Source organism: Gavia stellata, unplaced genomic scaffold (genome assembly GCF_030936135.1).
Source record: "Gavia stellata isolate bGavSte3 unplaced genomic scaffold, bGavSte3.hap2 HAP2_SCAFFOLD_60, whole genome shotgun sequence".
NCBI lineage: Eukaryota > Metazoa > Chordata > Aves > Gaviiformes > Gaviidae > Gavia > Gavia stellata.
In genome coordinates, this window is record NW_026776979.1 from 582,783 (window position 1) to 652,330 (window position 69,548).

General features: G+C 43.2%; 1 protein-coding gene across 1 annotated transcript; it reads right to left on the reverse strand.

Annotated features, from left to right (window-relative positions):
- Positions 1-41,171: 41,171 nt before the first annotated feature.
- On the reverse strand, positions 41,172-55,081 carry LOC132321550 (syntabulin-like). Its single transcript, XM_059835047.1, is given in 8 exon segments — positions 41,172-41,222; positions 41,467-41,668; positions 41,670-42,584; positions 44,549-44,683; positions 45,614-45,877; positions 47,769-47,871; positions 52,279-52,369; positions 55,076-55,081. Coding segments are annotated over 8 exon segments (1,767 nt in total).
- Positions 55,082-69,548: the final 14,467 nt, after the last annotated feature.

Consider the following 69,548-nt stretch of genomic DNA (forward strand, 5'->3'; position numbering starts at 1 on the left):
GGCACCGAATTTCTCACAGGACAGGCTCGGAGAGCCCCAGGTCTGGGTTCTGCCCGTGTGTGCCCACAGCTGTGCTCACCCCCTGTGTTTTACTGTGTTTTACAAAAAACCCATTTAAATATTTTATGATAGGGCCAATTTTATTCTCTCTTTTCCCTTAAAGAAAGCACTGATTAATGTTGCTTTGTTTTCATCCTCTGTTATAACTTTCTCCCAAGCCTAGAAAAATCCTATACAGAGACACATACGCACTTTCTTTCTTTCACAGAAGAGATATAGTGACTTCTGAGTGTAGAGAATAGTCTTTTTTTTAATATCATGGTCTTGTATCGGTGTCCTGATATTAGCATCTGGATACATCTTCTTCAGAGAGAGGGACTTCTTATTATGAGTCAAACCCAGAGTGAATGATCACAAAATGAATTTAAAACAAAGAATTAAGATACTGTTACTAATTGACAGTTCCATTTTCTTCCTTTCCCTTTTAAATCTGTCTCTGTGTGCTTATACATATATATACACATGCATGTATACATACACAGAAAGAGTACTCACCCTAATTTTAGCCTGTATGTCTCAGCAGATGCACATACAGAAAAAAATAAATCAGTAATTTGCTGAGGCACCGTTACAAGTGGATGTTTGTTTCTGAGAGTCTAAGAACTTGTAAATGTCAGCCCAGATCCCATGGCTTTGTCTCCTGTCAGCTTTCACACTCAGCTTAGCTGGGACACATAACAAGTAAACCTTTTAGAAAATTCAGCCTTCAGTTAGGGTTTATGTTTTAAATGAACTGTAAGAACCTGTCTTTGCTGTCCACTATTTTGCATGGGGAGTGCATTTATAGACAGCCAGCAGTTCTGTGTTGTGTCTCTTGGCATGTGCCCTCAGAGCTTTGAGCTTCAAGCTGGGACCCAACTGCCCTGGCAGCTCACTGACACTGTCCTGTCAGTTCATATATGTCAGAGGAGCAGTTTTAAAGAAAGGACTGGTGAGAGCTACTTCTTGGTCATGGCATCTTTTGCGGTCTCCTTGAATTCTAATGCTGAAAATTCAGGCTGTTCACCTGCCCCTCACTCTATGACTGCTGTGGTACCAGAAGAGGGAAGGGGGAAGTCATAAAAAGTGTGTCCTTATTCTCCTCTGTCATTTTTTTTAGTTGTTTCAAATTTCTGAAATGCAAGTTCAAAGAAAGGGTAATTACTTTCTGCAGTGGGCATTCATCTAACAGGAGAGTCATTTGCAATGAAAATATTTTAAGACCTAGGTGAAATGTTGCTAATGATTTGCTTTGTCAGGTCCTTAGGCAGCTTTCAGGCTTCACTGAAGGTAACAGGAGTTTGTTCTCAGCATGACCACGGAGGAAGTGTTGTCTTAATTTCTGGTCGTATCACACTTGCTTTTTATAAAATCAATTTATGATCATAATCTCATCTCTTTGTGGGGGACAGTGATGGGGGAGAAGGGGCTGGATTGCTGGAATCAGACCCAAGGCACAGAATGTGTCACGGTAAGTGCAGTGCAAATGCACCCAGAGCAGGCACTCACTATCTTCCTGGAGCTTCGCATGCTTTTTCCTAGTTACATTAATGCGTTGGCTTCATAGCCCGGAAATCTTTTTTTTGATCTTTTTTTTTTTGTTTGTTCCTTTTTCTTTTTTTTTTTTCTTTAAAATGTTGTAACTCAGCAGACTGTGGTCTGTGTGCCAGGATGCTGTTTATACCAGGGTTGCTTCCCACAGGGTATAATTCTGTGTCAGACTGACATTCTTAGTGAGCACTGCTGAGGCCTCTGATGGACAACTGATTTCAAGGAGCACACTCTATTATAAGAATCTCAGATTTGGGCTGTCTGCAAAGTACAAGGTTCTCTGTGCTTTTCTAAAAGAGTCGGTTGCAAGGAGAGAGAATCCGGCGCTTGGGAGTGAGGCTTTACCCACTGGTAGTTGCACCTCTGCGATTCTGCACACAGCTCGAACCCATTTAAGGCAGGAGTAGACAGGAGAGCATTAAGACCTGTCTGACCCACTGGCAATGTAAGAAATCTTCATTTTTTCTTCTTTTTTTTTTTTCCTAACATGTTTCTTCCAAAGCATAGTGAAATCAGATTTCCAAACTACAGCTTAAAATGTAATAATCATTTGTCACCCAACACCAGCCACAACTTCGGTTAGGGTCCTCATGAGGGATCTGTGAGAGGATGCTCAATGTCACCTGGATGTTTGTCTTGTGACAGTGGACTTGCACAAACAGAAATTAAAAATATTTAATCAACACTGAGCCAGTTTGATGATAAACTTGCTTTTTAGCCACAGGAACCTGAAAGTTCTCTCACATTTTTTTCCTGGGAAGGGGAGGAAAATCTTCCTCTCTTTACCCCCTCCCCATTTTAGTTGTTATTCCGGTATTTAAGTCTGTCTAGGATAAAGGATTAAAGAAATAATAGAATTAGAAAAATATTACAGGCGAATTACAATATTAATGTAGGTACAATATGGTACTAATCCTTTATAATTCTTTTCTATAGAAACATCCATCAGACTGTTCACAAACTATTGCATTTAGGTATTTCAGACACTGAGTACTAAACTGTTTTCAGAAATATTTTATTGGGAAATTTCACTCTAACTTGTTCAGTCTAGTTAGACACCTTTTCCTATCATCAGTATAGTCTGTTTCTTTATGGTCGGTTCAGGTGTCACTGTGAAGAAATGCATGCATTTTTTACAAGAAAAAATTCACACAGAAAAAAGAGCATTTGGTGCAATGTGAGGAAACACCAGATTTCTTGGCCTGTTTTCTTTTATCTCCTCCTGTTTTCAAATGAACTCTCAGATCAGGGTGGGTATAATAGAATTCAAATCCTAAACTCACTTATTTAATCTCTTGTCGAAGTCATACCTTAATGTCTATCTACAACCCTGGTAGAATTAAAAATAAAGAGTGTTGTCATGTCCGGAAATGTAGTTATTTCACTTGCCATTTCTTGTTAGTCCGTTCTTTCACCCATGATCACTGAGTGGATAAAATATTGAAAAGAATGTGCTGTGTTCTATCGAACGCAGTTGAGATGAGCAGCAGGGGCTGTCAGCAGAAGAGGTCATCAGGCAATTTCACTCTCTGCTTTCTTTTGGGGCCTTTGTAAGCCAAGTGTTATGAAAAATAGACCAGTCACACAGAAGGATCCATGGTTTAATACAGAGTATGTGTTTTCAGTAGGAGAATTTGGCTTGGATCCCAGGGATTATAATGACTTATTTCTGATGTGCAGTACTTCAGGTCTCTGGGAAATTTATTTGTGTGTGACCCAATATAAGTGATAATTTAAAAATGGATTCAGATCTTTTGTGATGCAGGTATATAGTGCACCTACATTAGCTAGGGGATCTGTATCTACAAACTAGTGACATGACAACGTATAGCAGTGGGATCCAATAGTCTAAAAGGCTCTAGCTAGATACAGCCAGTTTAGGATGACTTAGGCCTGATTCATAGAGGTCCTGAGCACCTGTTATTTCAGTGTTCAATCAAAGGTGTTCAAAGCCGAGTTGCTCAAGATGAAAAGTCATCAATAACCAGGTTCCTTGAGGTAATGTTATAGTCTTTACTAACTGCTGTATGTGGGTAGAGCTTTGTTGCACCAAACCCTACACCTCATGCACCTGTTCTTGACCTTTCCTCAAGCAAAATTATGGCCCTTCTTAGTGAGCTGCAGGACTTTTGCATATCCGACTGAACCGGCAGATCTTATCTATATAAAGAATTCATATATGCTAGAGGGTCTGCTACTCATCACAGGCACAGAAGGGTGAAGTATGCCTAGTGTTATCTGTTCTGCATACAAAATAGGTGTGGATGCCATAACTTTTTACTCTGAGGACAATTGACAGTAATCCCACTGAGATCAAGTCCAAGGATCTTGGCTTGTGTCAGAATGGACACAAATCCACAGTCCTAATAACAGGTCATGATGCTAAGTTGCACTTTATCTCAACCTGTCTCCCACTGCCTCATAAATGAATGCTTTCATGGGTGTCATCATTATTTTAATACTATGTTGGAACCTGAATGGTTTTGGTTCTTGAATAGTGTTCTGAGAGCTCCCAGTAGTACTGCAGTTGTTGACAGCATCATTTCCATTCGCTCATTTCTGAAGAGTTGGAGTTTTTGGTTTTTGTTTTCCTTTTTTTTAATCAACTGGAAACTCATCCCAGCTGAATCCTGTCATTTTTTAAAGACAAACATAAATCCCTTTCCCCTCTCTTCTCTTCGGCCACCCCTAACTCCTCTGAAGGTCATGCCTACCTTTATCAGACAAATATCAACTTCTTTTTTTAGTGTTGTGTGAATGAAACTCATGACAGCACTGGGACACCCAAGTGAGTACAACATCCCAATCTATTGACTGATGTTCAAATGCATGATGACAGATGTCAGTCTAAGTGCAGAGGGAGAAAAAGAAATAAAGGACATGAATGAAGTCATCCAACATCACACATCAAGTCATTGGCAGAAATGAAATCTGCACCTTTTTCTTAGGTGTCTTTGCCCCTGTTTCTTTCTTCAAAAAAATAAAGCACCATAGGGTGGAGAGGTTTGTGTCCCTATCCTTCTGTCCCTCTCAGTACTTGAGTACAATTTTGGTTTCATTTTTCCTAATAGGTCTTCTCCACAAAGATGAATAATTACTGATAATATTTTACATTTCCAAGCAGCCTTCTGCAGATTTGAGAAGTCTAGTAATTAGACCCAATTTAACCTTTGAGTTGTCCTGCTTCCAGAATACAGATGTTACCACTGGACAAAGATATTCTGCAGTTATTACAGGTACTTTCTTAACTTCCATTCTCATGACAGTGGGACTCACCATCCAGCCTTTGAATGGAAGAGTCACCTGGATGATAGATAAATTATATTCTCTTTTATCTCTAAATGTTAATAATGGGAAATAAGAGGAGTGCTTCTAGTTCTGTTATACCTTATCAGTATGTGTCCTGCCTGCCCTAAGAACATTCTCTGTTTGCCAGGATTTACTTGAATGTTGCAATTATACAATTAGCATATTTACCCTATGCACATAATTATACAGAGTTACTCTAATCATGTCAATATGAGATAGGGAGAGAAAAACCCTGCATTTAATAAGTCCCAGTGAAATTCAGATGAGAAACTCAGCATTAAAAGAACATTAAGGGCTTGAGACAACACCAAAATGATTCATATTCAAATACCAGAGAAGAATATGGGATTGCCAGAGAGCTGCTGGTTTTAAGTATTCAGACATTCATCTTCCAGTGTGAATTTCCTTGACTGTGTACAGTTCATGGCAGGCTTTTCTGAGAGAATAAACTCAGGTGCAGTGACTAATAAATTTGTATACATATTATACAAATACACACACAAGAGGGTGTACTTTAGGTGTTCTGAAAGCGATTATTCTTTAACTACCACAAAACCATAGCATGTCTGAACAAAACAGTGCAACAACTCAGACCTATTGCTTTAGTATGGAGTGGAAGAAAGAGCAAACTTCCTCAGTTATCACTCTAGCCTTGGAATGGTGTAAATAAATCGGTAGCCTAGGATGCTATTTAATAGCATAATTATTTTTCCTATGTTAGAAGCTGGCATTGCCATTGAATTGTTCTTCCAAACTTCTGATAGTACCTCATATTAGGAAAAGCACTATCGTAGCAAATGTCACATATAGTTACTCCAAGGTATAGCAGGGAGAGAATCTTTTAACTAGAAAAGTTGACTGAAGCTGCAGGGACTTCATGTGAACGGAAACCAGAAAAATAGATCTTGCCGACATTCACCTTTTCGTTTTTTGTTCAAAGGTGAACTGGTATGGTTTTGAGTCTTTCCGTTGTCTGAGGAGCCCTCGGTGATCTGCTGGGAAGACAATAGATGCAACGTAGCTGTTCTTGAAAGAACAACTATGCAAAGGAATTGATGTTAAAGTTGTGGTTTGCAGCTGGTTTGCTGTATTTTGAGGTTGTAGTTAAGTTTCTTATTCAGTGGATAATAGGGCAGGAAGGGAAATTTGAAAGGTCACGTAGCCCATGACTCTGACCCAGGACCCGTGAAACTGTACATGACAGGGAGATTCCAGCCTGTTCTTAAGAACCTCCAATGATGTAGAGTCTATTTGTATAAGTAATCCATTTCAGGACTTCATTAGATTTACTATTAGAAAGGTATTCTTACCATCTAACTTAAATCTGTCTTGTTGCTATTTAAACTTGGTATTTCTTGTCCTTTCCTTTTTGTAGCTCCTTGAAGACTTTTGTCATGTCTCGCTTGAGGCTAGAATGGCAGAAAGCCAGCAGCAGCTTGCAGGGAGCTAGGAACCACTGCCTGCTTCTCTTTTTTCCTCCCCTCTTTTTGATTGCCTTTTTCAGTTATCTCGAGTGTCTGCTTTTACAGCATGCTGTGAGTCAACAGGGTTTATAGAGAGGGTAAAAAGGCCTATTTTGAGCACTTAAGCCACTTGCTACACCTCTGAATGAGTAGAAATGCAAGTGGAAGTGCAAAATATTGGTTCTTCCAATATTTCATTTTGGAGATGTGCAAGGCAAGCTCCTCTGTCGCAGAGGAAATGCAGTGAGAAGAGGAAAGTGCTCCACGAGTCATTCCTGGCGGAGGGACTGAATCTCAATGACGTAGCCAGATTACTGTCACTCAGTTTTACGGGAATATATCCAAGGTGAAGATGACTATGAGAATTTCCCTTACAAATGCTTCCCAGAGGCGACTTGCATCAACATGCATATGCCAAGTGGAAGGTGATTGCACCCCTAAAAACTATGTCTACAGGATTAAGATTCCTCTTAAATGCATACCAATTTCCCTGAAGTGGGGCATAGCTGTAACTTGTACAAGATTTACATGATTTACATCATACACTGTATGGCAGAGATACCTGACATAAGCTGTTGAGAGATCTCCTGGGTGTTGAAAGCAGCGTATGGGATGCTGTAGGCAGATCACGTAAGTTTTATGAGTGACTGCTTTTTGTTAATGCACTGATGAGTAGAAAGCAGCCAGCTCTTTCAAAATCTTCCTTTAGGGATTTGTGTTCTTACTGTACAAATGTTAAACTGAATTACATGTTGTGTGTCCAAAACAAGCTGGCTCATATGTATAATACATACTGTGCCAGCTCTTTTCTTACCACAGACCAATCAGTCTCCCACCAGGAGAGACCATTCTGAAATAATACGAAGTCCTGACTACCTCTTTTTAATAGCTTATGACTTGTCTCCAAAGCATAGTTGAATCTAGAGGCTATTACCAAAAAAGACAGTACAACCTGGTACCAGCCGCTGGTTCAGCATACAGAAACACAGCCATTAAATAAGAAACAGTAGTTTTGTAACTTTAATTGCTAATTAAAAGTATACTTTGTGTTCTGTGACCTTGAGGCTAGGCATTCAAGTGCTAAAATGTGACCTCTACTTGACAAATATTATTCTGATGTGACCTATATTTCACAGATATCATTTTAATTGTTCTCTAGCACTTACAGCGGCATAAAATATTTTTTTCCTGAATCTCATTCGTTGACTAATGTCTATTACATCATTAATTTGTATGCAGCTGTGTTGTATTTTTTATGTTGGGTAGATTTAGATGCCCAGAATTGCATTGTTTTTCCCTTGAATATTTTAGACATCTCAAAGTTTTGCAGGTTTAGAATAGTTAATTCAGAGGAAATTATAGATATCATAAAGAAGAGAGGTTATTTCTCATAAAGGGTCAAATTCTGAAAAAAACCAAAGGAGTTTAACTATGGTTAGTGCATGCAATATTGAGGCTTTACTGTTCTGAATGTGTTTCATAGGCAGGAGTGTTGAAGACTGTGCTCCACTCTGATAACATCTGCAAAAGCAGATATGTATTCTGACTTCGCTTATTGTTTAGCTGCACAGCACTTCTTTCAGTTATGTCCATCACTTAGCCTGGCGCAAGGGTTCATCACTATGAAAAATGCTAAGACTGTTTTAAGTGATATAAAAGGAACTTCAGGCTTTCAGAGAGGAACCCAGGACTTTAGAGAAGAGGATGTCTTGTGATACCACAGGTTGTAGCTTACATTGATGATCAGCTCTAATTTGGACTAGAGTTTAAAACAATGAGAGATGGAATCCTAGAATCTCAATGAATGTGTGAAAAAGCGGGAGCAAGATCTTCAGCTCTTATAAATTTGTGCATCTCTAATTGATTGCAGTGCTCACTTATACCAGCTAAAGGTCTGAGTGTTGACTGGTAAAGAAGAAGACAAGAAGTTCTCAAGGGATTGCTGTGGAGCAGGTGGATATTTTTCATCAGGCTACCCAGCGCGCTGAGCGTGAACAACAGCTGCTTGGGGAAGAGCTCTAAAAATGTACTCTTGCAAGTCTCCAGGAACAGACTTTAAAGCAGAGAGAGAGTGCGTGTGGTTCAGCAGCCAAGCAGAAAAATATATTTAAAAATCACTATTCTCTTTACTAATTACCTTTGGGAACCCAGGAGAAGTGACGCTTTTACACAGTCATCAGCAAAAAAGTTCTGCGGTCTCATGCAATTTTGCTGGGTTGATACAATCCTAAATAAGGTGTCTTTCAGAGAAGATTTCTTAGAATCCCTGCAGGAAGAGAAAGAAAAAAGTCTGAAATCCCTCCTGAACGGAATTTCTGATTTTTAGTATTTCTCCATCATCCCAAGATTTGGGATCTGACTAGTCAGCTTTTAGCTGCAGCAGTTTTTTTTTGAGGACAGTCAGGAGTGAAGCTGAACTTGGAGCATGGTGTAACTGCATGTTTCTGTACCAGCCATAGAAAGAAAATAAAAAATCATTTAGATAAAATTTTTGCTTTGCTTGAATTTTAAGGAGCCAAAGCTCAGAACAGAGTCAAATTGAGAACATTTTCTCCTAGATCCAGGTAACTTCAGTTCCTGAGAGATAGTTTCTGTGATTGTGAGATGAAAGGTCAAAATGAGCAAAAGAAGTCAATTTAAGAAGTGGCTTCTTGAAAAGATAAGGCTGTCTTCCTCCTTATATGCTTATCATGTAGTTTAGTGTCTACATAAAATGTCCTTAAAATATTCCCTTTCACTTTGCTGTTCCTAGGGAAGGTTTTAGAAAACCATATTAGGATTTGGGGTTTCTCAGTAAAAGGAGGTGAATCCATTCTCCTCCCTGCAGCTCACTTTTCCCATGTGTAAAAGCAGGTTAACAATGTTTATTTGACAAAGAGCTTTAGGGCCACGTTATTATCTCAAATGCTTTGTAACTGGAAACACCTTACCTAGTTATATTTTTACCATTACTGCTAGTAAAGCTAAAAAAAGAAAGGGAACAGTAATAAGGCAGCCAGCATTCACCTTCAGCAGTGCTTCATGCCTGACTCTCCATGCCTTCTCATTTACAAGCGCAAGAAACAAGGGACAGTGTGTCCAGTGTTTCTGCCAAGGATCCTCATATTTGTGGCTCTGGACTGTAGCTGCCAACAGGGCTCAATGGCTCTGCAGTGCCGGCCAGGCCAAAAGAGATGAGAATTGACCTCATGACTTTAAAAAAAAAAAAAAAAGGAAAGAAAAGAAAAGAAAGAAAAAAGAAGTTTCGTAGAAAAGGAGAGAACTATTTGCTTTCCTCGCCACTCTGTGTGACAGCGATTTGTGGGGAGGTTGGAATCGGGGATCTAATAGGAGAGAAAGCAATGGCTTCTGTGTTGTGGTCAAATTAAACTAGAGTTTCAAGAGCTCTTGAAATATTTCTATTCTAGGAGCACATTTTGGGGGTTTTATGTCAAAATTATTCTGCAATATTTTTAAGAGACTCCCATATGCACCAGGAAAGCTGTTCTATTGATGTTGATAGGTTGCTTATCCATTTCCTCCAAGGCTTGAATTCACTGGGCAGAAAAGTCTCTTACTCAGTTTTTCTACTGAGCCGTGGCGTATTCTCCTTTGGGAAAGGCCATGGTTTTATGGACTGTGTTAGAAATCCAGCATGAGAGAAGGCAATGTACTTTCAAAAAGTACAGTTGTGAAAGAGCTGGTCCTCTCAATATTTTTTTATGCTGTGTTGTTGATTGCACCCTTTTCTATTCCATGTGAGAAAGAACCCTAGAAAACAAATGAGAGGTTTGGAACTGCTCAGAATATTTTAATCAAAAAGACTTTTTCAATTACAAAACCATTTTCCCCCAATATTTCAAAAATCAATTTTGATTACGTTTCTTTTTATAAAAAAACCCAAGGGAGATTAAGTGCTTTGATTGTGTCAAAAACCTATTTCAATTTCTGTGGGAGGAGCACTTTTAAAAATTCCAAATCAACATTTTAGCAATGAAGCACAAACATAAGGATATTCTTATGAGCTTAAAAAGTTGAAAACCAGCCCCCAAGATATTGATGGATCTCAAGCCAAAGGAAAATAAAAATAAATTCCCAGAAAATGAATTACTAACATTGTCATCATAGCCACTAGTAAATATATGGTGCTGGTTTTCAAGGACTAAAAATCTTTTGTTTTGAACTTACTGACATTGGCTGATCCAGCATAAATGCTGAGAGTAGAGAAGGGCTGCTGCTGTCAGACAAAGTCTTAGGCTGCTGCATAGCTTATAAGCATGAGGGATATATCAGACACACTTATTTTGAATGTGTCTCCTTCCATGTTTCTTTTCACCAAATGTATTTTAGATGCACACCAAGAACAAATTCAGTAAATCAGCGTGCTACATTTTAGAGTCAGCGATTCCCCTGTAACATCCGTTGTATTAAGGTTACCAGGAGGAGAAATCCAATCTCTATGGTACATGGCATGAAGAAGAGAGAGGGAGCGCTTCGTTCCTGCCTCTCTCTCTTGCTTTCTATTTGCTGCCCTGCATGCCTGCTCCCCATTCCCCCTGCAGCCCAGGTCTGGGCTGTTCAGCCCCATGGCTGCAATCTTTGCAGTGATCCATGCTGCCGCAGCCTGAGGCTCACAGCTGTGCCCAGACGCCTTCATGCCTTTGCCGTCATCATCTCTCGGCTGTTTACTCTGTGGCTTGGTGTTACAGAGGCTGCGCCATATCGTATGCATGTGCTTTGGTTTTGTGGAGCAGATGCTGCCTGACACTGGCTTTCTGAATTTTGTTTAAATTCTGCATAAGGGGGATCTCCCCTGAAGTTTTGTTTTCCTCTTGCAGTCAGTCTTTCCTGTGCTGCTGTGTACTGCACACGGAGACTTTTCCTTCCAGCCCTGCAGACCTGCTGATGATTGCAGTTTGCTTGTTTTTAATACAGACTATGCCTCCCTCCTCATCCTTCCCCTCCCTGTGATGGTTTTGCCTGGGGAAGCAGTCCCAGCTAGAGCCCACAGTCTGATTTTGTCCACTCCTCCATGTACTGGGAGGTTTCACTTCAAACAGTGTGAAGCTCTTCTTGCTTCTCCCTGCAGCTGTGATAATTTTTCTTTGCAGTGTATTTTCTGGATACAGCCTTTCTGTTGTGCATTCATTTGAGAAAGAGGATCCGTGACTTTCACGTGTTAAAAGTCTTGTTGCTGAAAAATCTTTCCAAGAGCATCAATAGGGAGCAGCTGTGGAGTTGCATCTGGATGCAGGTAACACGAGTGCTTGTCCATGCAACCTACCAGTATTCGAGCTCTCCCTTCCGGAGCTGCGAGAGATCCCTACTGCCCACTGCACCAGAGATGATGGTCTGAACTCTCTGAATCTGAGCAAAGATGAAATGCTGCTTCTCTTTCCTCAGGCTTGGTTTTGGGGAGGTTGTGTACCAGCAACTCTTATGTGTCTCCCAGCTGTGTCCTTTGCTTCCACAAATGAGGTTTACGTGTCATGTAATGCAGCAATTTATGGCTGAACGTTTTGATAACAAGTAGTCCTGTCTGCAACGACTGCTTAGCAGTCAGGACTCTGGTAAGTTAATCTAACAGTCCCGGTGATGGTTTTTAGGACATTTGCAAGAAATGGCCAAAAGTGCCTGAGGAATTTAAGCATCCTCTGTAGGCCTTGCATTAGGAAATAAGCCGTTTCCCTGTTACCTCAATGTTGTGACCATGCTGTTCCAGACCCCATCACCTTTATTCTTTCCGTGTCCTCATAAAACAAAGACATCTGTCCAAAGTAAAAGAAATTTGATTTCTCCATGGATTTATTCTGGAACAATCATGTCAGCTAATTGTCCCAAATGAGAGACAGCCTGATTTGCACAGGAAGTCCAGAGATTGCTGGGTGCTAATACCTCTAAATGCTTTAGAAAAATCTTACTCTTTATTTTCTGGCTCTCACTGACTTGACTGTTAACCTGTCTTAACGAACAGCTGAAGACAGAGTTAGGAGGTAGCCTGAGTTTGTGGTTTTTTGCCCTTCAGAGGTTGTACTTAAAAGGTAGAAAAAACAGATCCGCTTCTTAGTCTAATCTGACCCATACGAAATCATTAACCATGTTAGTCTCATCCCCTCAGTTTAAATCTGAGTGGATGCTTATTAATTTCTTAATATAGGTTTGCTTTTAAATGATTCCTATTCCGTTTCATCGTTTTCATTGCACTTTATAGAAACTTGGCAGAGGCCTGAAGGACCTTTACTCTCTCCAGCTTGTCACTCCAGATGGCTTTGCATTTCCACAGCAGATGAAATGCTCTGGTCATGGCAGTGCAGTTGCATGCATTTACTAATCCGCTTTGCCAATCTCCCGGACCCTTGTAGGATGCTTCTGTGCACCACATTTGAAGAGGTTGCATTTAAATTGGCTTTTGAAATTCATGTTTCATTTTCTTATTTTAATTACTGTCCCTGCTGCTCTCATATTTAGTTATTGTACTCTGCTGGAACAGTTAGGGACTATTCAGGTTTCTTGTGATTTTGGTAATAAATTTAGATCTGATATTATTGCTATTATACCAGGATCTAAATATCTAATTAGTGCCTCCCATGTTTTTTTGAATAACACAAAACATCTATAGTAAAAATAGGCAAAAGAGTAGTATCTCCACTTTACTGATGGTGAACTGAACTCTGAAAGTTTAACGGATTTGTCTCGAGATGCTCAAGAGACTGTGGCAGAATCTGGGACCTCCATTTTTTGTGGCTCGTATGACTTCTGCTTCATAAATTCATGAAACCCTGTGAAAGTAGACCCACAGCAGGAGCTTGGAGAACCAAACTTATGCCTGAGAGTCAGTAAAATGAGATTCCTCACAAGTGCCGTTTCACTAAAACAGTGGGGAAATGTTTCTGACTATTAATTTACTTTTCATCTCCATTAATATATTTGAGTCAGAAGTGGTATGAAATATTGTGCCATTTGCAACTGAATTGGAGTTTGGACTGTGTCCGGGTCAGGCAGGGAAGTTGTACTCAGCACATGGAGCCAGTATATTTCAGAAACTCCCCTCTAGGCACTTAATGAGTGGCAAACATGCTTCATATTCATGAAGTGTTGTTTTTCTGAAAAACAGTCCTATTATGTTACTCTGAAATATACTTACTTAAAATTATGATCCTATTGTGTTTCTCCGAGTCTGTCTTTGGGTAATCCTCTGGCTTTTGCCTCAGTTCTTGGTGTATGACAAGTGAAACCATGCTGTGACACCGATGGCTTCAATTTAGTACGCCTGTTTTGTAGTACTCAAAGTAAAGCTAGCAAATTGATTCATGCTCTGATTAGTGGTTTTGCTACTTTTGAAGTACTTCCATACCTCAACAGATCACATCTCATTCCACTTTCAGGACCAGACGCCTTTTTCCATTTGCCTAGTCCCTAAAAATGCTTCAACATTGCATGCAGGGATGTGTATGTTGAAGATGCTCTGCTTTGACCTCTCTGGGGTTGTTTAATACATTGCACAAGACTGTGAAAAGGGAGGAAAGCACTCCTGAATTTGTACTTCCACAGGAGAAGTCTTGCACAGTCAGTATCAACAGCTTGTGAAAACAACAGAGACCTGGTACGTGGTATAAGCAGATCTAGTAGGCTGTTTGTCTTTCTGTTTCTCTGAGACCCACGGCTCCTGGCAGCAGCACTGAGTAAGAGGACATTGCTGAGAAGCTGTAATGAAGAGGGGATTTGAGTGGTTTAAATTTTCGGTTATACTTAACGCTGATTTTTGGCTGTTGTGATGTTTAGAAGGGGAAATGTGGGCATTGTATTTTCATACCACTTGTGCAGAAGCTGTGTGGGACCAGGTGGGACCAGCTGTTGTGCTTTGCAGTGAATCATGTTGCAAAAAATGAATGTTTAGAAATTGCACGTCAGTAAGAAGACTCGCAGTCTTCAGCAGGGCTGAGAAACTGCTTGGCCACTTGGCTCTGTCTTTTTGTAGGTCCTTACTGACGCATTGTGAGTTCAAATTTAGTACTAGAATGAATTATTCACCACTGAAGTGAAAAAAAGAATTTTTAGCTCAAAGTTTCAGGCAGTTTTCTCTAGCCCTGATAGTTAGAGGAAGCCCTAGTTAGATCATTAGAGGTGCTGTAAGCGTTCTTAGTTGAATTCAATTATAATTAACCTGGGGCCAGAAAAAAGGAAATCTGAGTATCTCTGAGAAAGGATAAACATGGTGGGGATCTCAGACCATTTTTTTCATCCCTTGTTTGTGTAGTATAGAACTTTTAAGACGATTTCAATCTTTATTTTGTGTACCGGATGATTCCAAGCAGAGGAATTATTTATTGCTGCGGTTGCATTTTTTTTAGCGTGTTTCCTTGAAAACAGACCTATTCTAGTTGATAAGCTCCAAAATCCTCATTCCTCATCCCTCTCCTCCAGTGACATGTGAACCTGCCAGAAGATGACAGTTGTATTAGGTTAAGTGCCTATGAAAAGGGGAAGAGTTTTAGCCAACTAGTTCCAAACTTCTCCTGTTGCGATCTATAGCAATGCCATTACTGTCGGATCTAACATTGTGGCTTAGCCTAACCCTTCAGTTATGCACTCAGAAAGTCACAGCCTGTCAGAATAGCATTAGTGTCATTTCCAGCACCTCGCCTACCCACTGCCACCTCAGATCATGCCTGAAATATTAACTCATGTGCTCTCTTGTAGTGATAAGTGAGGGTGATCAGCTAGTTGTCAATCAGCCTTTCAATCTCAGCTTCTAGCTTGCTCATAAATGATACTCCCATTAGCTAAAACAAAGTGGGTGGTTTTTCTCATATTTCTCATCTATTTTCTCATCAGAGAGAAATCAAAGATGACACATCCATGCTCTGAGCTTCAAGATGCTGCAGACTGGATTGCAGAAAGCCTTCTTCAGGTTTGGGGGGGTGGCTGCTCACCAGTCTCTGCCATGGCTCTCAGCCTTTACTTGTGCACATATGCACATTTAGGAATGACATCCACAATGTTGCTGTAGAAAAAGGATACATCTCCATGTAACTAAGCTCTCAGTATTTCTCAGCATTCCTGCTAATTACTAATGACAGAGACTTTGTCTCTAGAGCATCACAATATTTTGATTTGCATTTTTCTCACCAGGAGGAAAGTTGACAATGAGGGAGCAGTCCACTCTCTCAAGACACCTACCGTCAGGAAGAGAAATTTTCCACGACTCCAGTAAAACACACAAAGCACTCAAATTTCAGACAAGATATTGTTTGTTGAATATTTCTTTCTGTCTGAGATAAAGGGAAGCAAACTAATTTTAAAATTATATCCCTGGGGGAAGATAAGGATACCAGGCTTATTGGTTACAATGAAATCCCTTAGCTATTTAAGCAGTTTAAAGGAGCCTTAGAGTAACTGTAAAGTCAGGTCTCTGTCAGGTGCCTGTGTTTAACTTCCTTTTAGCTAAAAAAAAAGGAAAAAGAAGCGTTATGTAAATCTTCTAAGCAGCACATACAATAACATACTCTTCATGACAGAATTAAAGCCTGGAAAAGTGTGGAGATATGTTGCTTTGTCAGGGCTTGTGCTTTTGTAGGTATTCTCTGAATTAAACTACAGTGTACAACTTGGTGCTCCACTTGGAGCCAGGATGTCAGAGCATGTCACGTAACGCATTGTGCTGCTCCATCTTCTGCTAGCAGATAGCTCGGAGCTGGATCACCTCTGAAATGTACTGCTAATGTGGTGGGACTCTGGGGAGTGGTAAGTGTTTCATAAGCTGTTTTTAATGTTCTTGATTAGTTTGGTATCAATTACCTAGTGATTGCTTTTTGTACAAATCCAGGATTTTACACATTTGGATTAAGTTTATACAGTTGTGCATTTAATTTGCATGGTCTGTTAGCAAAACACTAAACAAAATTCTTTTGGTCAAGTTGTCATCAGACTAATTAGAGTTTCTGTTTAGTCTGAGACCACAATGGTGGTTGGTATCATCTCAGAGACTGGCCTACTTAAAAATACAAAAAGGAAAAATAAAGGTAAGAATCATGAATAGGGAATCCTTAGTCCCAGCATGCATTTGTGGGGAAGGAAAGAAAATACTCTGCTCTGACACAGCCAGTCCAGAGATTTCTAATAAAACTGGAGCTGTTTCACCCTCATCAGTTCTGTCTTCATGACACTAAACCTTTCAAAATCGACTGTAGACTTTATTTTAGAAATTTCCACCTAAGTGAAAATGGTAGCACTTCTGATTCTTTCAGGCTAATTTGCAGTGTGATTATAGAATAAATTCAGGTGTATTAATGAGAGACATCTCCTGTACTCTCTGCTTCATTTTATGGTTATTTAGAAACAACATATGGAACAGTTACCACACTCACAACCTAGAAAGATAGGGGCAGTAGCAAAGCTTGTGAGCTAAAATCCAGTATTGCTACATGCATGAAATCATAGATAAGTGTGACAGGATGTGACATCTAAGATACAGTTTGACTTACCAATGAGGGACAAAGCTAAGATAAGATGTACTGCCTCTGGAGAGAAAAAAAAAAAAAAAAAAAAGAGAAGAAAGATTCACTGTAGGAATAATTTTGATTTTTGAAAGAAATCACAATGCTTCAAAATGATTGTGCTATAATGGTGATAGCATCAAAAGCAAGGATAAACTCCTGGGAAGACATATTTGCAGTATTTCCATTTAACCATTTCAAGGCAGGTGGGTGGATAAAATACAGGAATTGCCCACAGCAATGACTTCCCTTTCAATACATACAGTTTACTCATGATCTACATGTGGTTTATAGGGCTGGGTAGCCTACATCCATAGTTTTTCCCCTTCTGAGACTTGCTGTCTCCCAGTAACCCCAACTTTTATAATTGACGCCCTTGTTAATAATTGTTTTCTCTCCCTCTCAACCCCATTGTAGTAAATGTCATCTAAAAAACTTAGTGCACAGAGAAGGCAAAGAAATACATGCATAAGGGAGCGTGAGGCTGTTGGGTTTTCTGTGTGATAGCAACAGTGCAAGTACTGTCACTTGCGTTCACTTCCGCTCTGCACAGTATGAATGACCATATGAACCTGGGGCAATTGAGATCTGGACCCTTTGCCTTTCTGATTTGGCACATCAAGAATTTGTTCATTATAAAAGTGCTAAAAGTCATAATACCGTATTCTAATGGGGAGGGCTACAAAACAAGCAAAAAAAAAACCAAAGAAAAGGCAGCTTACAAGATCACTGAAATGTTGGTGTTGAAACTGGTGTGTGACATTGATATACATAGAAATGATTTGACTCCACTGCAACCAGCAAAAGGCCCCAGTGACCTTGCTGAAGACACTGGAGCAGGGTCGATCTGAGCATAGGCAGACTGATACCTGTGAATACTGCTCAAAAAGCCAAATTAGCAAGCACTTTTGCATGATCTGTCTTGCTGCCTGGGCATTTTCCCACAGTGCTTGGAGCTCTGATTAAGGCAGTCAACCATAAATCACTAAGGCACGTGTCAATGAAGCCCTTACGATGCCACTGGGGATAGAGGAATCATATCCTCTTATTGCTTTAATCGTGAGGCTGGAGTCCATTAAAAATCCATTTAAATCTATGAACTGGTGCTAGTTTTAAACTGGTAATTTATGTCCAGTCGATATTAGCAGCATTTTTTTCCCCTGTATCTGAACTATTGCCAAGAGCTGCTCTAACTAATGTATGATATTCGTGTTCAGGCTTACACAATATAATCTCCTTCACTTTCTGGGTATATATCAGCAGGCAGCAGTAATGGGCATTGTCTGAATCAAAGCCTCTTATAGAAATGTTGCAAACCAAAATGAAAAGTCTGGAATAGCTCACTGTCAGTATACGGAAAGTATTCCAAACTGGGAATTGATCAGTGGATTTTCTGCCATCATCTTTCAAACTGCGTTTTGGAAGAACTCGGACAAAAATTCAGTAATAGGTACCTGATGCCCAACATTCACTGACGAGGATGAGCTGTACAATAATAATAAACCAAATGCTTTTAACAAACAAGGGCAAATTCAGTCTAGTTAACTACTTTGTTATTTTTGGAGTTTGAGTGTTGCAGGGGCAATCTGTCCTTGTACTCATCTGATTTGCAAGACACAGTAGAAGCTCTTCTCCTCCGTGCCAGCACTTTTGCATGGTGACCTTCAAAATTAGGCAGCCAGCCCTGCACTTCTAACTGACAAAAATCAGTTTCTACAAAGGGGTCCAGTTGAAACCGTGCAGAACTGGTGTATATTGTACTGTATTAAGAAACACTAAAGAAGAAAAGCAACAGCAATGGCACAGCTGGCACCTGTATTACTGTGTATACACGCAAACAACGTAGAAGCAAAGACAACTTGGGCAGATGTATCCCGAGGCTGGGATGGTTCTGGCAGCTTCTGGGCAGGGTCGTGACCCATTTAAAGTAATCTGACTTTTCCGCTTTGTACTGTAAAAAGCCTCTAACCACTTTATGGCAGTTTCCATTTCAGTTTTCTTGCAGAAATGGACTTTGAATCACAGAGGTCAATGTCTTCTCATTTACTCATAGTATTAAAAAATTCTGGAATTTAAAACAAAGGAATGCAAAATCTTTTGTTCCCATTGCCCATTTTCCACTCTTAAATGATGTTCCAAAGTCCTGAGGACTGCGGGTCAAACCTTCATCTCTAGTCACTGCACTTCCTTTGCCTTCTCCCCCTCTGCTCCACAGGTCTGCTGTCCGCCTCCCCATGGTGCAACCAACTGAGCTGCCAATAAAACACAGGTGTACCCCCAGCAAGTGCCGCAGGGACACGCTGGGGCAGAGAGGATGGTTACCTATTCACAGTGCATCTGTCTCCAGCTATTTCACCCATCTGTCACAGTGTCTTACTACTAGCAGGTGAGCACCTAGCTCTGGAGGGCTACAAAAGCAGAAAGGAAACTGGCACTTGAAGGGTGATGAGATAAGCATAATATTGGATGTAAAGGTGTGGATCACAGTTGGAAACCCATAAAGGGATGTAGGAGCAAATGTTGAAAGTTGTGGTGAGGGTTTTTGTGCTCTGCATTTAGAAATGATCATCAGAGAGCAATGAGGCTGTCCTGATCAGCCAGAGGCAGACAAAAGAAACCAAGTGAAAACAGGCAAAGGCTCAAACGTTTCTAAGCCAAAGTGCTGGTCTTTATTTTTTTCAAGTGAGACTAATTAATTCCTACTGGAAATCTACCAAACTATTTACTCTTACTTCTGGTAGCAGCAGCCACAGAGGTGACCAGAAATCTCTAGGTAGTACAGGTGTTTGCTAGCAAGAGCAGCTGTTACTATTAGAAAAAAAAGAAAAGGTTTCCTTCAGTTTCAGCTTCATAACCCAGATGACAAGTTCTGAAATTAATTAAAAAAAAAAAAAATCTCCAACAGACACTTCATCAAAACCTGGCTCATTGCTTGGCTTTGTTTGCAGCTGTTTTGCTCCTTCTGGGGTTTGGCACGGGATAGCTGTTGTGGTGGCTGCGTTCACCCTTCTGCATGTCCTTTTTCTGGCTCACCTTCCATTCAGAAGCCAGGTTCTTTTTTCCCTTGTTTTGTGCTCATTAGTGCAAAAGAAGCAACTGTGCTGCTGTCTTAGCTGATGCCTCAGCTAGACAAAGGAGAACAGCTTCCTTAGGCGGATGGAAGATGTTTGTTTTGTACTAGGTGCTCACTTGGGACAAAGAGTAAACAACAAAACTAACTCCTTCCCCCCATCCTAACATTTTTGTTAGTTTTCTCCTATGAAGGTTCTCCTTTAAAGTGGCAAGATTTATTGACTGGACTTGAAGGCATCCAGATAATGCCTCAAAAGGCAAAATTATACTTATGTCAGCAGCATTAAGGTAAGTTAAAGTTGTGGATATAAGCAATCCAAACTAAGCCAGGAAGCTTCTGTTTGATTCAGACAGCTTATAGCTGGCTATCACTGAAGTTTTCTTTTGACAACTGCAGAACTATATCCTTTTGATTTTTCATGTACAAAGTCCTGCAGTAGTTCGAAAGTGAGGAGCAAGATTTCATGCGTGCGACTGACTAGAGAGAGGCAGAAGCATTTTGAAATTATTCAACACAAGTTATGTTTTATTCTTACTGCTTTTCTTTTTAGCACCAGAAATCAGTGCTGATGTCATTCTTGTGTTAGCTGCTTAGTTTAGTGAGAATAAAGGACAGCTAAATTGGGTCCCTGCAAAATGCAACACCCAGATGGCTGAAAAGACAAGTGAACAAGGTGCTGAAATGAGAGGCTTTTGTCTTGGGTTTGAAAAAGAAATAAAAATCAGGCAGCATACAAGTAATACACATGACCATAAACAGAAGTGAAGTTCATTTTGAGCCTGAACTTTGCATTCCTTCACATCAAATCGGGCAGGCAGTATTGCTATACTTATTCTGTGTTAAAAACAGAAGCAAAAGCAAAGCAATGCAAAGAGAATGCAGTAGGGGGTGGTGGGGCAATAAAATTTTTCACATTTTATGACAGGTACACATTTAAAGAAGGAAGCAAAAAGAATGTTTTCTATTAAAAATAGGAGCAGAAACCATTTGTGGCATAAAATCCAATAGGAAATACATTTGCTCTACTTCTGATCTCTGGTGCAGTTGTCTGTGAAGTCCTTCACTAGTCTGTAAGGGGCATCGATTTAATTAATTGGAGCTGTTACTTAAACTATGTTAGCAGTCAGAGAACAACCCACAAAGTAACTCATTAGTAAACAGGTCTATGATGTCGTGGAACAGACGCATCCTAATACTTCTCTAATGCTGGCTAAGGATGATGTTAAAAGTTAGAAATTGCATTATATATTAACCTATATACAAAAGATTCATATACCCAGAAGGCCACTTACTCAGAAGTCTCTGAGCCTGTTCAAGTGATAACTAAAGGACACACAGACATCAGACATCTGTGTAAAGTTGCTAGACAGTGGCAGGGTACGTGGAGCATAAATGCAACACGGGTAACTCCTTCCTCTCCTTTGTCCTACTGAGACCAGATGCTCTCTTCCACCCAACTGCTCTTCCAAAGGGATTTTTGTGTCTGGCTAAGCTCAGCCTGTGCCTCTGTGAAGCTAAGCTAAGGGAAGAAACTTCCCAAACTCTCTGAATTCTGAAAGTACCCTTAGGTGCATGCATGCATTTACCTACATAATGTAGGTAACATAATGAAGCTATTTACACACCCGTACTTGGACCAGATCCATTAACAGTGCAAAATTACGCCACGCCCTGCTGCAAGTTATTTTTAGCTGTTCCTCAATGTAAATGTCTAATTCAAAATTAAGTTTCAAAATAATCAATGATGTGTTTTGTGTTTCAGTGGGTATAAACATATGCGTTGCATAGTAGATGATTTAAGCATGAAAGGTCTTGCATTCCTAAATCTGTTACAGAATGTGGGTGGGAGGTGGATCTTTTCTCCTTTGCTCATACCAGGAAACAAAGAATGAATGAATATTTGTCATGATGTTTCATCAAGACAGCATTAACATTAATTGAAGATGCACGTGTACGTTGTGGAGAGAATGACAGCTTGCTTACAGTAAAAATTTCTGAAAACCAGGACGTTAGCTTTTAGTATTTGTACGGGGTGTTAGTATGTTGGTATTGAATTGACCCAGACATGAGCCTTCTACAGTAGTCAGTTAATTAGGCCAGGTATGGAGGAGATCAAACGCTATTTAAAAATCCCAACAACAAAAAGCCCAAACCCAACCCAACCAAAACCAAACCAAAAAACCCACCCAAAAAACCTAGCACAATTTTCTTCAGCTCTGACATAAGGACTATCAGGATCTATGTCTTCTCCTGTTCTCGTGTTCTTTCCTTAACCATCCACGCATGGTCACCAGTAGTCCCTGCATTAGATTGGCTTTTGGTCTGGCTGGATATTGCTGTTCTTATGTTCCCATCTCCAAGATCAGCCTGGAGATTTCTCCATCAATGTCAGGATTCGTGCTCAGTCCTGCCCCCAGGGACAAGTTGATCCCCATGTATACCTGCTAAGCAACAGTTATAAGAAAGAAATAAGAAATAAAGGGTTGGGTTTTTTAGCAGTGTCCCTGTGTCTTAAACTGGAAATGGAATGGTATTTTATCCTGACATGCATTTAAAAAAAAAGTACAAAATAAAAAAAAAAACAACCCCAACAACAGCAAAAATCCCAAACAGAGCTATTTCTAATAAAAACATTACTCATACTAGTATCATAGCCCTGACTTTACATTTATTGGCATAAATGCAAACTTATAAAGCTGTGTGGATGCTTGCCATATGCAAATCCATCCATCCATAAATCAGTGTACAGACTGGAGGCTGCACAGCTGAAGTGACTGTAATGGTAAATGAAACCTTTCACCACCAGGTCAAATGCAGTTCAGCATATGTGGTAAATGAAAAAGCGCCATCATACAGGAATTGATCTGTGGCGTGTGTGAAACGAGTGACTGACCAGTTCACACTGTCAGCCACCACAATAGGCACCCCAGGTTTGAGCTGGCAAGTAAGACAGAGCTGAGCTGTGATGGCAAAGCACTGAAGCAACCTGGCTGATGACCGTTCTCTCAAAGTCATGCATAAACAGAGAATTTGCCTTGTGGGACTGTCTGGTAGTGTATTACAAGGATTAGGCAGGCGTTTTCCATCCAAATGAATTGTCAATGAAAAAGGAAGTTTCCATTTAATCAAAATTTTCCACCAGTTCTATCCAAATGAAAACATTACTTTGGATCGTTGTGCTGATCTAAGGCACATAATATTGTATTCGTCTGACATTAACCTCTGTGTGTTCAGGGTAACAGCGAGGTTTATAAGAGCTTCGTGTGGTTTTGCTGCTTTCTTCCCCATTCTTCCCTGCACAGGACCATAAATCCCATTAAAATATTTCAGAGTACCTCAGAAATCAGAATAAGGCTTATATGATAGCAGGACAGCATAAAACATACAGCCCAGTGCCCAGTCTCAAATCCTGGCCAACAGGTCCAAATTGGGGATGAAGCATGTTTATCCTCTGTATAAGGTGCAGTTCAGTGTCAGAGGATGCCATGTAAGACAGGACACACTCAGAAGCGTTTCCAGACTTCTCGATTTGGGGATATGGCTTGGCCATATCTGGGCTGTGGAGTACGTGCCCTGTTTTTCCCCATCGAAGCCTAAGAAAGCTGGACACCCAGATCAGAACAGACATAAATAAAATGATCAAAAGCAAAAGTTATACATTCCTGGATTTCATTTTGTCCTAAGTTGTCATTCTGTGACAAGTTCAGCATTTTGACTGTTTGTCTTCATTTGAAAACAGATGTTGGAAGATTGTAATTGCCCTTGAGACAAAAAAAATTCCTTGCTTTTCTCGGCTTTACTTATTCCTGCTCTGAAACTGTGTCATCCCAGAAAAACAGTGCCACATAAAGCTCCTGTGTGAGTTGTGAAGCTCCAAACCATCTTGACACATACAGCTATGTGTTAATGTCCAGACATAGTCCTCAACATTTCTTGCAGCAAAAACAGCGTTAAAAATTAATGTCTGATTCTTTAATAGAATTTAATACATTATTAAAAAAAATAGTGTTGTTATTGGTTATAGTTTGCTTAACAGAACTATTGCTCTGCTTTTAAAGAACAAAGCTTTTAAGACATTGATAAGTTGAGATGTGTTTGCCTTCACGTTTCAAGGATGTTTATAATGTCAGGAAGATTGGTCTTGTGGCTAAAACTCTGAATTGATAGATGATCTTCAATTCCAGAATCTTACACAAACTTTCTATGTGACGTGAGATGATAGCTCTGTGCCTCAGCTTCCAATCTGTAATTGCTTTTTATACACATTTGTTTTATTTTCCATTGACATTGCATGTTTTTTGGAGGCAAGGACTGTTTCTGCGCAATGAGATTCTATCTGGACTTTTCAGAACAAGTAGTACAACTGATAAGTAACACAAGTGTTTAGTTCAAGGCTCAAACAAATGTCTGAGTACCAAGAAAAAAGCCTTACTCTTGCTTTCTGGTAAGAAAGCAATAAAAAAAATTAAACATATTTAAAAAAAAAAAACTTTGAACAATTCCTTAACAGTATATCCAGCCTAATTTCACAAACCCAAGCAATTTAGTCACTTGAAAGATACCTTTCTGACTTTTGCAACTGAGAAATGAATTTTTTTAGAGGCTAGTTCCTTTTAGAAGGAGGAAAAAAAGGTGTTACTTAAAAATATCACTTTTATAATTTCCTCTTGTTCTTAAAGTTTCTTTAAGTGATTATTCCACTACATATAAAATTCAAAAGCTGACAATTTTAGTTTTCAAAATTTCTCCCTTACATATCATCATCTTCATGTTATGCAGTTCTCTAGATATAAAGGCTGCAAAATTATTCAGGTTTGCTACATACATTCATTTCAATATGAAAAGCCTTGTTTGTCTCACATTGCTGTTGAGGAGCAGCGGTTTCATTTTCATTCTGATTGGTGCCGAAACTCTTTGTTTGTGCATTCCCCTCTTTTTCTTTTTTTTTTTTAATTTTTAATCTGTGGTTTCAGGTGTAGTTTGTTATATCAGTCGACTGGAACACTATAGATTATCAGGGGACTTCCAGGTGTCACACAAGAAGAATCACTGTTTTCCAAAACAAGCTGTGCAGTCCCCTAGGTTCTGGCATAGATGAATATATGGGTGTTACTAGGCATAGAAAACGTTTCTGAGGAGTTAATCCCATGTTGTGTTTGAATGTTAAGGAAACCAGCTACTCATTCTGAGGGGTTTAAGCTTTCTTCAGGAGGTAAGTCTGGAACAATGGTCCTTATTTACAACAGGTTTCCTTTATTTTCCATAAGGAATATAAAACCAGAATTTCTCCTTTGCTGGAGTTGCTCCTTCCTTGATGCAAGTGCGCACTGCCATTGCTGATTCATTCAAATACAGATTATTACAGTAATAATAAGTGACAAGCTATGTGTTATTTTGAAGTAACACACATTATGGTTCACATCATGCCTTCAGAGACCTGAGCAATGTGTTATTTCACATTGACAAATGCTCCAAAGTGTTTGCGCTTATGAATAAAATATTCTCCATGTAACTTGACTTTCGAGTGTGCATTGTGCAACAGCATTACGATGTGGGCCTCACCACAGTCATCCTAAACCTCTATCACCTTCCTCTTGGATTACTCCTCTCCCTTCTGCGGCGCTTGTTCAAAGCTTTTGGAAAGACACCAGCGGACTTTGATCAGTCCTTTAAACCGGTCGTGCCTGCTTGCTACTGCCTTGGTCTGTATGACATTCTGGATGTAATTCACGTCCTCGGTATTGCTCTATGGAAGTGCACTCTGAAGCCTATTAAATTCAGTAAGAGTCTTCCTATTGATCTCGGTGGCCTACAAACGAGGCCACAGTCTTTGGTTATAGCTGGTGTTACAACACGAGTTCTCTTTCTGAGCTCAACCCCAACAGTTGGCCTTACCTGAGGGGACAGGCCAAGGTGCAACGTTATTTGGTTGCCCGGGATTTCTGACAAAGTCTTTTTTAGTGGTACGTCAACAGCGCTGGATCTTGCTCTGCAAGCTGGAAAGTGCTTTAACATACAGGAATGATGCAAGGGTCAATTTTTGCATGGGCGCTTGCCAGCTAAATGCAAGCCGTGGTTTGGTCCCTTGAAACTGAACTATTAAATATGCGTGAAAACTGAGAGTTAAGAATGGTAACATAAAGCAGCATAGGACCTGGTGTTACACAAACTACTTTGGGCCCTGAGCAAACTGTATCGTGTCTTTTGTTAGACTGCTCGGGGTGCTGCAAGTCTTTTGGGGCAGATAAATATACAGTCCAGGCGTGCCCACCAGAGCCAATTCCATCAGACGGATAGTGAATTTGTTCTCACGTAAGAAATATCCAGGACTGTGTCTTGTTGCAAAATCCAGAAAAAATGTGAATTAAATCATCAGCACATCTTTTCCAGTTCCAGTGAAATTTACCTCCTACATAACATTTCCAATATAGAAAGTATTTCAAGAGGAAAATCTCACATGGATTAATGTTTATTGGTTGCCAAGGCAATAGTTTGGAGACCTCTCTAGCACAAAACAGATAATATTATAAGCAGAAGTAGATTAGTATGAGGAGAAAATCTGTTGACTTCGGGGAAGACAATGCTCTGAGTGTTTGTTATACCTTTTTGAGATTATAGTAATTTTGCTTTGGTCATTTTTCTGTTCCTTGCTGTACTTTTGTACTGTTATTTGTATGACAGGAGAAATGAAATATCCCCATGAAGACTGGATGCCACTGTACAATGCAAAACAGTGTTTCTGTGTGGAAAACCTGACAGTCCATTTAACAAGCCAGCCCTAAGGTAGGCAGGGAACTGAGACACCATAGGATAAGTGGTCAGGCCAAGGTCATACTGTGGCTTTTTGGGAGACATGGGAAAAGGACACAACCACATCAGTCCTGAATTATCCAAGTTTTGAATGAGGAAAAACTAAAAAAAAAGGTATTAGCTGATTTTGTTTCTGAGGAGTAAAAGTGAGGAGCTTTAGCAGATGCTACTGAGATTGACAGCTGAGAAAAAAGAGTTGAGATATAAAAAAGGAAAATAAATGCTGAGGATTTCTGTATTTATTTCTTTTCAGCAAATGAAGTCTTTAAATTCTCTTTTGTAATCATAAGACAGCATCAGTATATTGGGCTTTTCCAAACCAAACATGACTGCGGATCTAAGCAAAAGAAGGCATTTAAAACAACATTCACTCTGAATCATTTCAAGCCTAGCAACAGATTACAAGAGCATTTCAGACAGGAACAGGAGCTGAATCCTGCACAGTTCTGTTCCAGAGTACATCTGTACCAGCTCTTCCTCCTTTTTTATATTCTCCCTACCACCATCATGATCCAACCCGTGTTATGGAAGAAGGCGAGAAGTTACCATGTTCCTTTAGAGATGAACTTGCCCAACTCCTTGCCAATTATTGCTAGGTTTTGTTTTCTGCCATTGTACCTCTGCAGCTCTTTTTACAGTTCTTCTAAACAAAACCAGGACAAAGTGATAATGAATTTTTAGATCCTTTGATTGACTGATTTCAAATTATAGTCAGTTTTATCTATAATCTTTGATATTTCTGAAGTTGCTCTGAACCTCGATTTTTCAAAGGTAGCTAGTCAGCAGAAGTGTTGGATGTTTAACACCTTTGAAAGTACTGTCTTTTAAAAGAGACAAGCCAAATCAAAGTAATATTGCTCATTCATCCTTTAAAAGCTGTGTTCTTCTCATCTCTGCCCCACACTATACATTTTTTTAAATCATATCCGTAGTTCATAGATCCCTTTTAATCAGATGTGAAGGTAGCCTTTGTAATTTCTAGTATATATATGCATGTGTACATTCTAATATATGTATTATAGGCTAAGATAAAAATATTGCAAATATATTATATGATAATGTCTTCTGGTTACTAGAGAGAGATAGAAACAAATTAAAAAAAAAAAAAACAAACTTGACTTTTTTGTCAGAAATCCAAGCCAAACTTTCCAGACTTGGAAACATATTACCCAATCTTTTTTCTTACGTAGTAGTTTCTTTTACTTAGCATAGTGGTTTTCACTGTCCTGAAGAAGTAGGCCAAACCACTTTTCTGATATTTTTCACTCCACTGGATCAGAGGGCTGCTCATCTCTCTTGCCATGAGATTCTATTTGCATCTCAAGTTAAAATTTTCTGTCTTGTCATCTTGATTGTTTGCCTGAGAATCTTTCAGGTGAGATCATCTTACTGTCTTTATCAGAGAGATCTGGCAAGATACTAGAGTTGTTCAACGTTTTCAAGGATGGTGCACAGTACCCTGACAGAGTCGAAGAGTGATGAGAGCAAACAGATTTTGATATCTAGTTGTCAGAAAACTCAGATATGAGATGCTTTCTAACTCAAGGACTGAAGGTTTTGCAAAGTTTATTCAGTGCAGAGGTTTCTTAATTGTTCGTGACAGTGTTCACCTACTCCTCAGGTTGTAATTATGTCAAACAAGCAGATATTTGTTTTCTCCTGCTGCTGATGACCCCAATGAATTCGGCACATTTTTCCTTAGAATACGGGTGTCTATTTCTATTTCCATTGAAGGTTTGGCTCAAGGTCATATTTGGTCAATCGAGAGACAGGAGTCCAGTGGCACCAGGCGGGTACTGAAGTTAAAAGTGATTGCATTGCATAATCCGAATGTCACCTATTTAATCACGCTACCTTTCTTAGAGGAGCTTCCCAACTTGGATGACTATTATGGATTTGTGGCTATTTGCTTGTTTGCTGGACGACTGAGGTGAGTATGAAGGTCACAGGGGTTCCAGGCAGGGCTGCTAGAAGAAACCTGCATATTACAGTGGTCTGGGAAAGCAGTTTGATGTAGAATCCACTCAAGCCATCGTTAAGATCCTGAATATGCAGTGAACAACATTTCCTTGCATGAATGGTAGAAAATGACCCTACATGTTAGTCTGTCATGCTTGGTAGGAAACATATACAGGTATGTTACAGCATTTAGTAAGCCAAAGCTTACTATTCTCTGTGATTACAAACCCCCCAAGAAATGTATGGCATTATGCCAGCTCCATTTGGTGCATCCACAAAATGTGCTCAAAGGTCAACTCTGAGCTTGCTAAGATGGCTAATGCAGTTGTCAGTATGCTTTCACCATACAAATTGTTCAAGAATAAGCAGCTCTGTCCGCTGTAGGGCTCAGCTGTAGAGAAAGTGTTCTGTCTGGAGACAGGCATGCTAGGCCCAGAGTTTTGGAAATTATTCCAGTCATATCAACAGCATCTATTGGCGGGGTCTGATGAAGTAAGCGTTGACGAAGGGTCAGGGCTAGCAATACGTATTGACTAACATCGATCATCCCATCCCTGTGGGCCATGAGGAAACGTGGCAAGAAGTAGAATAGGGAACTGGTGCTCTGTAGTAAAAGATACAGGCCTAAAATATTTCTAGGGATGTGAATATAATTTCTCTAAATGGGTCTTGAAATAAACAAATTAAGTAGAAGTGGATAGTGTAAAGCTTGGGAATATGGCCCTATGCTTTAAAAATCCATAATGAAGTGAATCCAGACATTTTGATTCCATTTCTTCTCCACATCTCTATAAAAAGCAAGTGCAAAAGGAGAGTATGGGCTTGACAAAGTGACTTTTCCATAGAGCTTAAAGCAGCAATCTCACAGAAGTGGAGCGTAAGGCTTCAGACCAGTTTTCAGTAAGAGGAGCTTAGTCCCCAACCATGATTTGTACCTTCAAAACCAAATTAAACTTCTTCATGCTTCAACTGCTAAATGGAGCTAGTGCTGCCAAATCATCTTTGAACCATGTCTGGAGGCTGAAGGATGAAAAGTATTGATATTATTAATAATGACTGATAGCCATGGACATTACAGGGGATTTGTCTTCACTAACTTATGACAGAGTTATAATTCTCTTGAGGCAATTACAGACTTCTATTTACCACATAGTGTGGTGGCTTGGGGGAACATTAATTTACAGAAAGATGAGAGCATTGTGAGGCAAAATAATTTTCAGTATGTGGAAAATAAACCTCTCCACCACATTTGCTAATAAGCCTGTGACCCAAATGCTGATTAGGTCACATTAAAAAAGGGGAGTGTTATCACTGAAGAGTCAAACTGAGAATTCCTGAAAAGTTAGGCGTCTCTACAGAAATGAAGAGAATTGTAGTCATTTTACCAGGACAGAATTTGGCTTTGTAATTTTGCTTCTGAAAATAGGGTTACCCTGCACAGCAGTTCTTGACCACTCACATCAACACATCTTTTTTTTGTTTGTTTGTAAATGCATTGATTTTTAACAGTAGCAGTTTATTGTTCTTAAGGTCTAAGGATACAAACAAAGCAAGATCTCAAAAGGAGAGAGAACATTTTTTTATTAAAACTGGAAGAGTTGGAAAATGTAGTCAAGGCTTTGGTCATAAACACACTCCTTCAAATCCGCAATAAGGAATAAGGACTATTGAGAAAGAAAAGTATAAAGTTTTTGTTTGATTGGTTTTACAATACTGTACAATTTAGAACATTACTAGAAGCTCTGGCTTATGATTGAATATAGTGAATCTCTTGTACATTGCCTTAGATTTCTGTTTTGAATTCATATTAGAGTTTGTGTTGAAAGTAAAAGCTCTAATAACTAGAAAATAAACCAAAATAATCAGATATGAACTTCAACAATATGAACCTGTTATACTGAGTATAAGTGCCTGTTTAAAGGGATTTCTGTTCATCATTCTTTGTAATTCAGTGTGATATTGTATTCCATCACCAGCAGCTTAATTTATTTCTTTCACCATCTGCTCTTTTTTTTTTCTTCTTCCATGCCAAAAAATCAATAGCACTCAATGAGCAAAACGAAGCTATTCTGTAATTCAACGAAACTGGTTTTATGCTGTTGTTATTCAGAATATATTGGCTTATTTCTTACACTGGTTTTGTTTAGCTAACCAACCCTTTTGTTTTCTAAACCTGTAAAATTTGAAACAGTAAATACTGTGTGTGAGCTGCTAGTACCAGCGCTTTTGTGGCTGTTACTTCATGAGACATATATCAGGCCAGTTGGTTTTTAATTATAGGCAATAGCTAAAGCCTAATAATAAGTGTGGGTACCCTTGCCACAACTCTATCCGGCTCATCCCTTATACAGAGCAGGCTGAGCCACTTGCATAAACAGACCAGTAGTCAAAGCACTTTCCATGCCAAGCAGTATTAATCTAGCGATATCTCGAAATGTCCTTGTGTGTTCCCTGAACCGCCAAAATAATTATGTAAGTTTTGTGAGCTCCTAGAACTACAACTGTGCTCTCATTAACATCTCCTGTCCCTGTGGAGATATAAATATATATGAGTCTTCAGAATACAAAGTTTTAGATCAGAGCACTTTGATGAATACAGGACCAAATGAAAACTAAAATCAGTAACGCAGAAACTCTCTTCGGGGTCTGAAATAGAGAAGTAGTAAGGACCACATGTGCTTGTTCATCAAGGTGATGTCCATCCATCTGTGACAGGCTTACATAGAGAGCCTCATGCCATGTATTGTGAAGAAATGGTGGTAAATGAGAGGGTTTAGAAACCTCACACTGCAGCTTCAAAACTGTGATCAGTCTTCTGGCCTAAACTGGAATAAGTTGGACATAGGTAATTTAGCCATTGAAGTGCCATGACCCACAAAGCACTGTAGTATTTAGGCTCAGTTTGACAGTTGATTTTTAAGGCTAGATATCCTATGATCTTAAACTTGTTGCTTCTTCTGTGTAACATGATGTCACCGAATTTCACATCATAGTGTCAGTAAGTCCGTATTTTCAGCTGAGTAGTTCTAAATGACATGCAGAAGATGGAGTATATGATTAGCCAAAAAATGCCGTGGCAAAACTCTCATAGTTCTTATTAGATTAGACTCACACTTTTCTGTATAAGAAAGGCTAGTAAAATATATTTTACTATGGAAAATATAGCTAGCTGCACAGAATTCCTTTCCACATGCACTTATAATTTAATACAATTCTTTCTTTCTACTAAATACTATTACTATAATGCCAGGAATTATGTTGGATTTCAGGTTCATATCCCAACTGTACAATTCAGGATATGCTTCAGACCTGTTTATTCAAATAATTTTATTCAGACTGTGGCTAAAATAAACAGAGAAGCAATTTGAAGAAACTCGACGCAGGTTTTTCTGAAAGTCTAGTAGACATAATGATTAATATTTCCAGGAAGGCTGATGATTAGAGAAAATAATGGTATAGAGAAGAGCTTTCAGAAAAGAAGAAGAAAAAAGACGGAAAAGAGCTCTTACTGAAAATTGCTGGTAACCTAAACCACCTGCAAAAATACAGTATTTGCAATAGAAGACCTTAAAGTTGAAACAGAAGTGAAAATAATACAATTATTAAATTAAGGATAATTGACAGATAAAGTGATTGATAAATGGCAATAGTGTGCTTGCTGTTTTTCCTCTCTGATTTCAAACAGAACGTGATATTCATTAAGGATTCATTCAAACGGATGTGATGAAAGACAGAAAACTAGCAGGAAAAATATATCATGGCTTTACACAGTTATCATTATAAGATGTAGCTCTTTGTCAGTTACCAATTCATCAGCACTGAGAGTGCTTGCCTTCAGTACCTAACAACATCCTCATGCTAACAGTGCTCTTTTCTCTTGAAGTCTCATTTATCTTCCTACACAGGTCATTAAAGTTTGAACCTGCTTGCTTGAAGTTGTGTCTATGGTTGCCACTTTCTCTGCATCCACCCCCACGCTGTTCTTGTGCTCCTGAGATCTCTTTATTTCAACAACAGCAGCAGCAGCAAGAGTACTGGAGTTTTTGCTGGTAGAAAACTGAGGAAAGATTTTGTTTTAGTTTCATCTGAGTTTCTAATTTTAACAAGTTGCAATAGTTTTCCCTAAGCTACAAGGTCTCGCTTTTAGTGGGACTTGGTAAGTCTTAGAGCGTCTGCTCTCAGCTACGTAACACATAGTACACATACATTGCCATTATTTGGATATTTTTCCTTGCTTTGCTGTTCACTGGTTCTGTTTTAGGTGCCTGTGTGCCATGACAGAACACCCTAATTCATCGTTGTGCTTGTGCCTTCCTACTTGAGGAAAGAAGTTTACCCTGTGGACTGCTGTAACAATGGTGGGATATATAAAAAAAAAGGTTTGAATTTCTATGCGAAAACTACATGAGTTGTTAAAATGAGAATATAAGTAACTGCATGGGAAACTGGATATCAGAGATGTCCATATGCTCCTGAGCTTTTGGCTTTCTCCTTATTGACGGTGAGAGGGGTGTCAGTTATTACAGAATCACAGAGTAATTTAGGTTGTAAGGGACTTCTGAAAGTCACCTAATTTAACATCGAGCCCCTGCCCCAAGCAAGGCTGACTAAATCAGGTTGCTCAGGGCTCTGTCCAGACAACTCTTGAGTGTCTTCAAGTTGGAAATTCTACAGCCTGTCTGGGCCTCTCTGCCCGTGTTTGGCCACTTTCACGCTGAAGAAGTTTCTCCTGATTTCTGATCAAGATTTGCTGTGGTGCCTCTTGTCCTGTCACTGCGCACCTCAAGGAGAGTGTTTTCTCGGCGTCCCGCCCCGCCCGCCCCCCCACCGCCGCCGGAGCGGGGCAGGACGCGGAGCTGCAGCGCCCGGTGCGCGGTGCCGAGGGGCCGGTTCCCGCCCGCCATCGCCTGCGGCGGGAGGAGCTCGTGGGCAGCGCCGCCCGCCCCGCCCGCCCCTGCCGCTGCGCCCCGACCGGCCGGGGGGGCTCGGCTCGGCCCGGCTGCGCTCGGCTGGACTCGTTCCGGCTCGGCTGCGCTCGGCTAAGCTCGGGTCGTTTCGGCTCGGCTCGGCTGCTCTGGGCTCGGCTCGACGGGGCTCGGCTCGCCCGGCTCGACACCACTCGGCGGGACTCGGCTAAGCTCGGGTCTTTTCGGCTCCGCTCCGATCCGCTCGTCTCGGCTGGGCTCGGCTGGGCTCGGCTGCGCTCGGCTCCGCTGGACTCCGCTCGGCTCGGATCGGCGGGACTCGGCGGGACTCGGCGGGACTCGGCGGGGCGGGTCTGGGCCGGGCCCGGTGCCGGTGCCACAGCCCCCGCCCAGGCGAACCGGCCCGGGCGCTGCCCACGCAGGAACTCTCCTCGGGCGGGTCCCGGGACACCCCTGCCGAGCTCCGCCGAACCCCCCTCGCTGGGCGGCAGCCGGCGGGACCGAGAGACCCCGGCGGGCGCAGGGCAGAGGCGCGGCGGTCCCGGCCCGCCCCTCCTCTCCCCTCCCCTCCCCTCCCCTCCCGGGACAGAGGGGTCCGCAGCGGCTGTCCCGGGGCTGCTGCCCCACGCCCACCCGTGCGGCGGCACCGAAGCGGGTGGAAGAGGCCCCCGGCTGCCGACCCCACACGCGCCCCCCCGCAGGAGCTCCCGGAGCGAGGGGGCCCTGGCCGGGGACGCCCGGCGGGCTCCAGCCCCGGGACGCGGAGCAGCTCCCACGGGAGACGGTGCCGCCGCCGCCGCCGAGCCCCGCTGCGGGGAGCGGGGTGGGGAGCGTCCCGCCGGCGACCCCCCACGTCCCGGGTGGGCAGCGCGCGCGCGCACCCGCGTGTGCATTTGCTTTTCCTCCTTTCGCAGCAGTTTGGAATAACGGGGCGGGGGGGGACGGAGCCGGGGCGGGGGGGCGGGCGCGGCCGGGGTGCAATTTCTCCTTAATAATGTCATAGTCCCGATTCTTTGCAGTAGAAAACATTATCATTAACTTGCCATGACGGCTCTGCTCCGCTCTGAATTGTTTACTGCATCGGGATTTCAAGCGGAAAAACCCTCCGAGTCCAATCATCAAGAAAAAGCACCAAAAAAGGCAAAGTGTCCATTGGAAATGCTGAGAAACACTTCAGTAACTCCTGAATATATTCCCTGTTTTCACTGTGAGACTCCAGCTCTGAAGGGGGGGAAGCAGAATACAGAGATCCGGTAATACCACACTATACCATCTTTAACTCGCGAGAGCCCAGCGTAATACGCAGCAAGCTGCAAATACAGTGCTCTTCACTTACAGTAGCTGAAAGCATTTCATTCCCGTTTTTCTATCCATTGCTGGGTTGGGGTTGGTTTTTCCCCCACCTTTGAGCTGTGTTAAACAACTTGGCTTACCTGGAGGTGCACGGCGCTTGTGTTCTAGCTTGTGCTGCGGGTTCTTCCTGCAAAGAAGAAAACAGTAAAAGCTCAGCTCGCTACCGTGCTCCACACTTCACAAGCTCTGAACTCCTCGGTGTTCCATGGATGATTTCCGTTTCTTTTTAAAATAAAATTCTGTGACCAGTGCCTGACCACAGTCTCTCAGCTCAGGGTGGAATGGAGGGTGGGAAAAAACCCACCAGATTAAAGGAGAGTTCCTAAAGAAGAGAATAAGAGTTCCTGCACACGAGTGCCTGGATAACAAGGGATCTAATCGCTGGGATCAACCTCTGGTAAAGCTCAGACTGAGATCCCGTTCGGACTGAGAATGATCCCACTCTGTACTGGGAGGGGGCCAGGGGCTCCAGTTTGGACTGGAACAGGGCCCAGTCTGTCCTGGGAGGGGGCCAGGGGCTCCAGTTTGGACTGAGAATGATCCCAGTCTGTCCTGGAAGGGGACCAGGGCATCCAGTTTGGACTGGGAATGATCCCAGTCTGTCCTGGGAGGGTGCCAGGGGATCCATTTTGGACTGGGACAGGGCCCAGTCTGTCCTGGGAGGGGGCCAGGGGATCCAATTTGGACTGGGAATGATCCCAGTCTGTCCTGGGAGGGGAGCAGGGGATCCAGTTTGGACTGGGAATGATCCCAGTCTGTCCTGGGAGGGGAGCAGGGGATCCAGTTTGGACTGGGACAGGGCCCAGTCTGTCCTGGGAGGGGGCCAGGGAATCCAGTTTGCACTGGGAATGATCGCAGTCTGTCCTAGGACAGAGCCAGGGGATCCAGTTTGGACTGGGAATGATCGCAGTCCATACTGGGAGGAGGACACCGGATCCAGTTTGGACTGGGAATGACCCTAGTCTCTAATGGGAGCTGGCCAGTGGATCCAGTTTGACTGGGAACGATCCCAGTCTGTCCTGGGAGGGGGCCAGGGGATCCAGTTTGGACTGGGAATGATCCCAGTCTGTACTGGGAGGGGGACAGGGGATCCAATTTGGACTGGGAATGATCCCAGTGTGTCCTGGGAGGGGGCCAGGGGATCCAGTTTGTACTGGGTAGGGCCCAGACTGTCCTGGGAGGGGACCAGGGAATCGAGTTTGGACTGTAACAAGGCCCAGTCTGTCCTGGGAGGGGGGCCAGGGGATCCAGTTTGGGATGGGACAGGGCCCAGTCTGTCCTGGGAGGGGGCCAGGGGATCCAGTTCGGACTGGGACAAGGTCCACTGTGTAATGGGAGGGGGCCAGGGGATCCAGTTTGGATGGGAACAGAGACCAGTCTGTCCTGGGAGCGGGCCAAGGGATCCAGTTTGCACTGGGAATAAACCCAGTCTGTCCTGGGAGGGTGCCAGGGTCTCTGATTTGGACTGGGACAGGGCCCAGTCTGTCCTGGGAGGGGACCAGGGGATCCAGTTTGGACTGGGAATGATCCCAGTCTGTCCTGGGAGGGGGCCAGGGAATCCAGTTTGGAATGGGAATGATCCCAGTCTGTCCTCGGAGGGGGCCAGGGGATCCAGTTTGGAATGTCAATGATCCCAGTCTGTACTGGGAGGGGCCAGGGGATCCAGTTTGGACTGGGACAGGGCCCAGTCTGTCCTGGGAGGGGGCCAGGGGATCAAGTTTGGACTGGGACAGGGCCCAGTCTGTCCTGGGAGGGGGCCAGGGGATCCAGTTTGGACTGGGACAGGGCCCAGTCTGTCCTGGGAGGGGACCAGGGGATCCAGTTTGGACTGGGACAGTGCCCAGTCTGTCCTGGGAGCGGCCAGGGGCTCCAGTTGGAAGTGGGAATGATTGCAGTCTGTACTGGGAGGGGGCCAGGGGATCCAGCTTGGACTGGGAATGATCGCAGTCTGTCCTGGGAGGGGGCCAGGGGATCCAGTTTGGAGTGGGACAGGGCCCAGTCTGTCCTGGGAGGGGCCAGGGGATCCAGTTTGGACTGGGACAGGGCCCAATCTGTCCTGGGAGGGGGCCAGCGGATCCAGTTTGGACTGGGACAAGGTCCACTGTGTAATGGGAGGGGGCCAAGGGATCCAGTTTGGACTGGGAATGATCCCAGTCTGTCCTGGGAGGGGGCCAAGGGATCCCGTTTGGACTGGGAATGATCCCAGTCTGTCTGGGAGGGGGCCAGGGGATCCAGTTTGAACTGGGAATGATCCCAGTCTGTCCTGGGAGTGGGCCAGGGGATCCAGTTTGAACTGGGAATGATCCCAGTCTGTCCTGGGAGGGGGCCAGGGGATCCAGTTTGGACTGGGAATGATCCCAGTCTGTCCTGGGAGGGGACCAGGGGATCCAGTTTGGACTGGGACAGTGCCCAGTCTGTCCTGGGAGCGGCCAGGGGCTCCAGTTGGAAGTGGGAATGATTGCAGTCTGTACTGGGAGGGGGCCAGGGGATCCAGCTTGGACTGGGAATTATCCCAGTCTGTCCTGGGAGGGGGCCAGGGGATCCATTTTGGAGTGGGACAGGGCCCAGTCTGTCCTGGGAGGGTGCCAGGGGATCCAGTTTGGACTGGGACAGGGCCCAATCTCTCCTGGGAGGGGGCCAGCGGATCCAGTTTGGACTGGGACAAGGTCCACTGTGTAATGGGAGGGGGCCAAGGGATCCAGTTTGGACTGGGAATGATCCCAGTCTGTCCTGGGAGGGGGCCAAGGGATCCCGTTTGGACTGGGAATGATCCCAGTCTGTCTGGGAGGGGGCCAGGGGATCCAGTTTGAACTGGGAATGATCCCAGTCTGTCCTGGGAGTGGGCCAGGGGATCCAGTTTGAACTGGGAATGATCCCAGTCTGTCCTGGGAGGGGGCCAGGGGATCCAGTTTGAACTGGGAATGATCCCAGTCTGTCCTGGGAGGGGGCCTAGGCTCGAGGCCTTGTAACTGTCCTGTGCTCTCACTGACTCACTTACTCTGAATCTTTGAGAACTGAGTGGCTTTAGGTTGTACAGTATTTGAACAAATACTACTGCCTAAGACTCGATTAGTCTGAGAAGCTGTGCTTACCTGAAACATGTCATTTAAAGAGTTTTAAAGACCCCTTTGCTTCCTGCCTGATGAAGAATGTCTGCTTTTGCTTTTTTATCAAAGTCTTTCTAAATACTTCACCGTTTTCCGTGGGAGATCATAGTGACCGCTGCAGAAGAAAATGACTTGTTATGGCTGACCTGCAACTCTAAATGTACTCCTGGTAGAGGCCACTATGGTAGAGCACAAGTTAGAGCCGAACACTGAAGTGGATTTCTTGTCACTTTGTCACTTGCAGCTTCCTGCGCTACCATGGCCATTTACCACACTGCAGTGGTTACCAGCGGGGGCATCACCACAGAACAGTGGTGCACACCGCTCCTTTCTGAGGAAGGTTGATGTTGTGAACGTAGGGGAGCGATTTAACCACTTACTTCCATTGGTAAATTCGTATTCCTAGCAGAAATTCTTTTATTTCCTACAGTTAGGGAAAAAAATCCTCCCACCTTATACTCGTTACATAGGTAGTATAACTGAAAAAAATTTGCATCCTCCTGTTCATAAAGCTACTGTGAAAACTCAGTTCAGTTAACAGCACTTCTCAAATGCAATTTTTGTACACTTACTATATGTATTTACAGTGGAATTCCTCTCGGAAAAGTGTGCAAGGTAAATGTGCAGCAGAAGGCAACAGTGCTTTAATGAAGAGGAAAAGTTAATGTCTGGGGGAAGGAAAAGTGTGTAGGAAGAGGGGAGTCCCTGTGGTTCTTAGGTGCCGCTCAGAGCTTCGGTGAATACCTTCTCCATCTTCTGCTGTGTGGATGCTATTATCCCTGAATTCATGGGTTGTATGGATTTCCTATCTTGTGACAGATGAGTGAAGGCAGCAAATTCTGTGCCTGAGCCTTAGTCCCTGTGCATACAGGTGTTGTAAATACTCTGGTTTTCTAAAATAATCAAAATATGATCATATAGAAAGGTTAAATTTGATTAACAAATAAAATAATAAAATACAAATGCATACGTTAGGATTGTTCAGTTAGAAACAATAACCATAGGATCCTCACCAGGGAGTCGCTGTTCCATACTAAGGAACTAACAGTAACGAGATGCAACGATGAAGAATTGAATAGAAAAGTCTTGTTTGAGTCCTGTGACAATGTGACCTGATATGCACCAGTGATGCTGCTTGGAAAATTCCTTACCTTTCCCACCTTGATTCAAATATCAAGAATGCCAATCAATAAATATTAATAGAAATAACCATTGATTGTTTTAAGGATGGATATTGGTAGAATAGTATAATCCAGAGAGCGATTAATAAAAATTAAATTATATATATTCTGTATGAAGGTAACTAGGTATGAATTATCTGTGATTTAATCATAAACTAACTGTTGAACAATGTAGCATCATGAATAGGTAGAATTTGCTTGTCAAGACAATGATAAGTTGTAGGCCTGATCAGTAAACCGAGGAAAACTTAGGAAGATTCAAGAATGGAATTTTACAACCAAGCTCAGCATGCACAAAGATTGGGTTCAACTAAAGGACACCATGAGGAAGACTATGGACGACCACCAGAGGACATCAGACGACGACCTGTGTACCTGAAGGTGCATGCGTCACGAGCATTTACATATATTAATGAGTTCTCGGAAACGGTATGAGTATGTTAATTGTTTATTGGAAATGTGATGAATATGTATACTTTGATTGTAAATAACTTTTGTAGCAGAGAAACTAAGCACGCACACGAGGTGGAGTGATCCCCTGTGCGTCCAGCGCTGCAATAAAGAAGTGTCTGCTCACCTACATACATTGTGTAGGTGAGTTTTTATATTACAGATTTGTAACACAGGGAACAGTGAAGTTGTAAAAGAATGGGAAGGGGTGGGGGGAGCTATCGGCCTAGATCATCTCTGCCTAGAAAACCAGAAATTTTAACTAAGTCATAAGTAGGTTCTGACACAAGTTTTGTTTAAAAGAGAAGTAACTGAGCAAGCAAGACAGTAAGAATTACCTTCTTTGTAAGGTGTTGATGAAAGGTTGGGTGGAGCCAGACAAACTCCACTATTTCATCTGTTGGATAACATTGCCCTCATCTGACCTAGGCACAGATCTCAAGTTTGGGACACGGAGAATTCGTGGTTTGATGGTCACAGTGGCATCTCATTGGGCACACGGAGACTGCATGCCTCTCGGCCGGGTTAAACGAGGCCTTCTGGATGTCTGTTAAATGCCAGGAAGACTGATACTCTCCTGGCAGTGCAGAAATGAGAAGTTGCAAGCTTCTGGAAGATTGCATTGGGTTAAAGATGAGGTCACTTGCATCTTTAATGCAGCGTGGATGCGGCAGAGCGGGTGGCCTGCGTGTCCACAGACTGGCTGGAGCCTTTTTCTCTGGCTGAGTGCTTACGCTCGGAGCTGAAATGAGGCGTTCTCCGGGTCCTGATGGTTCCTTATGCCCTGACACAGTGCCCCTCCAGCTCTGCCTGTGCCTGATAGCTCAGCTGAGACGGGCCATTTTGTATAGCTTTGCTACAAGAAAACACTCACACATGTTTAATATTTTTAACATGCTTTACTGAACTTGTGATTATAAAGGCAATTTACAATAAAGCAATTAAATAAACAATAAGTTAAAACATCATACATTTATACAAAGTATTTCAAAGGGCTCAAATGACTATCAGGTTCCAACTCATTAAGACTTTAAAACAACATCAATCTTCAAAGTGTATCCACACCTATACTTAGCATTGTAACATGTTTGAAGACTCCCATCAACGATTAAGAGCACTGCACGAGACAGGCATGAATGATGTGCTTGAAGCTTCCTGGGAAATATGGGTTTTACCTCTAAATTGAATTGACTCTTTGGACAACAAATTGTAAACACTAGCAGCCTTTCTGGAGTACATGAGTGATACCCTTAGTGGGAACCAGTCTCCGCGTCCCTCACTTAACACTGTAGTTTCACAAATGTTTCAGGTTAGTGCTGCCTAAAGACATACCCCACCTTTCTCCGGCCATCTGTTCCCATGCGCATCTCGTGCTACCCTTGAGCCAGTGCAAAGCACTTGTACGTTTGCTCAGTGAACCGGCCAGGGAAACTGATTGAGCTGCAAGGTAATTCAGCAAACAAACATGGCAGAGCGCTAGCTGTAATTCTCCTTGATTTCCCTGGTCATGTTCGCTGTGCAGATGTGCTGGCACCAGAAAGACATCAGTACAGGGGAGAGACACAGTGCCTGGGAGCAGGAAGACTATTTCTGTAGGCAGCAGTACTGTTAAAAACACCAGTTAAAACCATCTTGTGGAACTACAGGGTTCAGCTTTTTCATTTTGAAACAAGAAACGTGTTTTCGAAACAATTTATAATGCCGATCAAATAGTCAGGAGCAAAATAGTGGACTATCAGAATAGACAATAACTTTTTATGATCTCTCTCACCCCTCTTTCTCTCTGCCTCAGCCAGCCGGTGCCCAGGGGTGGAGTGGACTTCAGGTTTTCATCTCGAAGGGTGTATGGTGTAGAGTGCAGGGCCACCAGGCCACAAACACAAAGCAATGCTCCAATACTGTAAACGGGATCTGTTCCTCCTCTCCGAGTACGGAAAGCCCACAGGATAGTTGGTACAACAGGGGCTGCTACAGTATCTCTTCTTTATTCCTGTCTTGACATACCCAAAGGCTTCATCATCATGAGGTTCTGTAAAATCACGTTCTTTCACGAAATAGTTTTCATTAACTCCGTGCTCCACCTTCCTGCATGGAGACTCCATAGGTGACAAAAGGATGGCAGGGTTTAGATGACTTGGAGTTAAGTCCACTACGATACCAGAGTCACTGAACCTTCCAGGAGAAAATTCACCCAGTTCCTTCAGTGAAGATGGTGGGCTTAGAGGACAGGCACCTTGAGCTCTGAAGATGTTTTGAATGAGCTGCTCCACATCTAGGCTAGATGCCACCACGTCAGTCTGGATGGCCTGTTCCACCATCACATTGCTGACTTTCTCCTCCTCCTGGAAAGAAGTTAGTTTCTCATCCAGAACATTTTCAAGCATCTCTTGATTCAGAGCAGAACTGGAGGGAGCTGGATCACTCAACTCAGAGGTTATGGTGGTCAAACTGTCTTCACAGGAATCAGTCCCGTTAGCTGTGCCCTCATTAAGAAGCAGCCCACTATCTGCCACCTCCTTCAGAGCTTGGTCCTCTGTGGTGAGGCTGTCTGGCACTGTGGCACACAACACCAACGGCTTCCCCTCTGAGTCACACCTGTGCTCCAGGCACTGCTCATCTCTCACAGAGCTGCTCTGAGCCATCTCCATGCTCTGCAGCAAAGATTCCAGTTTCTTGTTTTCAATGCTAATGTCTATGAAGTATTGCTGCATTTTTTTGTCTTTCTCAGCCAAGCTGTTTTTCATGCTTTCAATAACCTGCTTGAGTTGTTTAACTTCCCTTCTTGCTTCCAAGGCGGCCAGCTCTGCCTCCACACGATGACACTCTTCCTCAACCCAGTCTTCCTTCATCCGTCTCAGCTGAGCTTTGAGTTCTTCTATTTCCATTTCCCTGTAGCAAAATAAAAAAGTTATAAAGCTTCTGCTGACCGGTCAGTTAAAGGGTCAACATGAGGCTCCACTGCACTGGGATGGCTATGCTGCGGAGATGCTCCAAGAAAGAAGCAAGCTTTTCCATGCAGCACTTGCTGCTGCCTTGAACGGAGCTGGCAGAGATGTCAGTCGGCTGCCCAGACACGCCGGCTGATTGCTAACTAGAGTCACCGACCTCGCCACACAGCCAGCAGCCTTGTGGACTGTGCTCTGATCCTGGACATTCTGAGGTGCAAGTGCTGGCTCTAGGTAAGGTCCAACCAGTGCAGCGCTTAACATCTCACCTACTGCCTCACCCTGGAGGAAATGGAAAGCTGGAGGCTGGAAAGCTGCCCGGCAGAAAAGGACCTGGGGCTGTTGATTGACAGCCGGCTGAAGATGAGCCAGCAATGTGCCCAGGTTGCCAAGGCAGCCAACAGCATCCTGGCCTGTATCAGAAATAGTGTGGCCAGCAGGAGCAGGGAGGTGATCGTGCCTCTGTACTCGGCTCTGGTGAGGCCGCACCTCGAATGCTGTGTTCGGTTTTGGGCCCCTCACTACAAGAAAGACATTGAGGTGCTGGAGCGTGTCCAGAGGAGGAAGGGCAAGGAAGCTGGTGAGGGGTCTGGAGCACAAGTCTGATGAGGAGCGGCTGAGGGAACTGGGGATGTTCAGTCTGGAGAAGAGGAGGCTGTGGGGAGACCTCATCACTCTCTACAGCTACCTGAAAGGGGGTTGCGGAGAGGTGGGTGTTGGTCTCTTCTCCCAGGTGACTAGTGACAGGACTAGAGGAAATGGCCTCAAGTTGTGCCAGGGGAGGTTCAGGTTGGATATTAGGAAAAACTTCTATACTGAGAAAGTGGTGAAGCATTGGGACAGGCTGCCCAGGGCGGTGGTGGAGTCACCATCTCTGGAGGTGTTCAAGGAATGTGTGGACGTGGCATTGTGGGACACGGTTTAGTGGGCATGGTGGTGTGGGTTGATGGTTTGCCTAGCTGATCTCACAGGTCATTTCCAACCTTAATGATTCTGTGATTCTGTGAAATGAGGAACTGCTGCCTGGATGCGTCCCCTGTGCCTGCCAGCAGCTCGTCACGTACAGCCAGAGCCAACACTGGCCTCAGACAGCAGGAGGGCTCGGGGCTGCAGGCATCTGGCTTGCTTTGCACCCACCCAGCCCAGCGTGGAGCCAGAGGCTGCTGCCTTGACTTGCAAGCAAGTGGGGAGAGGGGGCCCTTACTGAGATCCAGCCCTCCCAGATGCAGAGGTCGGGCTATCCCGAGCTGGTCCAAGGGGTCCCTGGGACTCTGCCTTGGGGCTCCACTCAAACACCCCTTTGTGCCCGCCTGGGCTGTGTGTGCTGGAGAGCCAGCTCTCAGAGCGCAGCTTTAGTAAAAGAGATGACAGAGATGACGTCTGTTGCTGTGGAATGCACATTGCCGCTTTTTTGCTCAGCATCCATACAAAGGGCTCTTGCGAAAAATTCAGTATCTAAGCGACAAAACCACAAGCGGGCACACTGGTTGGTGTAAGAGCTTTTCTTTCATTAGGGGAGAAGGGGGACAGCTGTAGTCATCTTTCACTGAATCAAGCAGAACAGAAGACTAAGGTAATAACATGCTTGCAAGTCGAAACTCTTATGTAGAAAAGGTCTCAATGCTAAATCAGACTGGTAAAAAATGACCCTTTAAAAATATTCTGCTAGGGAAGTTCAGAAAAGGGAAAAGAGGCAGCCATATTCATAACTAAACTGCATGGTACGTATTCACGGAGCACACTATGAAACCTGAAATACCTGAAACGAACCTAATCAGATTGATCATATTTCAAATTTCTTAATGAAGACTTTATGCGGTCCAGAAATGAGTAAAAACATTCAGGATTCCCACCCCTAAATGCTCCTGAATTAGTCTTTCTAATTCTGATTTCTGAAGTGAAATATACCTTTCTTTAAGTTTGCTCTCAGATTCCTTCAGCTTTGTTTTCAAATGCCGCACTGTAAGTTCCTTCTGCTGCAGAGGAGTCAAGCACTGCTCTGGATTTTCTGGCTTCACGCTGTGATTGTCACCACAAGAAATGGTGACAAGAAAAAAAAATCAAACCATCACATAACATCACTCCTACAGTTCTTAAGTCCTGGCAAAAAGAAAAACATCCCATACACTAATACAAAGCTTGACTCATTTGGGGCTCCTCACCGCCTGCACAAGTGACTCCCTCCGGCAAATCAAAGTACTTGAGGAAATGGCTGATTTGTGGCTATGTGCAAAATTTGCTATTTGTTATACTTGTCTTCAGTGCAGGGAGACACTTAACTTTAAAACACCCAGCCAACCCCTCACCCTAAACAGGTGGTGTGCCCAAGGGCAGGCAGCCGGGCCACCGGCAAAGGCACCCAGCTGCAGACACGGTCAGGTGAGGTAGTGTAGGGACTGCGTTCAGCTCCACATGTGAGGTAGGAAGCTGAGCACCCTGAAACCTAGATTCATCCTGTCTGGCTTTAGGTGCATATTTGACATGCTTGGCTGTTGAGTTGCCTGAGAGAGAGAGAGAGAGAGAGAGAGAGGGCAACAGCAGCAGTGTGGTGGCAATTTCTTCTCTGCAATACGTGTTGCATGCTCTGACAGGTATCTGTTTTCTTTCCTGTACGGGAAACTGCACAGAGAGGTGCCTAAGGCTGGGCAGGGTGAATTTTCACCTGAGTGTATCATATTTTCTATACTACCCCATCCAAGACTCTCCAAAGCGAAAGGACCCTTATACAAAAGAACCAGTAAATCCACATGGGAATTGATGCCATGAAACCACATGAAGGAGCCTGCCTTGGAGTGAAAAACAACTATAAGGGGCTTTGACTAAAAGTAACCTTGAATTTTACAGTGCTGAAACAATAAAGCTTTTACAGGGGATGGAGCACCCTGTTGACTGGTGAGCCACCAATATGAGGAGTCACACCTATGCTGAGGAGCAAGTTGACCTGCACGGCAACCCAGACAGCCAATGCCACATTACCGTGCAGAGACGGTAAGACAGTGCGCTGAACACTGGCATGCTGAAATAAAGACTTGCCTCATCACTGAGCTGCTGTCGCTTCCTTTGCATGAGCCTGGCTTGCTCCTGCTGGCGGAAGAAGCCCCATAATTCTGGTGGACGTTAGCAGGACACAGCTGGCTTTTGCCCAGTCTTGACAAAGGGTCCTTTTCACGAGAAGCAGGTGGGCTGGCTCTGGACTTGTAGGATAAGGATCCATTATTCCGACCATAAGGGCCACGGCTGCAGGGGAAGCAACACGGTTAAGGCATATTGGATTATCCTCATCACGCAACCATTATGTGTCTTATTTTACACACAAAGTTGTCTAAACACTAAAACAGACAGGTAACTGTGAGTGGCCGTGAAGAAAGTCAGTCCCAAAGTCATCAGCCACTGCACGTTCTTTCACTGACTGTGGGGCACTCAGTCTGAATTACGTGATCTAGGAAAACCTCAGCCATTTTCACATTTCTCAGTGGATAGCACGATTCCCAGTGACTCCATCAGATCATCCACGTTCCCTGAACCTCTGACTCCATTAAGTAATGAGAGAACTGCAGCCTGGACTAGTGCCAAAAGAACCACACTTCAGCCTTTCCCAGCCAGGTCTGCATAGAGATGCCTGTCCACGGAGGTCTGCTGTAAGACTGCTTTCAAGCTCCTCAGCAAGCGGCCTGAAGGATCACAGCGTGCAGTGAAAACAGATTTTGGTTGAGCCACTGTTCTTTCCTGCCTTTGGCATACCGGCTGCTTCAGCTGCCATTGTCAGCTATTCACTTGCTTAGATATAGTTCGAAACCCACTGTGAGCAGTCTGAAAGAGTATTAAAAAAGCACAGCCTTTTCTTTCTTCCTTCCAGTTTCCCCTCATACATATCTACCTTTCTTTTCCCACTCTTTACTAAATAATCGGACTGTCAACTGTGTGCTTGACAGCAATTGGTATCTGCATTGCCTGACAGCTGCCAAAGGGCTGGGGTGCTCTGAGGACAGCTTCTCGAGGGGCATTCCTCACTTGCTTTGCCTTCTGCACTACTACGCTGCCAACATCGTCCTCTCATGCCAGTTGTTCTTCTAAACTGTAACGGAAGGGCTGGTTTCAAAAAAATATGGTAAAAGGCAAATCCAGACAGCAAAAGAGAAACCTTAAGCATAAAAATTGAAATACCACAGAATTATGAAGCAAGCTCTCTTCTCAAAATCATCTGACTTGGTTTCCTCCCTTCTCCGAAAATGGAACAGTTTATAAGGAACAGGTGGTTGAGCGGCTGCCGCAGACCTCCATCACACTGCTGCCGCTTGGGTCATTTTATAACCATTTCACAATGAAGTGCAGGACTGTGGCTTGTGATAACGTGGAAATGTTTCACAGCGACTTAAGCCAAACAGTTAAAGAGAACATATTGCAAAGGAGACATCTCTTTCCACTCGGTACAGTACAGCATCAACTCTTGTGTGAGGCAGAATTTGCCCAGACTGTGCGTAACACAGCCACGCATTTGAAGGAGCATTCTTACAGAGGACTTCTGTCCAATTAAGTAGGTCAGTATGCTCTAACGTAAAGTTACATTTAAATGCACAATAATCTATGAAATGATACATCATCTTACTGCAAGTAAGGTGATTTTAGGGCTTCATATTATATCTAGTATTGCTTTCTCCCCCAGCCAGTACCTTTACTTATTAGGTTTAACCTAGAGAGCACTTAAGTAACATTTATTTTTCCAACAGTCTCATGACACAGACAGGAAACTGCTCATTAAGCATCATTCTGCCAACCTCTGTACACTGGGGCAAGCTGCGACCTTGGAGACGTGTGTGCCTTAAGCACAGGGCTATCCCACTGCCAGTCCCAGCCTGCCTGCCAGCTCTTCCACAAAGGGCAGGAAACCAGTCCTGTCAGTTTGAACTCTTTGGTTTTGGTCTCCAAACACAGCATTTGTATTTTTTTTTTCTTCTTTCTCGTATCACAGTTCTCATCCACATAAGTACTGCCCGAGAGCACAGCATCACCCAAATTGTTTTAAAACTCACAATACTGCTATTGTCTGTATTAGCTGCAAGACCTTACAGAGTAGTCTACCTCTGCACTAGTGACACCTGCACTATTCACGAAAGATTGCTTTGCTTACTTGAGAGAAAAAGAAGATCTTTTGCTTCCAGCAGCAGACACGTGGACTTCAGGCACTGAAATACCGCCCATGCTGCTTGAAGAGCTAAAATCGGCTTCACTCCCTGGCAAGGAAAAGGGAAGAGTAAAAACATGATGATAACTCAAAGTCTGTTTTCAAAATAACAACGAATCCCAAGCATCCTTCCTTTGTCCGTCCTGTGTGCATTTTAGAAGTCGCATGAATTTTCAAACATCCCTGAGGACAAGCGCTGGGCTTGTTCCAGATTTTCAACGTGTCTTCAGAACCGGCACTTCAACAAGAGCAGAAAAAACATTTGAACACAAAACCCTCGTGCTACAGAAGCCATTGTAGGACGCGGCCAGGAACATTTGTTGTGACAACCTGTTTGCTTTCTCACAGCCATCAGCACGTGAATGAGGCTGCTCACGTGGCTCCGTCAGAAGCCCAGTGATTCGGAACACACAATTGTGATGTCAAATGAGAACCAAAAATAGAGTGAAGGCATCTAAAACACAACCTCCCCAGGATTTAGATATCTAGGTACATAAATGCAAGTAAAATCCCAGTGTTTAAAGGGGCCAAATGTTCGAAATGCCACCACTATCTCTCTGCAAAGACCTGCTGAGGTCTTTATGGTCGAGCTTCCACTTTTGAGCCCAGTAACCACCGCTTACCCCATGCTCTTATACCACAGTGGAATCAAATAAGTGAGATTTGCATGACTAAGATAAAGACATTCGCTTCGCTTTCTATGCCTACACATAAATAGAGATACATAAACAGAAGGAACATACAGACATATGCACTCAATACTGCTCAAAAAGTGTTAAAAGGAATCACTCTGAGGAAAACAAATACTTTTAGGGAAGTAATTTGGCCACCAAAGAACAAAGTTCAGCGAACACTGAAGCTGTTTATGATTTGAAGTCAAACATGGCCAGAAAATGGAAAACCAGAGTTTTCTATTTTCTGTCTGAAATGATGCTTTCATTTTGAAAACTGTCAAATTTCTTTCTTCTTTTAAAAAGGGGTGAAAACATTAAAAAATCTCCCCAGTCATTCTAAAGATTTTAGGTTGAGTATCATCTCTGTTCAGTCTGAAACACAGGTTTTCTTTAATGTATTGATTTGGCAGCAAAGCCCCAAATCAGTTATTCCCATAGCTCCACTTTGAACATAACAGGGTGTCAGACAAAAAAAGAAATAGGGGATGTAAAGGAAAAGAGAACAGGGAATAATCTACCAATTCCTGAGTAAACATTGCTCAGAAAACAGTTCCAATCCCAGGATTCTCATTAAAAAGGCGTTAATAACCTGCAGGAATCCCAAAAAGGTCAACAAAAATGGTAACACGATTACAGGGCACTGTTTAGGAAGGGAGATGATGGGAACTTGTGTGTTCTAAGATAAAAAGAAATACTGGCAACACAGGGAGGAGGAACACAGCTGGAAAACTGTAGAGAAACTGTAGAGAAAACCAGGTAACAGCAACACAGGATTCTGGCTGCAATGCGTGTTATTTCATGAAAAATGACTTGAAATAAAATCTGATGGTTGGTGGGAGTTGTGCATAGTAAAATGTAGCTGGAGTAGGTTCAGAATACTTTAACCAGGGAATCAGAAAGCTATTTTAAACGTTGGCATAAATAATAAAGATTGTAATTTAAAAGCAGAGCACAAAAAAAATATCTCCCAAGGGAAGATTCATAACGGCCTCTTTCATATGCACAGTATTTCTTTCTGTGGAGGTGAAACGAGCTAAAAGTCACAGAAAACAGTCAGAAAGAGCAGAAAATTTGCTGCAGTAAATACCCAAATTGCAAAACATGTTCTAGCTTGACCTCACGCCTATTTAAAACAAATACTTAAGATTGTGCAGTGTGTGTAGCATCGGCTTCTCTTTTTTGACTCATCTTCCAGACTGCTTGAATATACAAAAAGGAATTTTTTTGACTAAAGATAACAGCTATTGCCATCTTCCATACCTGCCTCAACTCTGACCTTGAAACCCCAGGGCCCTTCTTACGCCAGAACTCAGCCATCTTTTCCAGATGCAGGAGCACGTCCCCACAATCCCCACGAGACCTGCATCTCTGCCAAAAGGCATGTGGAGCTAAAAGATGAATTGGCTGGCATGGGTCTCACGCTGTCCAGCAGCCCGGCGGCTCAGGCGCTCCCTGCAAAAGTCCCATCTCTGCATCCCCTACTCACTCAGCTTTGCAGTCAGAGCCGTGGCTTTCTCAGGGACCAAGCACAAGGCTAAGCTCGAGGTGGCAGGCATCCTGAGGCGAGAACCTCCCTTTAACGGTGGGCATCCCACTCTCTGTAAATCTGGAGCAGTATTGAGACAATTAACGGGCTAGAGAGAGAGAGAGAGAAAGGAGTTATGGTGTGCCTGCTGGGAACTCGGCTTCAAACCCCCAACAAAACAGTTACTGAATTCTACGAAGGGGAACAGCTTCCCTGGGAGCAGACTCCCCGCATCACCTCAGTCTACCCAGCAGACTGCTGTTAGGGTGCCCTTCTTCTCTGTCCTCAAGTTCCCTTTACTGAACTAAGTAACAGGCATCTCCTTTTTTTTTTTTTTTTTTTTTTTCCCCTTCTGTGAGGAAGGAGATAAGTACCTTACTGCAGAATATTTGTGCCCGACACCCTGAACTGCAGGTGGCCTGTGCCACCAGCCCAGGGCTGAGCAGTTCATTATTTAGGACAGATGGGACTCAGGCTTTTGCCTTTTACTTGCCCATTCCTCCTTTGTAACTTGCTGACTTCTTTTTTGCATCCTCCATTTTCGCTGTGACGTCTGGGCGCTTGCTACAGCCTAAGAGTCTTCTGAACAAAAGGAGAGACGTGTCTTGAGAGGCCACAGCCCAACCACTAATTGTCTACATCTCCACTAAGCAACGGCAACCATCATTTTTTAGAAGGGGGTGGCTCATAAAATTTGTGACACAGAATTAAAAGATCACTTTTCTAGGCCACTTGAATTCAACAGAAACTTGTAGATATGCATTCAAACATACAAAACACTTCAAAGCCAAAACTGTAAGTGCTACTTAGCTTATTCTCCTTCGAAAGAAATGCTTGGCTATTTGAACATGTTTTCCACATCAATTCAACTAAATTTGTTTAAATTCAAACTTTAAATCGAAGAACTATAAAAATCCAAACTAAAGAAAATAGCACTATGCTAATAATTTTTATCTAACTCTTAAAGCATCTTTTGCTCAAAATATTTATATTCCGATTACATTCCAGAATTATCTCTCGGATGTTACGGAGCACCTTTTTCACTTCAGTGCAATTTAGTTAGCTTATGTTCTAAAAATACTTCATGCCTGCTGACTAACAAAATTCATGGTGCGAAATGAGATACAGAAATTTCCCTGTGCAATGCTGCCTTGGGCAGCGGTCCTCAGAAACAGGACAAACAGAGAGTGCCTAAGCTTATCAGGGATGAACAGAAGAGGAAAAGGCATCTAATTAGACCTACTTGAAAGATCCAAGCGTGATCTTGAAACACCAACTTTCTTCGGCAGCTGAATGTCCAAGACTGACTTTCCTTTCTGTTAAACAAAAAAACCCCCAAAACCCTAAACAAACAAAAAAGGAGAGATAAAAGAGACAGAGACTGTACTTGGCTTCCATAAGGGCTAACAGCAGAGCTGTCAGAGACCTGATGAGGACCACAGGAGACTGGGGTGTGATTCATCTGACTAAACACGAATGTCTCTAACGTAGACACCCGCGTCTGAGCCAACATCGGTCCCATTTTTAGACAACGGAGAGTTACTCAGTAGAACCAGTGAGTTCAAGGCACTGCTTACCTTATCCTAAAGCAAATGCTTACATATTTGGGCAGAAAGACCGCGCACTAGAGTCACTGATTTTATTTGTTACATCTCCTTTAAAACAAAACAGGACCTCAGTCCACTTCTGCAGGCGGAGACAATTACAGCTACATTACAGATACACAGCTGAGGTCAGACAAATGACAGTCTATCTCTGCTCTATCCAATTTGGCTCAAGACCGTGAATGTACATCTCCCTCACCTCCCAAACAGCTCCCGTAACCCCCAGAAGAAGGGAAATGGCAGATTCACCTCTTAAAGCTGTTCCACTTAGGAAGTGGAAAGAGAGCCAGTCCCCACCCACAGCCCACAGCTCCTGAAGGTCATCTAAGGAGACCTGGAGATTCAAATGTCTCCTCTTCTAAATCACAAACACGGAGGGGTTTATGCCAGAGAGAGGAGCTCCAGCGGGATCTACTGGCTGTGCCGGGTCCGTTGAGCCAACTGGGAGGGACCACTCACAAACTGCCACCGGAACCCAAACGTTCTGAAGCGTGCGGGGGAGGGCGGGGCTATGCAAATGACGGACCCCCAACAGCCGCATCCACCCCCCCACCACCCACCAGACTTCACAGCGCTGGTGCCTTCCAGACCTCACAGCTCCAACTGCTACAGCACACCACACCTTCCCAGGGTGACCCCCCTCCACGCCCAACTCCAGGACACAAGCTTTGAGGATAGCACGGGCTTGAACCCGGACACGGCGTCCTCGCTCCTGGAGGGCGAGATGTGCGTGTTCATCTCCCTCTGAAAGAGGAAAAAATAACATTAGAAACCCTCAACCCGACACGACAAGAGCTTTAACTCATTTAAACCAGACACAGAAGATGTTTCTATGAACTTCTGATCCTAGTATTTAGGAACAAAAATACAGGCTTTAGACAAGTATGATTAATTGAAGGAAATCACGCCAGATAATCTCAATGCCACTTTAAAGAGGATTTCACATTGAAGCAAGCTGGGAGGGGATTTTGTCAGCCAGGAATCCATCAGCAAGCACTTCAATCTTTAAGGGAACTGATTTTTGGAACACTGAAGGGATATTTTTAATGATAAAACCATTTACTCCAAGCAGGAGAAGATCATCCACTGTACACTCGCACTCTGCTATTCACACACCCCTCCCTCCCCGCCCTTTTTTTTTATTAATTAAAAACAAGTGCCACTAAGCAGTATTTCCGATGGAAGGCAAATGTGGGTAAGCCTTCCAGAAATACAGGCAGCTCAAAGCAATTGTCCTGTCCCACAGAGAGCATCCCAAAGGAAGACTGAGCTCCCCAACACGCCTTGCACAACTGCAACCCCTCCCCAGGAAGCCCAAAGAGAAACATGATGCTTTTGAAAAATCCCAGTCCTCCGCACTTGATGGTGTCAGAGCAAAAGTCTGGACAAGAACAAGAGCCCCACTTGAGGCTCAACAAAGCTGTATTTGATGCACAGTCTGGGAAAACCAGAGCCAGCAGATAACTCAGAGCTTTTACAGAAGGCCTCAGACCTCCCAGCATCAGCGCTGAGAGCAGCTTCCTACGCCAAGCACAGGGATGGAGAAACAGCTGGTCACGAGCAATGGGTCCTTCCCAAGGTCTCAGGCAGCCTGCACCATAGAGGGTTGCTTAAGCAAGCCGTTTGTAAGAGACAAGGTCTAGGAGGAGGCTTTTCCATAAACGGCATTCTCAAGCCGAGATCCTCGAGAACACGACCTTGCTGCTCGCTCTCTTCCCCTACAGAGCCTGAAGGAGCTGCCCAACGGCTCAGGCAATCGCCATTTTCAAGAGAGGCAGAGTCCAGCAGTATGTAAGGCTGCCAGATCCAGAGACATCTCCTGTATGGATCCTTCCCCTGACATACAGGCCCATGCTGGCCAGTCTGGTATTCATGACTGGAGCTGAAGTGCTCTGGAAGGTCTGCACACACTGGCCACTGAAAAGCTCTGCTCAGTGCTACCAGATGATTTCTAGTCAAATTCAGCAACAGAAAGACAAACGGGGAGAGGCCACAGTCCCGCGTGCAAAGGGAGCAGAGAACAAAACAAAAGATACCGGGGGCAATTCTGGAAGCAGCAACTGGCCATCTGGCAGACGCATTTTTACCCTCACCTGGTTCAGGTTTTGGGGGGAAGATCTCCGAACCAAAGTCTTCTTTAAGCAACTCCAGCGGGTGGAGAGGAAGGCAGTTGGGAATGGGGACGAGGTAGCCGTGTCACAGGGAGAACTGCAGGAATAGAATGACAAGCATTAGAACCACAGCCAGCCAGGGAAATCGAACTAGAGCAGTCTTCAGCCTCAGAAAGACAAAAAGAATGGAGAGGAGGAGGCAAGTCAGGAGGCAGGCAGGGAGATTTCCCGTTTTGAGTTGTACGTAGAGGATCTTCAAACAAATCCTTTGTCTCCATTTTCACAAAAATTATGATCTCGAGCAGGTGGGGCGAGGAAGCAAGGACTGAGTTCAGCAGGCTGGATCAAAGGAGTCAGGGAACTTCTTTCAGAATTCAGAAAGAACTCACCCATGAAACTGAAGCCCTCTCTCAGAGCAAGAACTTCTGACATCATCTACCTCTGACTTAGCAGGTTTGTTACTGAGCTACAGAAAACATTTCCCCAAAGAACTGGAGTCAGGCAGCTGCGCAGCTATAGCCTAACGGGTTTGACATCAGTAGTATGCAAGGCTCTGGAGAATTTGAAAAGGAATTAATCAACACCATCAAACTAAGCAGGATAAAAGACACCCCTGGGCAACCAAAATAACGCCAGCATCCCAGCCCCTCTAGCACATCTCTGAAACTCTCCCAGCATCCTCTGGGTGCTGGTGATTACTCAAATCGTGTTGTACATGAACACTCCAAGATGAGAAGAACCCTGCGTCAAACCCCATTTGGGGTACCCCCATTTGGCTGGGACACCTCATGCACAGGAATAAATAGTTACCCTTGTATTTCTATACTTTGTGTCCCAGCATCGCTCCTTGGTTGGCATGGGCCACTTGCCAATTTTCTCAACAGCCCTACAGAGGAGAGTTTTGCTTGCCTGAAGGAAACTCTGCAATTGGGTTCACTGTGATCACACAAAAAAGTGCTAACCAGAATTATGTGTTTCTTTTCTTCTTAGCCTTTTATGACTTTCTCTAGCAGTTTCACTTCAAATAAAAGTAAGAAAAGAAAAGCATAGGGGGAAAATGAGGCAATTATTTAAAAATTCAGTCAAGATGAAATGAACACTAAAATCATTGATGCAAGTCAACAACGGTGGCTAGCACGGCTCCACGGGCATCCCACTCATTCTATTAAGTCGCATATTTATAAACTTCTATTAAAATCACTTTTGCCAATACCTTGAACGGCGATTCTTTAAGCAGCCTAAACCACTCATTCGCAACAGTGCCCAGTATTTCTTTTTCTTTAAACCTTCATGCCATTCCTGTCAGTGTTTTCTGGCTTCAGCTGTCTCCTGCACTTACCGCCATGCCTGTCTTGAAAAGGAGCTAAGGGACCGTCCATGTCACATCTGTGGCGTGCTTCAGGTTGTGACAAGGATTTTTGCACGGGCCGTAGCCAACATGCCTTTTTTTGTATCCCAGTGGACGAACAAAGGCAGACAATCTTCGCTTTCGAATGGGAAAATCCCACAACAGGAAGAAAGGCGCAGCTGTGCTGGACTCTGCTCCCTCACGGATTTAACAACAGCCCTACTCTGTTCGGTAACGTACTGGCAAAGGAATTGGAACAGTGGCAAGGTAAATATGACAACGTAAATAACCCTGTTACACTATGTTGATGACATACTAACAGGAGCTGACACCAAAGAAAGCTGCTTGGAAGCCACGGTTAGTTTGCTGAATTATTTGGGATTAGCAGGATACAGAGTTTCCCAGAAAAAGGCTCAAGTTGCAAAGGAAAAGGTTCGATACCCGCGCTTCGAAATATCAAGAGAGTTGGGAATAGAGAGAAAAGAAGCAAGCTGTAAAACTGCAGAACCAAAATCAAAAAGAAAACAATTGAGAGGGTTTCTGGGGATGGCTGGATTCTGTCGAGCATGGATTCCTAACTTTGGATCGATGGCCAAACCGTTATATGAGGCGGTGAAAGGACGAGGAGAATTGCTAGAATGGACTTCTGGATGTCGGAAAAGTTTTGAAATGATAAAGAAAAGTCTGATGGATGCCCCAGTATTGGAATTGCCAGATAGGACAAAACCTTTTCGCTTGTATGTGCATGAAAGGCAGCACATGGCCCTGGCAGTGATGACCCAAGTTCTTGGAAGCTGGGAAAGACCCGTTGCTGACTTCTCAAAGCAATTGGATGAAGTAAGCAAAGGGTGGCCAGCATGCTTACGAGCTGTAGCTGCAACCGCCTTCTTGATCCAGGGAGCTCGAAAACTGACCCTGGGACAGCCTCCCACTGCGGAACAAAAACATTTACAGCATGACTGCACAGCCACCATTGAACAAGTTTACAGGAAATTAACCACAAGAAGTAGTCATAATAGAGGACAAGGAGAAATAATTGAAGGAAACAGAAAAGCTGATTTAACAGCAAAGCAAGCTGCCTTATGTGCATGTGTAAGTGGAGCCTTGATACCCAGAAATTGATAGGAAACCCCCTCAGTATTCTGAAAAAGAAGACCGATCAGCAGAGACGTTAGTGTTCGAAAAATTCAGAAGGATGGCAGGTAATACCAAGTCAACAGTTTCTCACCACAGCCAAAAGGATGGAAGCCCTCCTCAAAAAATTCCACGGGGAAATGCAAATGGGAGCAGATGCTACGATAAGCAGCGTGAAAAGATACGCTCTAGGACCAAAGATGCAAACAAATGCAGATGCAATAGTAAGAAGATACTGAACTTTTTGTGTAAACAATCCCAAAATACAAAGAAAACCTCCTGCGTGTGATGTGAAAAGAGGAATAACCCCCGGGGAACGCTGGCAAATAGATTTCTCTGAGTTACCAAAATGTAGACAGTATCTACTAGTGTTAGTAGATACGTTTCCAGGATCGCCAGAAGCTTTCCCTTGCCACACCAATCTGGCTAGAGAGGTTGTTAAAGCATTATATTAAAGGAAATAATCCCTAGATTTGGGATTCCTGAAGGGCTATCTTCTGACAATGGGCCTCATTTCGTTTCAGAGGTGGTCCAGGGAGTGTCAAAATTTCTCCAATTTAAATGGGATTTACATACCGCATGGAGGCCACAGCCGAGTGGGAAAGTAAAAAACAAAAAAATGAACCAGACTCTTAAGAGGCACATCTCAAAATTATGCCAAGAAACTCGACTTTCGTGGGTGGATGTTTTACCAATTGCTTTAATGAGGAACAGTGTGAAAAGTGGATGGTTAAATAAAATACTTCACGGGATGGGATTCTCCTTAACAGGTTGGTCACAGAGCTTACTTCAAACTCTGATTATGTTTATAATACTGATTGTAGTAGTTTGTATCGGTTTTGGATGTATCGAGAGTATAATTGTTCGGGCTGTAATGTCACGATCCTCACCCCTAATGATAACCACAACTCAGGAAAGAAAAAAGCCCCTTCCTCACAGGATATGCGCAGTAAAAAGAGAGGATTCTGTGACTTCAAGTGAAGATGAGGCACCTAAGAGGCAATGGGAACGAGGGCAACTAAGCTCAACTGTAAAAAGTACTTGTAACTGTTGCTCGGAACGTAGAAATGCTTAACCATGTGTTTGCCGAGGGGTGCTAGCTTTGTGGAGTTACCACCTAGCACCCACCTCTGCGCAGACATGAAATAAACAAGGATCTCCACTCTGCGTGTGCATCAGCCTCTTGCACAGTGGGTAAAGAACCCAACTTCTGGGACAACACTGGGAGCCAGCAGCTTCCCCCCACAGGCGAGCATCTCTGCTGCAGGGCTGGTGGCCCCACAGCCACCCTCGGGCCTGAAGCGCTGGGGGCTGCTTAGTCTGAAGAAAATAAAGGGAAAGTCCAGTGAGAGTCTGCACGTGAGGAAGAGGGTGGCAGGAACAGGATCTCTGCCTCTCTAGTACCACACACCTCTCTCCAGCCTGACATTGCTCGGACACGGTCTCTCTCAGTGGTTCTGGTTTCTGCCTGTCGGTTGCAGTATTTGTCTCTTCTTCTGATTTGCTCTTGAGAAGCGATGGGTTTTCTTGAGAGACATTGTCTTTTTTCCCCTCATGCCCATGAAGCTTTCTCCAAATAGAGATAACATCCAGCCAACACTTTGGCTCCTTGAGGACAAGGCTTTTCATCTCATGCAGCATTTTCCCTGGAAGAAAAAGCGGGTTCAGATTAAGTAGTTCAGTCTCAGCATTTAATTTTCCTGCCGACTGAGAACAGCTGTTAACAGAGACTGTGTTCAGATTTCATCCACGTGTGAATCCAGGAACCACAGCAGCAGCAGACATCACAGGCACAGCTGAGCTCTCAACACCCACATACCCCACCAGCAGAGACCGAGGCATTACTCTGATTACGAGGAATACAGAGGCCAATTCACTTAAAAACCTTGCAGCCGGTCAAGGGGAGGAAAATAAAAAAGGTATTTCTATTTCTCATTTAGAATCATGGTTAAATTGGACCCTAAAGCTGAAGGCCATTTGCGATCTCCCAAATAAGAATCCACCAGCATGCAGATATCGGTCCATCTTACTTAAAATTCTTATTCCAGCACTGACAGAGAACGTGACCTGAGTAGCTGAGATTCACAAGAAATCTGTGCACTGAACACTTAAGTGACACAAGATACACGTCTGGATCCACTTCACCTACAAGAAAATGACTCATCCTTCAAATGCACACAACGGGTCCAGAACTGGACTTCAGTTTCAGGTGGGGCTGTTGTAAAATCACTGAATTTAGTTGTAAGTAGAAATAGAATGTTAGAATATTGGTGTGTTTTGAGACTCGTAACCATAGGAACCTCACCAGGGAGTCACTGTTTTGTATTAAGAAACTAATCGCAACGAGATGGAACAATGAAGAATCGAATAGAGAAGTTTCATTTGAGTCCCGTAACTATGGGGACCTGGTATGCACCAGTGATGCTGCTTGGAAATCGCCTTACCCTTCCCATCTGGATTTGAATATCAAGAACGCCAATCAATAGACGTTAAGAGAAATAACCATTGATTATTTGGGGTATGGATATTGATCGAATTGTATAATCAAGAGACTAATCAACGAAAATTAAAAACCATGATATATTTTGTGCTAAATAATTTGTGTAATGGCAACTAGGTATGATTTATCTATGATTTGATTATGAACTAATTGTTAAACAATGTAGCTTTGTCGATAAGGAGGATATTCCTGTCAAGAGAATGGTAAGTTGTAGGCCTGGTTAGTAAACCGAGAAAATCTTCTGGAGGTTCCAAGATTAAAGGGGAATGGAATTTTGCAACTAAGCTGAGCATGCGCAAAGATTGGGTTCAACTAGCGGACACAATGAGGGAGACTATGGATGACCACCAGAAGACTTTGGACAACCACCAGTGTACCTGAAGGCGCATGCGTTACGAACATTTACATATATTAATGAGTTCTCAGAAGTTGTATGGATATGTTAATTGTTTCCTGGAAATATGATGAAGATGTATACTTTGATTGTATATAACTTTTGTAGCAGAGTAACTCGGCACAACACTAGGCGGAGTGATCCCCTGTGCGTCCAGCGCTGCAATAAAGAAGTGCCTGCTTTCTAAACTTCAAATTGTCAGTTGTCATTTGGTAATTTGATAGTTGATAATATAATTATATAAGAATAATAAACATAATGGCGTTAACAAAATTGTTTAAGAGTAAGAGCGCGGGGAATTTAGCCATTGACGAGAAGATACCAAAGACGTCACCCTTGGGACGTTTACTGACACATTGGAATGAGTTGCATGATGATTTACGTAAAAGTCAAATGATTGAGTATTGTAATAATTGGTGGCCTTTATATGTTTTAGATGATCAAGAGAAATGGCCAACTAATGGGACTTTAAATTATAATACTATCTTGCAATTGATGTTGTCCTGTAGGAGGGATGGCAAACGGAATGAGGTACCTTATGTGGATTTGTTCTTTTACTTGAGACAGTGAACTGACTGGCAGGAGTGTAAATTGGTAAGTCGAGGTCATTTAGTGATGGCTTTAACCTCTGAAAACAGGAAATCTAAAAGTTGTTGCTCAGCTTGTGTTATTGGAAAGAGATGCATAAAATGCACAACTCCAAGAGAGGATGAAATGGAGCTAGAATTAAATATAGCCCCACCGTCGCGTGAGCGAAATTCTTCCCCGTATCAGGCGCAAGAGGGAAGTATTAGACCAGGAGAAAGGGTGGAACCAGATAGTAGTAGTGGAATGGAAGAGGATGTGGCGGGACCACCTGAAGTAGCAGTTCATACACCGGTATTGCGGAGAATCAGACACCAGACACAATTGTTAGCTCCTTTGCGACAAGGGGTTGGTCAGTACAGACCGCTATATGTGAAAGTTCCGTTTTCTGTTACTGACTTAATGGCGTGGAAACAGGCCGCAGGAACGTATAGAGAAGATCCGGAGAGTGTTACAGAACATCTTGAAAAACAAGGTCAAAAACAAGTGAGAAGAATGAGAAGAATGTAAAGAAGATACTTCATAACAAACGCACCTGGCACTTAGACATATTAAAGATAAAAACTGTCTCCACTAACTCTCTACTAACTAGCAATAATGATTAACACAAGGACGAATCATAGAAAAATAGAATGGAATGCCAAAATAGTGCACTGGAGTTAACCTGTCTCATTATAATCTCATTATAATGTTAAAGAGCACGCCTCCTAGCTAGAAAAGCCCCCAACCCAACTAAGCCCCCTACTCTCTGAGCATGCGTAGTGAATTCAAAGAGAACTGTACCTTTAAGATGAAGTAAGAAAAGTATTAACCAAGAGTTAATTAAGGGGTAGCACCAGTAGGCATAACTAACTTTGTTAACTGTTTTAAATACCTGTCATGATCTTAACTGGCTGTGCATGTTAGGAGAAATCCCCCATGCCTCCAGCTGCAATAAACCAATGTCGGCTTTCTAAACTATCATTTGGTTTGGAGAGTTTTCTTCCTTACGATTTTTGGTAACAAGAGTAGCTAGAGTTGTGGAAACGATTATTAGGACTCAGGACCCTGCCTGGAATGATTTGCAAGTGGTATTAGACAATTTCTTAGATTGCACGGAAAAAAAGATGGTGTTAAATGTGGCGAAAACACAGGCAGAGGCAGCAGGTGCAAATGGTATACTTACAGGAACTATAGAAAAGAACTTCCCTTCGGGGGACCCCCAGTGGGATCCAAATGTTGTGGATCACAGGCAGAAGCTGACTCATTACCAAAGATGGGTATGGTATGGAGTTAGACGTGCAATGCCAAAAGCTATCAATTGGTCAAAGTTATATGAGGTGAGACAGGATAAAAATGAATCCCCCTCGGTATTTCTAGAAAGATTAAAAGAGATGGCTAGAAAATAGACTGATAGGAAATCGGAAACACAAGCAGAGCAGCAACAGTCAGCTTCGATTTTTATGGGACAAGCAGCACCAGATATCAGGAGGAAACTTCAAAAATTAGAAGGAGAGGATTCAAGGAACCTAAGTAAGATGCTTCAAGTAGCACAGAAAGTTTACAATAATCGGGAAAGAGAAGAAGAACAGAAGAAGGAGAAGAAGGAAAAAGTTAGGGAGAATCGCCTGATAGCTGGTTTAATGGGAAATTCTGGAAGGGGAATAGGGAGAGGACAAGCAAGGGGAAGAGGAGCTTTTAGGAATTTTGGAGGAAGAGAATTCAACACGCCACTAGGGATAAATCAGCGTGCATACTGCAGGGAAGAGGGGCATTGGAAGAAGAATTGCCCTAAACTAAAGGCAAACCAGCAGGAAGCTGTGAGAATGATGATTTTGGATGAATGAAGGGAACTGGAGGGGAACCCAGCTGAGCCTCTGGTTACAATCAGGCTGGGAGATTCTAAAGTTGAGTTTTTGGTAGATACCGGGGCAACGTATTCAGTATTAAATACCTGTAAGGGAAGATTGGGAAATAAAACTGCTAATATAATTGGAGCAACCGGGAAGCAGGAAAACAGGACGTTCCTTCAACCCCTAGATCTGGAATTTGGAAACAAAATTATTACACATGAATTTCTGTATATGCCAGAATGTCCAATACCCTTGTTGGGACGGGATTTGTTATCCAAACCGAGTGCACAAATAGTTTTCGAGGAAGGGGATATTGTTTTGAAAATACCTGACTCAAAGACAGCAGAAGTATTACTGACACAAGAGAAAGCGCAGGCGCAGGGGACAGATACCACAAGAAGTGGATGAGGCTGTGATACCGACGGTCTGGAACACAGAAGTGCCTGTGGGGTGGGGTTTTTTTGGGGCGGGTGGTGGTGCACACACACATATATGCACAGTGCCAGCAGAACACCTATTTAAAACAATTTTAAAGCCATTTTCAGCACAAAAAAAAGCATTGAAAACATATCTGGGTGAAGGATACTTCAGAATCTATGACTGCCAATGAGAACCACAGCCGTCAGAAACTAAATAAAATAATCCAACGGTGACTGTATGAACAGGACTCGAACTGGGGCTTCCCGCTCCTGCGCACACCCCCCCGAGCGAACCGGCGGGTGACCCGAGGGAGGCGCAGGGCCGTACCTGGGCCGAGGCACTGCCGGGGAGGGGGGGTTCTTCCGCAGCAGAAACAGCCGCTCCCCGGGCCCGCGTCTGCTCCGCCCGCCCCCCCCGCCCCGCTCCGTGCGGAGAAGACCTTTCCCCGACGCCGTCCACCCGGGGAAGAAGCGGAGCCGAACCCCCGCGGGAAGGCGTTCCGGGCGAGCGCTGCCCGCAGCCCCGCAGCCCCTCAGGCCCGCTCGCCCCGGGCAGGGCGGAGGGCAGCGCGGAGCTCAGCTCCCCGCGGGGGGCGAGGGGACGCGGCCCGCCCGAGCGGCTCATGTCCCTGCCCGCGGCAGCGGCGGGACCAGGGGGTTTAGAGGTTCCCTCCGGCTCCGGGGCGCGAAGCGGACGAGGCCGCCTTCCCCGCCGCTCCGGACCGGCCCGGACCGCCCCGGGTGAGCGCCGGCACCGGCGCTGAGCCGCGCCCGCCCCTCCCGCGCGAAGAAGGGCTCCCGCCCGCGCCCGCCGCGCAGACGCACCGCCCGCCCCCCGCCGCCATTCCGCTCCGCCCCGCCGCCCTCAGCGCGGGCCGGGGGGCTCCGGGGGGCTCCGGCGGGACCGGCGGGACCGGCGCTCCGCGGCGGGGCCCCTCCTCGGGGGCGGCTCTCCCGCTGTCCCGGCGCCAGCCCCCGCTGCCGCCTGCGTCGGGCCCGGCGGGAGTCGGGAAATGAGGAATCTGAAAAACTGGGGGTCAAGTTTAACACGGTCTGTTCTACATGTCAAAGCTTCTGCATGCCCACATGGAGAGAAAGTGTCAACTACAGACTAAAAGGGTGAGCTGGGAGGGTGTTTAAGAGTTCCAGCCAAGTTTCACCTGCATTCCACCATTCTCGTCAATGGTGCAGTTTTGTACCGGGTGATACTCTGGCTGTGTCACTGCTTAAAGCCTTTGTTCTCTCTTCGTAGGAAGTATTACTTCACCTGTGGACTCACCGAAGTAAAGCGACCTTGACAGCAGTCCCAAGAATCTCTGATAAGCCCCGAACTAAGCAGTGGCGTTATCGAATCAAAAAGAATTCTTAACGAGAAATTAATAACAATTTTCTGCTGCGTTTTTTTGTGTTCTTCCTCTCTGATGGACATGACATCATTGGTTTTGCATACTAGAACCAAACTTCATTTTTACCAAATTAAAATAGGTTTTTGGAATGTAAATACAGGTGGACTTTGATTCGTTGCATGCTGTAAGACACGTGCAAATGTGAAGCTGCTAAACTGCTGTCATGGCCGTTCCTTTATATAGGCACACACCTATGAAATGCAAAGCTGGTAATTTTCACTCGACTGCAAATTGAAACAGATGGGTGCCAAATCTATGTATGGTTCCAGTCAGCAGAATCTTGATATATAAGACTCTGATCATTACGCAGGAGATTTCAAAAAGGTCCATGCTCAAAACACATAGAGAAATAAATATCAATTATATATTCTATGATAGAAGTCAAATATATAGTATTATATAGAATATTATATCTACAATATATATTATCATTGTGGCACGGTGGTGTTGGGTTAATGGTTGGACGTGATGATCTTATAGGTCTTTTCCAACCTTTGGGATTCTGTGAAAAATCTGTGATGGCACTACATATACTAAGAACAATTCAAAACTTTGCATTGACTAATTTCAGCAGCACGATGCCAGCATATTGTTAATTATGGCATGTTATATACAGCATGCCCTTCACATAGACTAATGGAAGGAAAAAGAATGGGTCATGTACCGATGCAAATTCCATAAGAAAACTGGCAGTCAGCAGAGATGTTTGTAATGTGGCTTTCCAAAAAGGAGGATTTCTCTGAGTGTACTGATGGTCTCCAATCCACCTGTAGCGCCGGCAACTCTAGGTACATGGTTTGGTATATAGCCTGCTACACCCAGCCTCTTAAACAGCTATCTAAAGATGTAAGGGCTTAAAAATCCTATGAAACAGCCTGCTTTTATTTTTGTTTTCTTAAAAATATAATTTTAGTCTTTTTAAATATTAGACCCTAAGGTACAGTCAGCCCTGCTGTTTTTATTAGGTAAAACAAATCTGGACTCAAGATCGTAGACTCTAGGGTTGCAGTCACATGAATCTCAACGTATTAGGGAGAGAAGCCATGCTAATTCCATACAGATGTGCTGTTGCATTCCTGTAAATTTTCAGGCTGAAAAGGAAATGCTAGTTACACCCCTTTCCCCTTCAGCCTACAGTAGAACATTTCACAGATTGCTTATGTGTTTTGCATTCAGAGAAAACTAGTCCTAGATCTCTTTGACCAGAGACTCTGTTTTTAACTTGTCATTGACGTTTTAAAATCAAAACCCTGTGTTTGCTAATTCAAGCATCATATCTATGAGCTATATATTTTTTAACAATATAGGAAGCCTAGCCTTTGGGTCTCAGATTTTTTTTCAACATGCACACGTGAAAATGTGAACACCTTTATTCTCTTAGATGTTCTCCTTTGCTAAGGAAGAAAGTATATTTATATTTTTAGCTATGTGCAAATATGCAAGTATGGTTTTATATATGTAAAATGTAAATATTTTTTAGAAGGACTTGGTATCAACTTCCCAGCTAGAGCAAAGACAACAAAACAAAGAAAATGTGACGATATTTACCTTAGCCTAGAAAGTACTTTGCACACAATAAGAGCAAAGACTTGTAAGACTACCGTGACAGAGCTTGTCTGACCAGCAGCTAAAACTAAGCCACGTTCTCCACTGATTTCCGTTGGCACAGGCCTCAAAGAGACTTTCGGTAGTGGCAGATATATGTGAATGTGACAGTAGAAAACATCCAATATCCATCTTCGCAGGCTGAGAAAATTCATAGACGCAGCCAGAGATGGGAATGACTAGAATAATAGAGGAAGGGCAGAATGTGCTTGTTTGTGTGAACCTGTTATAAACTTTTCAAATTGAAAAGTCACCTCTGCGTATCACAGTCCAATTCTGAAAGGAGGCAGATTTCAACATCGTTTCTTTGTTCAAAACATTCATCCTTCCGTGCTGTGTACTGGATCTCGGCTGTGATGGCTATGCTTCAACAAGCAAATTAAAATGTTTTTCTAAGCACTGCAAATTTAATTAGCAGCTATTACAAACTAGTTCAGTCTTGCTTTTCTAACAATGTAAGAACACCCATGTGTCCAATCTTTTCCTCAGTTTTCCCCTTGGGTAATACCATCTTTTTTCTGACAATATGGAATCACTATTTCTAATTGGAATTACACATTTAATATTTTGAATTCGTAGTTTCCTCCTTTGTAGAGAGTTTGAAGTCAGTCTACTAAATTTACTTGTAAGGAAACTCTGGCACCTAAAAACACAGTGATGGCGAGGAGGCTGTTCATCATGCACAGAAAGAAGTAAAAAAATAGGGCAGTAAGAGATGCTCTAATGGACTCCCAATTCAGTATTTGAAAAAGTCTGGCCAGCTCTTTTGGTCATCTTTATTACACTAATCAAAATAAAACTGAAGAGGAAATTTGGTTAAAGTTCTCAATAAATGATCATTACATAAACCTAAGTATCTTTTAGGTGGGTCAGGACAAATCAAATCACAGTCTTCTCGGTTTATGAGTAACAAATAGTAATATCTGGGTAGAAAATGTCTTTGCATTAATCGAGAGAGCAGCACTGAAAATTTTGACTGTAAAGGGAAAGACAAGAGTCCGTATTGACCTCTTAAAGAAAGAGGCCTGTGCAGTAGCGGAACAAGACACAACAGGCATTAACAAAAGAGGTGGGCAGGGGCTACTTCTGATAAATCGTGCTCTTCAGAAGTCCCTCAGAAGTAAGGATGCCCATAGCTACCTGCTTCCTGCAAGACTGGATTTCTCCACAAAAGGAAAGGGAGGAACCGACTCTCCAGTCACACCATATCCTTTTAAAAGGTACGGTTCCCTACTACTGTTGGCTTCCCGTGAGGGCCCACATTCAGTTTAAGCAGCCTTCCCTCTTCTCATTTGTAGTAACAGCCCCCAGGAACTCTCCAGACCAGAGACTGTCTTTCTTCAGTTGATTTGTACACCGGTGCTTCGATCCCGGACGTGGACTTCAGCTCTTACCGGAAGGATTGTGCTGCCGTTGCACCTGCGAACTGTAGCTTCAGACTCACGGAGTCTGCTGCCATGATCCTTTTCTGTCCAAACCAGCATAAGCAGCTTTGGTCCTCTGCGTTCAGAGACAACGTGTGTTAAACTCGCTGTGAGAATTACAGTAGCGGGCTGTAAGCGCTTTCCAGATCAGAGATTATTTGCATGCAGATTATTAGCATAATGTTGCTTTGATCCCTGATACGGATATGAGGACAACATTTTTCCCGTAAGAACAGCCGAGCAGTGGAGCACGTTGTCCAGCGAGGTTGTGCAGGCTCCATCCTTTGAGGCTTCAGGCCTGGATGGGGGATGCCTTGAGCAAGCAGGTCTGACCTCAGAGCTGACTGTGCTGTGAGTAGCACGTTGGGCTGGAGACCTCCTGAGCTCCTGCCCAAGCTGAGCCATTCTATGATTCTACAGGCAGTACATAAAGAAATGATAGCTAGTTTGTATTAAAGCGTTATTGTTGTTGCTTTAGTAAATAACTTAAATGCTAGGTTTTGGGGTTTTTTTTCTGTGTCTTCAAGTTAATGATTTTAATAGCGCTTGTTTGATAGCATATCCTTATACCCAATGGTCTCTCTTTTATACAGTCCAGGGAGGACAGACTTCATCCCTATCTGGGTGTATTCAGAGCAATCTTTTCATCCTTTTAGTCGAAGTTCATAGAGCTAACATAGCTCTGAGTTTGTTATACACAAATGTAAAGTTAATTTGGCGATTTTTACCTTTGCTTTACCTCCTGCAGTGGAGGAGAAACTTTTTTTGGTAGTAAGACAGGGCAATCACTTTTTTTATTTACCTATCACTCACCTAACAACGACCTGCAATATTTTACAGGAAGGAAACTTCATTTACTGGGAAAGGCAAGGTCCCTTTAGGTCGGCAAGACTTTCTTAAGGACTACAGGGATGCTGCTGGTCAGCTGCTAGATGAATCCAGAGCCATATTCCAAGTGTGACAAAGAAATAACGTCTTCTGAGGAAATACAAATCTATTCGTGTTCAGACCCTGGCTTTTTATGTGATGCATCTTTCACTCTCTACCTGTTCTCCTCGCACTTTGTCTATACTAAACTATTTTGGTGGTTGTATTCTTTTATCACATTGAGATCTAATACACTTTCCAAAAATGTATTTAATTTCAGACATTAGAACTATTCCTGAATCTGTACTCTTTTTTTTTTTTGTCACTTTACAATACTATCTCTTTTTAAAGAAAAAGAAATCTTCTTTTCTCCTAATTAAGCCCATCAAAAAACTGCAGCTATACCAGATTAGAATGACTAAGGCAAAGTAAAGACATTAACTAAAAAAAGTGTCCAGAGAATAAAGTAAATAGTCCAAAGGACATAAACATCAGCTCATGGACAGTTTAAATAAGTACATTATAACTTGCATTGTCACCTCAAAAAAGGGAACTTGTAGTCTGTATCCTGGAATATTTCTACCCCACATTTGTAACATTCTTCGAGTTGATTACAGGTATCATCAAACTTTTAGTCTCATTCAAGACCCTATGCCCTTTTTAAAATGAAATTAGTCAGTACTATACTGACAGGACTCCTCTCTCTCCCAGCTTTCCATTTGCTAGGCTGCTTAAATTGTAAGCTATGTCTTCAGGAACCTCAGCTGGGCCACTTGAACAGTGGTAGAATCTCCCTGTTCTCACAACAATTTTGTGTGCAGGCTCACACAGAAATTGTATATTGATATGATTACCTCCCGCCGTCTTTTTGATTTGTGCTCTCCCAAGTACAATTCTCATCCTGCTGTATGGCATAGATGCTTTGTATCCAGATGTTACGCAGCGTCTGATCACGTGAAATCCAGGCTGTTACCTGATGAGCTGTGACAGTATCAGTACCAGTCCTTAGGAGGTACCGGTCTTTGCAGGGCTTCATTAGGAAAAATAAACTTCAGAGTAACATTCAGTAAAAAAGTCCCATTAACACGGAATTTGAGATCCTTCAGTTGGCCAGCTTTAATCCATGTACTATGCTTCATGGATACTACATTTTGTTAAATCTTTTGATCTTTTTGATTACACAGTGTGACATTAGATGCCTTATAGGTGCTGAAATATGACACATGCAGTTACTTTTATCCATCAGTTCTGCAAGATACGGGGCTCGACAAAGTAACTTTTCCACATAAATACTTCAATTAGAATTAATTACATAGACTATATGTAATATATATTAACTATTAACCATGTCACTGAGAAAGTCGTCGTTATTTGAAACCTATATCATCTCTTACATTGCTTACTTTCAGTTAACTCTCAGGTTAAACCTGTAATCCACTGGATTGTGTGCTCTGATGAGCTTTTAGCAGTATTGACTTCATTTTTTTCCCACATACCTGGGCTTTCCCCACTCTTTCAGTGTAGCAGAAATTACCAGGGCTAACCACCTTGAAACTTTCAGGTACATCTTGTCTGAAACGTCTGATTTGAAAAACTACTTTAGCAGGTGATATTTAATATCTATCTCTTTAGGTTTTGTTTGGGTGAACAATACCCTGTCACTGCATATCATCTCTACTTTTTCTCCCCCTAAAGGACAGTCATGTCTATAATATTGCCAGGATTTTTCTAATTACTGATGACATGTAATTTTCCCCCTGTTATCTGTAGCTTTTGCCATTAAGTATTTCCTCTTAAACATCCAATTCATATTCCGTACTGCCCATTTCCTCTGTATTTCTAGCAATCTCATCTGTGTCTTATCATATTAACAGAATAAAACAACAGCTAGATGCTGAAAGCAACACATTGCGGGGCAAGACAGGTGTTTTGAAGGGTCCTGGACCCAGGAGACTTATCCTGGCTTAGCAACAGAATTTTACATAAACCTAGACTAAAACGTAGAGAGCAGCAAAAGCAAGGCAAAAACCAACCAAACCAAACCACCAACACCCCAAAAAAGCAACCCCTCACATTTGTTTCTACTAGCTTGCCACTCTCCTCATTGAGCCCTGAGAATCCTCAGCACCCCTCAGCCCACAGGCAGCAGATTGCCAAGATTTCCAGGATCTACTTCATGCCTCCCATGTCCTTAAAGGTTTCTCGTTAGCTTTGTTCATGTGATTTCAGGGCTTGCCATTCCTTACCACAGGTGGGCTAACAATCAGGGAATCATTCTGTAATTTGCTAGGTTCTTTC